The 70,950-nt window shown below is 30.6% G+C and overlaps 7 protein-coding genes across 16 annotated transcripts; 5 read left to right on the top strand and 2 right to left on the bottom strand.

The window, feature by feature from the left end:
- Positions 1–12,516: 12,516 nt before the first annotated feature.
- LOC110623083 (kelch-like protein 8) lies at positions 12,517–20,315 on the top strand. Of its 4 annotated transcripts, none has more exons than XM_021767950.2 (11): positions 12,517–12,733; positions 13,551–13,719; positions 14,549–14,730; positions 14,843–15,427; positions 15,522–15,599; positions 16,244–16,571; positions 16,657–16,856; positions 17,842–17,918; positions 19,167–19,268; positions 19,731–19,917; positions 20,008–20,315. In XM_021767950.2, the coding sequence occupies exons 2-11, from the start codon at positions 13,596–13,598 to the stop codon at positions 20,095–20,097; spliced, it is 1,953 nt and encodes a 650-aa protein (XP_021623642.1). In that variant the 5' UTR covers positions 12,517–12,733; positions 13,551–13,595; the 3' UTR covers positions 20,098–20,315. The 4 variants fall into 4 exon arrangements, with proteins under 4 accessions (XP_021623642.1, XP_043816217.1, XP_021623641.1 ...); XM_043960282.1 differs by having other exon boundaries at positions 12,517–12,901; positions 15,531–15,599; XM_021767949.2 differs by having other exon boundaries at positions 12,517–12,901.
- A 1,096-nt stretch (positions 20,316–21,411) lies between these two features.
- Positions 21,412–28,088, bottom strand: LOC110623093 (protein SIEL). 5 transcript variants are annotated; one of them, XR_002489232.2, is made up of 10 exons: positions 27,160–28,088; positions 26,780–26,857; positions 26,073–26,306; positions 25,507–25,698; positions 24,825–24,965; positions 24,529–24,618; positions 23,181–23,707; positions 21,986–23,089; positions 21,802–21,888; positions 21,412–21,682 (listed from the first exon to the last, which is right to left on the bottom strand). XR_002489232.2 is itself a non-coding variant. In XM_021767966.2 (8 exons), the coding sequence occupies exons 1-8, from the start codon at positions 27,811–27,813 to the stop codon at positions 22,183–22,185; spliced, it is 2,823 nt and encodes a 940-aa protein (XP_021623658.1). In that variant the 5' UTR covers positions 27,814–28,088; the 3' UTR covers positions 21,412–22,182. The 5 variants fall into 5 exon arrangements, 1 of the variants encoding a protein (XP_021623658.1); XR_002489230.2 differs by having other exon boundaries at positions 21,802–23,089; XR_002489231.2 differs by having other exon boundaries at positions 21,412–21,888.
- A 3,179-nt stretch (positions 28,089–31,267) lies between these two features.
- Positions 31,268–32,677, bottom strand: LOC110622402 (zeaxanthin epoxidase, chloroplastic). Its single transcript, XM_021766891.2, has 5 exons — positions 32,219–32,677; positions 32,094–32,158; positions 31,945–32,005; positions 31,719–31,865; positions 31,268–31,544 (listed from the first exon to the last, which is right to left on the bottom strand). The coding sequence occupies exons 1-5, from the start codon at positions 32,478–32,480 to the stop codon at positions 31,420–31,422; spliced, it is 660 nt and encodes a 219-aa protein (XP_021622583.1). The 5' UTR covers positions 32,481–32,677; the 3' UTR covers positions 31,268–31,419.
- Positions 32,678–39,559: 6,882 nt separating this feature from the next.
- On the top strand, positions 39,560–42,067 carry LOC110623511 (macrophage migration inhibitory factor homolog). Its single transcript, XM_021768490.2, has 2 exons — positions 39,560–39,862; positions 41,660–42,067. Exons 1-2 carry the CDS (start codon positions 39,752–39,754, stop codon positions 41,888–41,890), a joined length of 342 nt encoding a protein of 113 aa, XP_021624182.1. The 5' UTR covers positions 39,560–39,751; the 3' UTR covers positions 41,891–42,067.
- An 850-nt stretch (positions 42,068–42,917) lies between these two features.
- On the top strand, positions 42,918–48,602 carry LOC110623510 (macrophage migration inhibitory factor homolog). 2 transcript variants are annotated; one of them, XM_021768487.2, is made up of 4 exons: positions 42,918–43,121; positions 47,764–47,964; positions 48,050–48,108; positions 48,260–48,602. In XM_021768487.2, the coding sequence occupies exons 1-3, from the start codon at positions 43,011–43,013 to the stop codon at positions 48,101–48,103; spliced, it is 366 nt and encodes a 121-aa protein (XP_021624179.1). In that variant the 5' UTR covers positions 42,918–43,010; the 3' UTR covers positions 48,104–48,108; positions 48,260–48,602. The 2 variants fall into 2 exon arrangements, with proteins under 2 accessions (XP_021624179.1, XP_021624181.1); XM_021768489.2 differs by lacking the exon at positions 48,050–48,108 and having other exon boundaries at positions 42,927–43,121.
- A 2,031-nt stretch (positions 48,603–50,633) lies between these two features.
- Positions 50,634–53,814, top strand: LOC110622747 (probably inactive leucine-rich repeat receptor-like protein kinase IMK2). Its single transcript, XM_021767360.2, has 2 exons — positions 50,634–52,853; positions 52,948–53,814. Exons 1-2 carry the CDS (start codon positions 51,002–51,004, stop codon positions 53,562–53,564), a joined length of 2,469 nt encoding a protein of 822 aa, XP_021623052.1. The 5' UTR covers positions 50,634–51,001; the 3' UTR covers positions 53,565–53,814.
- Positions 53,815–54,480: 666 nt separating this feature from the next.
- LOC110622748 lies at positions 54,481–60,725 on the top strand. Of its 2 annotated transcripts, none has more exons than XM_021767362.2 (3): positions 54,481–55,583; positions 56,047–56,137; positions 56,589–60,435. In XM_021767362.2, exons 1-2 carry the CDS (start codon positions 54,693–54,695, stop codon positions 56,098–56,100), a joined length of 945 nt encoding a protein of 314 aa, XP_021623054.1. In that variant the 5' UTR covers positions 54,481–54,692; the 3' UTR covers positions 56,101–56,137; positions 56,589–60,435. The 2 variants fall into 2 exon arrangements, with proteins under 2 accessions (XP_021623054.1, XP_021623053.1); XM_021767361.2 differs by lacking the exon at positions 56,589–60,435 and adding an exon at positions 60,442–60,725 and having other exon boundaries at positions 54,482–55,583.
- Positions 60,726–70,950: the final 10,225 nt, after the last annotated feature.

Here is a 70,950-nt window from a genome sequence, read left to right as displayed (position 1 = left end):
AAATGTTTGACCATCGACTTAATATTTCAAATGAATGGAATGATTATTTTTTAGTGTTTAAAAACACATGTATTTAAGTATTTTATTTTTTAAAATATAATTATTTATCCATTAATTATATTAAATTTTTAATGATTAACATGTAATTTACGCTTAAAATTTTATTATTCAATTACCCTATATCCAAAAATTTTATCAAATTATGTAATTTAGCTTCGGAGAAAATCTATTAAAACTTCAGTGTAGGACCACATCGATGCGTTTGATGATTCTGCTCTCGTCGACCGGTAAATACTGGCCACGCTTTGTCAAGTCTATTCCTGTCGGGGTAAATCAAAGTGCGAGTACTATTTTTGAGATTGTTTGTATTTGTATGTTGTTATTTCTGTTTTCTTCTCTATTGATCGCGTCTGTATAAAATTTTATGAGTTTACTTGTGTAGTTTTTGACTCTATAATGGTTTAAATATGTATTTTATTGATCGCGTCTATGTAAAGTTTTATGGGTTTACTTGTGTAGTTGTTGATTATATAATGAATTAGATGTGCATTTTACTGGTACTGAATGATAATGGTGAATAGGTGGTGTTCAGACAGTTGTTTCGATGGTGATGATTTATTTTTTAATTTTAAATTATTTAATTTAATTTAATTTAATTTAATTTTTTATTTATTTAATTTAAACTGTTTGGTTCTCGAGATAGACTCTATACCACTTAATCTTGTGAAATGCAACCTCTCCTGCATTGCTAAAAAGCCCTCTTGGTGTTATTCTATATTTTTAAAAAAAAATCCTCATTCCGTTGTTTGTTTTTTTTTTTTCTTTTCAAGACAGGCAAATATTCCACAAGCCAAATGTCTCACAATTCACAATCTGGAAGTTTGTAAAATTTAAATATCAACTGATGTGATATTTTGTTTCTTAATAAAAAGTATGAAACATGGACCTATGCATTAGGGACACCTTTCGGCCCCACTATTGAGGGGAAAACCATAATATTTTCAATTTTTCTGCATTGGATACTGAAAATTAAAAATACAATATATAATATATCATATAAATTTATTTTTTATTAAATATTAAAAAATATCTTGAAAATATTTTAAAAATAAAATAAAATTATAATAGTGAATTTATATGTTAGTTAGTCTAAAAAAGAAAAATATATAAAAATTTTAAGATTTGGACAACTAATCATTTAACCCAGTAAAATTCAAAATGTGGGTCTAGCTGATAATCTCATAAGATTAAAAAGGAACATATGAGATTATAAATAAATGCATCTTTTCTTTACCAACAGGCCTCAAAAGAAAAGGGTTTCTTTCAGTCTCATCGACCAACCATTATCCACAAAGCAAAGCAATAATATTTCACAATTGCTTTCCCACATGGTGTTTTCTGCCGTTTGAAGAAGAAGATGATGAACTAAAATCTAGAAAAACCCCATGTTTTTAAAGTACATTCATCAAGTGGGTTACAAAAACATAGGGAGACGAGAAAAGCTTATGTGTTAAATTCTAAATTATGATGCTAATTATTTTTTTTTTGGACTTTTTCTGCTTTGAAATTAAACCAAATTTACCTTTTGACTTATGCACAAACAAGCCGCACTTGATTAAACATCTTTTAATCATCACTCTCCAAAAAGGTCACTAATGTCTAATTATTAAACTAAATTTCACTATTTAATTGACTTTTTTTACCTATAAAAATATATTATAAAACTGCAACAAGTAATAAATTAATTAAATAAAAAATAATTAGATAAAATTAAAAAAAAAAACCGAAAATGCGATAATAAAGCTGATTTTGGACGCCACTCATTTTGACAAATAGCACGGTTTTGGTACCTTCGATGTGTACAGTTTTGATTTTAATTTGCGATCCAGTGGAATTAATTTTCTATACTTATATATAAGAAAACACCAATCTTGTCGCTTTTTAAAAAAGTCTGCACATCCCACATGCTGGACAGCAGAATGTTGCGGGTGCCCCTAAAATATATTACATCCTATATTTCATAAATATATATATATACATATTTTATTTATATGAAATTATAAATTATTATTATTAAAATATTAAAATGAGTATACTATTGATGAAAAATCTTGTCTTTGCGAAAGATATTATTGTGTGGAAATATAAAAAAAGTAACAAATAATTGGCCAAAAGCAAATTTGAAATATGCTTTTAACCAAAAAAAAAAAAAAAAAAAAGAGAGATATCTCACATTCATCACTGATAATTGCAAGAGATTCTTCCTGCTTCAGATTCTTCCAAACTTAATTTATCTTTTTAACCTTTCATGTCCCACCCACCATAACAACCTCCAAATTCCAAAATGGGATATGGATACAGCTCATGTAGGATCACAAAAACTCACATGCTTCAACAATATAAAAAAAAAGATGAAATAATATTTGATAAAGTAGAAACATGCATTAGTTAATCTGTCTTTCTTTTTTCTTTATGTTTTTCTTCTTGTTGATGTTAATGGCCAATTTGGGCAGAGACCATTGGCAGTCAGGAGGCATATAATTAAGCACCTAACAGGATAAGGGTAGAGAGTTGGGAATTGGAGCCAAAGCCTCATAATTCAAAAAGGGTAACCACCAAAAGCAACTCCACCCTGCAGTTAGCATGTCAAATTGAAATTGGCTAGGCAACCTCACTACTAATTAGCATGATATTCAATTAGTATGGTAGTTGAAGTTATCATTGGCCTGAGAAATTTTAGCCATTCAAAGGGTGATAAGGCAGATCTCTTAGCCATTCAAAGATATTGAATGACCGAAAACCCACACTCAGACAACGGCCAACACTACATTATGCCACATTAAAATTTGATATACTCCTTTAATTACGTGATATTTCCACACGGATGAAGTTACTTTTCTTTTAATTTGCCTGAAATTATATGTATTTTTTAATTGGCAATTTATTATTTAATATGTATTAAAAAATATAATTTATTCATTTTAAAAATAATTTATTAGTAAAACAATATAAAAAAGGGTATTTTAAAAAACAAAAAGTTATTATTTTAACTATAATATTTAAAAAAATTATTTTAATTTTTGTAATAATAATTTTGTTATATAAAAAATTAAATAGATAATTTTTATAATATACAAAATTTACTAATTAATTATTTAATTTTATAAATATATTAAAATGTATTAAAATTAAATTAAAAACAATAAAATTTTAAGTTAATTTAATTTAATTGATTTTTTTAATTTGGATTGAATATACGGCTTCTAGTTGAGATCGGAGAAAAGATCCTGTATTCGGTGGTGGGCTGCGGCGCTGGGCCGGCCATCGCAGATGGTCCTTCCAGCGATGGTTTAGCGTCTGAGCGGCACGATGATAGCCCTAATCAGCTTAGGTGAAAAGATGTGGCAGCCTATGAGAGGCCAGATTGTTTGGCAACTTTTTTTTCTCTCACAGATAGTTTGGATTTACGGTGTATTGATTGAATGAAATTGACATGAGGAAAAACCTTATGCAGCCACGTCATTGCACCCACTCGCACATGTCAACTGCATAATCTTCCATCATCACCACCCTAGGTTTAACGGTGGACAAAGCCTGAAGGTGTCCCATCATCAATGGTTAAAATCGAAAAAATTGAATTAATTTAATTTTTTATTTTTTAATTTAATTTAATTTTTATTTTAAAAAATTTAATAATTTTAATTTTATTTTATTTTAATAAGAAATTAATAAAATCAAATTATTTATTAGCTTATCCATTCTCTTTGGGTTATTTCTTTTCCTAATTTTATTTTTATAAATATAGGAAATACAAGATCAGGCTCATGTTCAGCCCATCTAGAGTCCATGTAATAAGGAGAAAAAGGCAGCCCAAGCTCTTAAAAACAAACTCTAGATAGTATGAATCCAACCCGACTTGGTTGACCCGGCAGACCAAATTTCTGTAAGTACTAATATTTCATTATTTTAAAATCCAAAATCAGTAGTTGAGCTATACTAATATAATTTTGGTTTTTTTTTTTGAAATGAGAATTTAGAATTTTATGAGTAGAATTTAAAATCTCTTAAATTTACTCAGATGAACATGAGTAGAATTTAAAATCTCTTAAATTTACTCAAATGAACAAACCATCAGACTAAATCAGTCGTTGAATTATACTAATACAATTTTGATTTATATAGTTAGTTTAATTGCAAATATTATTATGTATAAGCTCATTTTTCAATTATCTTAAAACTAATGTTAAATTCGGCCACCGAACACCAATTTGGATTTTCTTTTCTTGCTTCTTTGCAGTTGCTTCGTATCTGTTGGTTTGGATCCTTGCAGTCATGGGCCGATGGTTTTGAAAGTGACAATAAGGTGGAGAAAAGATCTACATTCCAATGGAAAACTGCCGGTTAATTAAGGGACACTAACGACATTTTCTGTTTTCAGATTGCTCCAGTCAGGCTATCTGAAAAGTTAGAGCTATATATGCCATGCCATTTTAAATTGTCTGGCTCTCCATAGGTTTCTCTTTACTTGCTGTTTTTGGGTCCTCCTTAACTCTTGTGTTCCTGAGTTGCTCATTTGCTTTAATTTGGAGCTTATTATGCTTGATCCTTTGCAGTGTGCCTCGCATGGTCTTCAGCTTCTTGGGATCCAGATAGGTGCTTCTCAAGATCGTTGCAGATGATAATGGCCGCGAGTTTCATTGAGCTTGTTTAATTTTCTTTCGGTTTATGAATCAGTTTAAAATTTAATGTTATATGAAAAATTTATTTTTTAGTCCTTAAATATATCATAATTAACAGATATATTTTTCTATTTTTAATATCAAATGTTTTAATTTCTAAAATTTTGTTACATCCAAATCCAAAATCCATTAAAAATACCGTTAATTAAAAAATAAATTACCAAAATTATCCTCCATTGCTATTTTCCTTTATTGACCTTGAAAAGCAAATTGGTAAAAAATGAAATAAATTTAATGATGAACTTCATTTATACAATCAAGTAAAATTCAAGCTATCAACAATGGAATTTCACAAACAAATTACATGAAAATTTTCAATTTCTCCTAATAACTAGTTAATTAAATCTAAGAATAAAATCTAACATTTATCAAAAACAAACTCAAATACCCCATGACATTCAACCTCAAATAACGTACACATACAAAACCAAAATTAAGATAAAGTTACGGTTTATAATTAGTTATATATTTTTTTAATGTAATTTTATATAAAATTTAAATTATTTAATTTATATTAAACATTTAAATAAATATTAAAATCTAAAAATTCAAAATGATTGTATCAACCGTCCCATAAAAATAGGTCTTATAGTTAATTTCACATAAATTAAAAATGCAGTTCAATATATTTAAAACAATAAATTTTACATATATTGTTAATAGAATTAATAAATTTTACCTTTTTAATACATGATAAATAGGGTATATTAAAAATATAATCAATAAATTATCATTAAAAGACCTACAAACCAGAAAAACAAAATTATTTTTGTACAAAATATATATATATATATATATTAATTCTGTATATTAAATATAAATGGATTATCATAACGACTAGTACATAGGTATGCTAAAATTTCTTCGCTGTGAAGCACTGTTATCACGAGGCCAACAGGGTTTAGGATAAGCTTTTGAGCTTGGCCATCTACAGTGAGACTGGTAGACATGACCTCCAGGCTCCTGCAGGCTTCACAGCTATCACGAGGCCAACAGGGTTTAGGATAAGCTTTTGAGCTTGGCCATCTACAGTGAGACTGGTGGACATGACCTCCTGGCTCCTGCAGGCTCCCCCAAGCGAGATTATTAGCCTGCTAGAATAGAACTTGCATTGTGTTTTTTTGGCCTGGACTGGTCAATTGTAGTCAGTGAGCTCTCCTCTGCTACAAAAGAAGAGTGAATAAATAAATAAATCATTTTTTCTAATTTTTTATAAAAAATATTTTAAAAATAAAAGTTTTATAGACTGGAAATGGGATTTGTATCATGTGAGAGACGAGAGGTTGCTAAAGAAAAGAAAGATGGATAGGTCTTTTCTCAAAAAGCTGCAATTTTGTGGGAGAGAGAGCAGTTGCAGCCCTAGCAGGCTGAGTCTCAGGCTGCCTTCTGAAAACGTGAAACAGACGAAACAAATATCTTATATGAAAGGATTACGTGCTTCCGATAGAAAAAACTTTAAAGCTACTGCTGCCACGTTGCTGATAGACACTCAAACCCCTCCGTCAAAGTTCGGTCAAATGGGCCGGATCCTGGCACATGCACAACAATATTTATGAAGTTAATTTTCTAATTTAAAAAATAAAATTTATTAAAAAATTTATATATAAAATTTTTAATAAATATTTTAGAGTGTGAAAAATATTTTTTTAAAATAAATAACTTTCTTTAAAATATATTAAATATATATAAATATAACAATATTAAATTTTCATGATCATCGTTATTTAATAATATGCACATTCAAGCATTAAATAATTACAAAATATTATTAAAATAACAAATTCATGTTAATAAATTAAGTGAACACCAAAATAATAAGTTTAAATTTGATTAATGGATATTAAAGGATTATTAAAATAAAAAATTTTAAAGTAACACAATTTTTCAGTTAAAGTGAACGTAATTCATTTATATTTGTGGTGCATTTCCAATCTTGAGAAAACGTTAGAGAGGTTAGTCCATTCTTAAAACTGTTATTAGTTTTATGATAATTACGCATAAAATTACCTTACCTTTTTTTTTTTTTTTGAAATGGAAAATTACCTTACCTTTATAGCAAATTTTAAATATTAACTTTTATTTAATATGCCTTTGCACATTTTTTTACTAGTACTAATAGTTGTGATTTATTTATAAATAATAGAATTTTAATTTTTATATAGTTTTATATAAAAATATAATAAAATTAAAATTTATGTATACCAATAATAGTTTTAAATTTTTTTAATTTTAAATAGTAAATTTATATTATTTTTTAATTAAAATTAATTTTATTATAATAATTTTAAATTATCAGGGCAAGATCTCTATGACTGCGTGTCAATTTATTATATTATTATCACGTGACCGTCTCTTATGGTAATAGTTCATGATTTATTTTAGACAATTATTATTTCTCATCATAGATTTCTTTATTTGTTTTTAATTTTTCCAATTGTTTTTACGATTATGGACTCGTGGCATGTCTGGATTGACTCTTCATATTCACGTCGCTTCGTCCGTTTTTAAAAATAAATTATGATTATCTTATTTTTCAAATCGCATTCAAAACTACATTTTTAAACGCAGGAGACCGAAGAAATTCCTCCTCCTTTGTGATTTCCCTTTCATATGAAAAATTTAATTTCTATACTTTTTATGCTCAACACCGGACCAAACCACAAAATAACTAGAATACTTATTTTGACTGTTCTTAAATTAATCATCAATCTAATGTATAGGTTTTAAATGCCTTACAAAAATCATTAATTAGGACTAACGTCTAGTTATCAGTATGGTGATTATTCGCCTTTTGATATTGGCTTAAATAATTTGAAAAAATTATCAACAAGACTTTAACACTCAGCAATCGCCTTGCCAGTTATTCGCTCAGCTGTCTAGGCTTAACATGCCTTAAATGATTTTATTAATGGGGACTACCTTGTCATCTTGGCATAAAAATACATTGAAAATTTTATTAAATGAGACTAACACCCGGTCATGCACCTGACGGATACCTGCCTTATAGTCTCAGTATAAAATACCTTAGAAATTTTATTAAATAGGACTAATACTCGGTTATGGGCTTGGCAGATATCTGCCTTGTGGCATTGATATAAAATGCCTTAAATAATTTTATTAAGTGGGACTAACACTCGATCATGAGCCTAGGAGATACCCACCTTATGGTCTCGGCATAAAAAATGCTTTAAATATTAACAGGACTAACACCCGATCAAGTGTTTGGTGGTTACCCTTCGTGTGGCTTGCCTAGTGGCTACCAACCTTGTGGCGATTTTTCTTGTCCCCGTGCTTTCATCAATTTATTATTTTTGATAATTCTCATTTAAACAATAAAAGACTTGAAAAATACATCATAATTTTATTAATAATATTTCTATGAATTATAAAATACTCCCAAGAGTAAAAAAATGACTCGGCCAATTTATAAGCACCAAGACGAATAATCTCGGGAACCTTAGTGTCCCTTTTAGTTCTCATCCAACTCACTAGTCTCGATATCCCTATTTTTACCATACTCTACGCTTAAAGACTCAAAATTTTACTCATGAGCTGAATATATGTGATATTCTATTTCTGTAGACCCTTGTTGCTACTTGATTCTCCTGCAATTACGTGAATAACCCCCCTACGGGTTCATTTTCATCATGATTAATTAGTGCTCTTACCTCAGGTTCTAAGCTCTTTTTTTTTTTTGTCTTTTATAGTAAACTTTCAGAAAGTGTCGTCCATATCAATCTCCCAATTTCACATTTTAGCTGTCGGCATCCTTCTATAGTGTGTTTGCAATTCTCATGAAATCAGCAGTACTTTGAACTGTCTTGCATATCTATTTTGTCCTGGTTAAGCTTGAAAGGCCATCTACCCTCTTTATTGTTTTTCTTTATCCATGTTAAATGTATGTCTGTGAGTCATTTAATGGAGTATAAATCCTATACTTACCTCGGTTGTCCTGTCCTTAGGACATTGAATAATTTTTGTGGTCTCCTTCATACCCTCGTCTCTCTGCCCTCTTTATTGTTTTTCTTTATCCATATTAAATGTGTGTCCGTGAGTTATTCAATGGAGTATAATTCTTATACTTATCTTGGTTGTCCTTTCCTTAGGACACTGGATAATTCTTGTGGTCTTCTTCATACCTTCATCTCTCTAGTTTCTAGGTTTATTTTTTACTCGTCCTCTTGTCTTCTCTCAACACTTGGACTTCATCATCGAGCTTTATATATTTTTGAGCTTTATCCATCAGCTGCTGATAAGTAGCGGCGAGATTCTCAATCAATGAGACCTCCTCTCGAGCTTTATACTGTTCGATAGTGGCCTGCAACCTTTTAATATACTAGAGCATTTGCTCGTTATTCAACTTGTTTAGATCTGCCTTATTGACCAATGAGGTATATTTTGTCCACCGCCATGAGTGGAGGAAATGATAGCGCTCTTGTTGGCAGCAGTCTTAGCAGCACCACGTGAGTTGTCAGCTATTTAGAGAAATGAAGAATAAAAAGATTTAAATGAATCATAGACTGGTTTTAATCTAAATGAATAGAGAGAATTTAATGGAATACCCTTTCGATGGAACCAAATAATGTAGCTGAAACAAAGCTGTGCGTTGATTGGTCAATTTGCAAGAAAAAAGAGTATGAAGTAGTAAGCACCTATGACAGCCACTCCGATACTCAAGTCATTAAGTTAGAGAAAAGGGTAAGTGTAATTAATTACTTAGAACTCAATAATAGTTGTGTAAGAATGTGTATCTTGATACTTGTGATCATAATCTTTTATCCTGTAAGAAGATAAAGTTAGTTATCATATCTCGTGAAAATTCAATCGGTATCAACTAGTAAACAGGGAATCACGCGATTATAGGCGTAATACATGTTTGTTGAATTGTATCCGCTAACGGAAACTTTCTATGAAAACTTGATATACTCAAGAGAAGGCGAGCCTTGTTGACATAACGAGTGTTACACTATTGCGGTTTTTCTTTATAAAGAATTTAATGGAATACCCCTTCGATGGAACCAAATAATGTAGCTGAAACAAAACTGTGCGGTGATTGGTCAATTTACAAGAAAAAAGAGTATGCAGTAGTAAGCACTTATGACAGCCACTCCGATACTCAAATCAGTAAGTTAGAGAAAATGGCAAGTGTAATTAATTACTTAGAACTCAATAATAGTTGTGTAAGAATGCGTATCTTGATATTTGTGATCATAATCTTTTATATCGTAAGAAGATAAAATTAGTTATCACATCTCATGAAAATTCAATCGATTCCGACTAGTAAATAGGGAATCACGCGATTATAGGCGTAATACGGATCTGTTGGATTGTATCCACTAACCAAAATTTTCTATAAAAACTCGATCTATTCAGGAGAGGACGAGCCTTGTTGACATAACGAGTGTTACACTATTGCGGTTTTTCTTTCTATGGGTGAGATTTATGTGACCGCGTGTCAGCTTATTAAACTCTTACCATGTAATATTTTTTTAAGGGGACAGATCATGACTTACTTTAAACTATTATCATGTCACATAAAAAAATAATTATTAGTAACTTAAAATAATTATCCATGTATACTATATTAAAAAAGACTAATTAATAAAAAAACAATATATATTTATATTATTCTACATTTTAATATAAACATTAAATTTTAGATAAATTGGTCGACATTTATATTTGTTTATAATTTTGATTCATTTTTAAAAATCAAAATATGAGATTTTAAACATTGACACATGTTTTATTTTATTTTTTAGATATAAACTCATTTTACATATAATAATAATAATAATAATTTATATTTAATTATAATTAATTAATATATTTAATTCTAAATATGATAATAATTTAAATGATTAAATATATAGTTAATAGATTCAACACTAGATAAATTATATTTTGCAGCAATAATTATAAATATTTTATAACATATATATTATTTTTATTATTTTATATAAATTAATATTTTAAATTAAATAATATATCCTTTATAAAATATTTATAATTATTACTATAAAATAAAATATACCACTATTAAATAATTTAGTTATTTATATTTAGTTTTAATTTTAAAATTTGAACTAGTTAAGATTATTATACAAACAAGTTTAGCTTGTTAATTCACATTTATTTTTTTTAATTTGTATTAAAATATGATAATTTAATATTTTTATCTTATTTTTCTTATTAAAATTAGAAATATTATGGATAGCTGATAAAAATAATAAGCTATAAATAACAATTTAAAACAATAATTGGAATATGGCTTTCATAGTATATAATGTTAATTACAAATTCATTTTCATAGTAACTTTTAATATTTAGATCTATTTTTTTAATAAAAAATTCTTTTATTAATCAAACTATATCTAAAAAAAGTTTAACTAAATTAGATTCAGTCGAGCCATCGGACTTTTTTAAAATACTAATACTAAGAGCTGAAGTAAAAACTCTGAAAAAATATTAAAATTTAAAATATTATATAAAATATTAGGAGGTGTATGAGAAGCAGTGAGACCAACATATAATTTAACTATCATGATAAAATAACTAAAATAACTTATTTTTAATTTAAAATAAAAATAGAAAATATAATTAAATTAACAAAAATTTACAATTATTTATAATTTATCTAAATTTTAATTAATTTTCATAAATTAAAAGAATTCACAACAATTTTAAATCATTATGTAAAGAAAAAATGACGAGAAGAAAACCTAAGACATTAATTAGCGTGTATATATATATATATACCCATACCAATTAAAAGTCAGATTTTTAATAAATATTAACAAAAATCAATCCAACTCCAACCAAATAAAAAATTTCTTTTTTTTTCAATTTAAATTAAAATTTTGCTCTCTTGTAAATTATTTGAATCTATTTTAAATTCGATTATTATTATCTGAATAAAATTTAAATTCATTTAGTATTATATATTTTAATTAATAATTTATACATAAAATATTTTTTATTTAAAAAATTTAATATTTTTAAAAAATATTTAAATTTTAAATAAAAATAAATAACTTTTTTATAAATATTATTATAAAATATATTTTTATATTAAATTAATTATTTATATAAATAAATTCGAACGATAAATATCTATATAAAATATAAATTTAAGTTGAATTTATTATGAATATTATTTTTTAAATTTAAATTTATTTTAAACTCAATTATAATTGATTAATTCTATCTTATTAAAATTCGATTGAATTGAGTATAAGAATATAAATTTAAATTAAATACGAGTTAAATTATTTATTACTTTTAAATATGGAGGTAATTTAAAATTAAAAAAATAATATATTATTAAAAATATTTTAATTATTTATTAAAAAATTAATAAATTTTTTTTTTAAATTTAAAATTTAAACGGTTGAATTTTAAAAGTTATTTGATTCAAATATAAATTTAAATTAAATATGAGTTAAATTACTTATTATTTTTAATTATCGAGACAATTTAAAATTAAAAAATTGATATATTATTAAAGATATTTTAATTATTTATTAAATAATTAATAAAAAAGTTTTAAATTTTAAAATTTAAACGGTTGAATTTTAAAATTCATTTGACTCAAATTAGAGAGGACAGAGTGATTTATCAATATTAGTAGGAAAGAAGGCAAGTGGGATGAGCTATAATTGCATACGCTTAATCGCTCAGTACTCAAAAGCAAAATAAATGGGTGTGTTTTTTTGTTTTTTTGTTACCGTGCTGCATTTCAGGCGCTTATATATCGAACTTGGCTTTAGCAAAAATAATAATAATAAAAAAAATCAAACTTCGCGCTTTGGCGTGAGTTTATCTCGGTGTCCGTATTTCCGTGTCGCTGTCCGTATTTCCGTCTCCGTAAATTCCCAATCCTCCTTTGTTGCTATCCATCACCACGCTTTTACGTCGACGATTCTCTCTTCTCTAATCTGCATTCCTCGTGCAACTCTATCGACCTCTGGCTCTCACTCCTCTCTTTGTCTGCCGTAAACTCTCTGTTTCTTTTGTTTTTTTGAACTCGGATTAGTCATTTTTCAGTTGCAGAGTTTTTTCGAATTGTAGGGTTTTATTAAATTTGATTTTCGATACACTCTGTAAAATCATGCGACCTGTTGTTTTTTTCTTTGAGTTTCTCGGCCAGATGATTATAGTTGGTAAGTGCGTTTTATGATATACGGTTTTCTTCTGTTTATAATGTAGTTTCTAGTGTGATTCTAGGGTTTATTCATTGTGCATTGAGTGTTTTATTCATTTATATTTAAGTTCGTGAGTGTACCGAACGGTTGAGTATTGCATTTCTTCTCTACTTGTTAGTGTGTGTTAAAGTTGTATGTTCCCTATGTGATCATATGTTTCTGTAGGGTTTTATTTTCCTTGATTCTTCTACAAGAATATTATGTTCCTGGTTTTTGCTTTCTGAAGAAATTCCTCCTGGGAGAAAGCGTCGTTAATGTTTTGGAGGTTAAATATGCGTTACTAACGGATTGTGCATAATGTGTTTGCGGTCGTGCTTCAATCACTGGTGTTAATACTTTTAATCCAGATTTTTGTTGGTCGGGGTTAATTTATCAAATCCTTCTTGTAATTTGCCCCATGTATGTAAATTCTTTTGCGGCATTACAGTAATCTTAAACTTGTGGGGTGCAGAATGCATTTGGTTATGTCAAATTTTATTCCTACTTAACTCTCTTCCATCAGTGTTGGCCTTTACTGACAATTCATTCAAGTTCTGTGCTATATTTAAAGAATAGGACTTCTTTTGCACGCGAACGCGTTTTTACTTTTATCTTCATTTGATTGCAGGATTGGAATTCGGAAGCATACACGTACTCTTGTTATAGTGGAACTATGCCTCCAAATATTGCAAACAGCACAACTCCTGCTAGAAATTTGAAGAAAAGCCAGCTTGGAGGTGTCATATTTGGCTGCAAGAATGATACCATGAAGGAATGCCTATCTGAACAACTCTTTGGTCAGTCATTTACTTTGTCACTTCCATGTTTAGCTTTTTCTCATTAGGCTTTCTCTTTTAGTGTTTTCTGGCATTCTCAAGTAAAATGATTTCAGGTCCTCCTATGACATCATAGTCTTCTGTTTTGGGATATAAACCCTAACAATTCAGTTGTTGTAGAAAAGAAATAGTTACAGAATGGAAGAGAAGAAAGGATTAGGAAACTGGGAGAGAAAGGAGAGAAAATACAGAGAATTTGAGAGAAGAATTTAGCAAGAATTCAATTCAATTTATTTCTTTTTTATCAATTTTCTTATTTGAAATGAATTGAATCATGCATAATTTCTTAAGGATTTATTTGAATTCTTTTCTTATAAAATGAATCCTTTCAAATGAAGGGTGTATGATTGTGGAATACATAAGTTAGAGCTCTTCAGATCTTTTATACACTGATAATTGCCACTTCCTACCAGATCTAATACGCTACTCTACTATAACTGCTCCTAACAGACTTCCTCTAACAGCTTTGACAAACTTCCTAGAATTAACCACTTTTTGTCCCCATCTAACTGTGCTCTCTGTTTATTTTTAATGCCTATTCCTTCTAATATAACACACATTTCCTCCCTTTGTTTCTCTATGTGAGTACATAATGAATTAATGGTAACTGTTTGTACAACTTTGCCTATCTTCTTTTTAGACTCCACATCTGTAAATATGAAAACGTAAGAATGAGCAAGAAAATATGTGAGTTAGGCACAAATATATTTCTTAGATTTGTAAATCTTTAATTCATTGAGCAGAAATTTGTCTTACTCAACTCATGAAATTTTTGTATCAACTTAATCAGGTTTACCAGCTGCACACTTTTCTTATGTAAAAAATATTGATCCTGGCTTGCCACTGTTCCTTTTCAACTACAGCGATAGGAAGCTTCATGGCATCTTTGAGGCTGCTGGCTCTGGACAAATGAATGTTAACCCATATGGGTGGATAGCTGGTGGTTCACGGAAAACACTATTTCCTGCCCAGGTATCACGTTAAGTTTCGCCGAAGTGGTCTAGTTCAGTCTTATTAATTATTATCATTTCTGTGACATGATTTAATGTGGCTTTTCTAATGATGTTCTTCTGCCTTTTATAAGGTTCAAATTTGTGTCAGACTAAAATGCCATCCGGTGTCTGAAGCACAGTTTAAACCAATAATTGCAGACAACTACTACAACCGTAGCCATTTCTGGTTTGAACTAGACCATGCACAAACCAGCAAGCTGATGTCACTATTAGCATCTTTTGCAGTTTCTCCTATTACTTCCATATACGAGAATACAACACAGTTGAGAATTATGTACCAACCTGCTTCTTTGCCTCAAAAAAGAGATGGAGGGTTTGAAACACTTGCTTCAGAGGTTCAAAATCACTCAGGCTGGGAAATTGATTCAGTAGATGTTTCTTCTTGTTTAGATGGCATGAACAGGCCACTAGAAAATCAGTTGGATACAGACATACTGGAACAAGATGAGGAAAACCTTGTACTCAAGCAACTGCAGGAATTGGCTCCTAAGCATGAGCCCAAAGATTCATCTTTCACCGGTTATGTAGAAGATTCTACTGCTAGAGATGACAATTGCTCAGAAGAGAAGTCTGCAGAGGGACAAATGGGCTTAGGGTTTAGGAATGAACTGAGTGCTTCTACCTCGTCTGATGATAGTCAGTGCAGTATAGCTCGGGTAGTAGTAGAGGATTATGTTAATCTTATTTCTTTTGTTTCCGGTCATGGATAATGGTGCTATTTTGTTCTCACTCTCTTCTCTAAATGTGTAGCTGGTTCAGGAGATAGAGGAGCTTAAGGCTTTTAAATTGGAGCAAACTTTCAAGGTGCAATGTTTGGAGCAGAAGCTGGTAATGTTAATCTTGAGCCATTTCTTTAACTATCATGTGCTCTGAAATTGATATTGCTAACCATGTAACCACTACTGATCCATGTTTCTGCTGGAATGATTTATCATTTGAAGGCAACCAAATTGTCATATGTAGGACCATTAAGATAGTGAAGTTTTCAGAGTTGCTGGTATAAGTTTGGCCTGGGGATTTTATGAAATTCCATAGGAATTTCTAGTTTGTCCACAATGTCCCTATTAATGATAATGGATTTCATGAAGAAATACATTAATCTGCCACATGCTTTAATGCTTATGACCATACAAGATAGACAAAAGGGATCATGGTAAATTGAACTGATCAGAGTATAGATGGTAGATAAAACCAGAGATTGAACTCAGAGATGCTTTGGAACATTTGGGAGGAAGGTCACGCTTGGCAGTTAATCAGAATTCTTGTAGCTTAGATTAAGAACATGGTTCAAGTGTATAAAATTAGACATAGTTTCTTTATTTATCTCTGGAAAACTGTACTTCAGTAGGGGACGTAAATCTCTAAACATGTTGGTATAAATATCTTTCTGTTGAAATTTCAATTATCTCATAGTTTCTTTATTCATTTGCTTCAATTTTGTTTTACTTTATTTGATACCTATGACATGTCAGGTTGATGCTGAAGAACAAATTCAAGAGTTGAAGGATCGTTGTATGATATTAGAGTCTATGTCTAATCCCTCCATGACACACACTAATGATACAGCAAGTGATTCCTTTGATGACCTGTACAAAGATCCTAATGTTAGGTCCATTTATCTGGTGGGCGGATATGACGGTGATTCTTGGTTACCTTCTTTGGATTTGTATTTTCCTTCACAAGATGTTTTAAAGTCTTTGAAGCCAATGAGCACTGTTCGTTCATATGCTTCCATTGCACAATTGAATGATGAGATTTACATTTTTGGGGGTGGTAATGGCCAGACATGGTATGACACAGGTATTAGCTCCCAGTAAACGTTTCATTGTTGCTTACTGAAGCTTAAAACCCACACATTTCTAATGTTTCTCATTTTTTGTGGAAGTTGAATCGTACAATCCAGCTAATGATCAGTGGACTTTGCGGCCTTCCTTAACTGAGAAAAGGGGGAGTTTAGGTGGTGCCACTTTAAACAACAAAATATTTGCAGTTGGTGGAGGGAATGGGACAGAATGCTTTTCAAAGGTTGAAATGCTCGATTTATATGTTGGAAGGTGGATTCCAACAAGATCAATGCTACAAAAGGTAAATTTGAGCTTGACTTGTTATGTACATGTTTTTGGTGCATTTACTTGTGAATATTAGTGGCACAAGTATAGATAGGAGAGAACATAAATGTAAATTGTTCGAAGTTAGCTTTAATTTTGCAATTCACAAAGCTTTAATTTTACAATCTTTGTGGACCAATGGAAAGACTTAACATGAAATCTTCTACTTGCTAGGATTTGGGTCCTTAACTGTGAACTTGAACTTGAAAATGCAAGTGATCAAGCAAGCATGTCAAATTTTGTGAGGTCTTGATATTTGGTCAACCTTTCAGTAAATATAAAGAAAAAAGAAAAGGTTTTTCTGACCTTATTGCTTCAAATCTGATTTTACACAATTCATAACCTCAAAGCAGAAGAAATTACTTGTGGTAAGGGATAGATAAAAAAGGGTTTGTATTAGCGGACAAAGGCTGGCATTCCTGTTATTATATGTGATACACAATAATGGTTTATCTTATAAAATTGTGTATAAATATGGTCCTAAAGCAAATTTGGTCCTAAATTAGCTTTTAAGGATGTTCATTTCCTCATTTGAGAGAACAATTTGTTTGTAGTGCAGGCACCTAATCTTTTGCAATTAGGTGGAAAAAATGTATTCTTCATGTGCAATATGTTGATTTGACAAAAAAGGGGAAGTCATCATCATTTGCATCAAGTGGAATATCTAGTGATAAGATAAAAGAAAAGTACTGGTAGGATCCTGAGAATTTGCAAATTATGATATGCCTTTTTCTTTTTGAGGGAAAGATCTCTTCCTAGGAGAACTGTCATTGTGGATTTCATAGCTTCAGCCTGTCCTTTTCTATTGATTTTATGGATGTGTCATGCCCATTTGAATTTCATCTACTTATTTTAGTGTTTTATAGTTTCTGTTTTCATATGATTTTCATGTACTCTAAGAATGTATCAATGTTCTTAAAGCCATCTAATATTGTTATTTATTTATTTATTTTTATCTCCAGCGATTTGCTCTTGCTGCAATGGAACTCAATGGTGCACTTTACGTGACGGGGGGATTTGATGGGAGTGATTATTTGAAGTAAGGTTCTTCACCACTCATTATATTTCCCTTGTTAGATCTAGTATGTATTTATATGCAGGCAAGTACACTCAAAGTATGAAGCAAATGTTAATTGCACGTGCATAACATGTATGCATGCATGAACATAAAAGGTTACATACAGATTAAAGATAAGGTGGTGTTGGTTTCTGATTAGGGTTTTGCATGTTACAATTGCATCAAGATCAAGCTGTGCTTGGAATAATATTATATTTAGTAATTGTTCTTCCTTTCTAACAATCTTGTATAAAAATTCATAAAGCATGCATTTTGATTCTGTGTAAGGAAGAACTTCACCAGTTTGATTATGGATTCTCAGATGTTTCTCCCTATTGAAAACCAGAAAACTTCTCAATGCAACCCATTCATTTGTGTTTCCTGCTTTGGCATTCAGAAGCAATTTGAAAGTTGATTTAGGTAGATATGTGCATTGCTGCAGAAGCACCGCAATAATATTTATAGACATTTTTTCCACATTCCTTGTCTGTATAGATAGCGTTGCTAATGGAATATGTTCCTATTGAAACTTGAAAACATATATTTCCTCGTCCATTGATGCACTTCACAGTGATTACATCAATGGTGACAAAAGCATGAATTTCTAATTTACTGCTGGTCAAGAAGGTTTGGTTTTAATTTAATAAACTGACATATTCAAGGGGAGTCTTTATGAAGAGTTTTACATGCTTCATTGTTATTTAATTGCTCATGCATTTATTTATTTGTTTATTTCTAGGCTATCATTTTGTTTGCAAAAGTTGTCACACTAAAGGCCTTGTTTGCATTCTGATTGCTGGATACAAGCATATGTGAGTAACCATAGAAAGATTATGAAGAGGTCAAGCTTGATAGAGAAGGGTTGAGGTTCATTTCTATTCTAGTTGTACGCATTTAAATATCTGAGTTTTGAACAAGCAATTCGTGGAAAAATTAGTGGTTTCTTTTCCTGGCCTTGAAATAAAATTTGCTGATCAGTTATGTCGTGGAATAGGATATTAATATCTGGTCTATAGGTTTACAACCTACTTATTGGTGAGCTAGTCAGTTTGGGAGGTAATAATGTCTGGACTGGCTTATTGAATTATGCATTTAAATAGAAGTAAACATTGTAAGATTTTTTATGATTTTAACATTCGGGATAATTTTCTATATGGAAAGTCATTTGATGATTTGTTTGGACATAGAAAATCCTTTTTATTATTTGATTGAAATTTTTTGTGCTCCCAGGTCTGCTGAAAGATTTGATCCTAGAGAACATTCTTGGACCAGAATTGCAAGTATGAACACAAGGAGGGGCTGCCATTCATTGGTTGTTTTGAATGAAAAGTTGTAAGTCAGTTCTTAATTATTTTTATTTATTTATTTTTTTCCACTCTGCAGTTTGTCAAAGTCTATATGTATACATGGTTGGGCCAGAGAAGGCAATATTTTTCCTAACTTTATTAAAGGTTATGTGCGTTAATGCATCCAAGGTTAGAATCTACCTTGGAAGTCTGTTTTATAGCACATGTTATCAGGGATAAAGTGTATTTAGCACATATTATCAGGGTTAAAGTCTCCAAGGGATCTACCTTGGAAGTCTTTGTTTATTTGTCTTGTTTCATGAGAGCTCATGCAGTCCCCTGCGGCTGCAGATGAGATCCATTTCCAGTAATTTGACAAAAGAACCTCTGGAAATTGGTCTAAAGAGTATGAAATGGTATTAGTGGCCATAGTTATAGAGTTTTTATAGCTTCCAAGCATCTATCTTTCACTCATTTTACATACTCGTGTTCCCCCATCTTCCTGTAGGTACGTGGTGGGTGGTTTTGATGGAACTAAAATGGTTTCAAGCACTGAGATATTTGACCCACGTCTTTGCTTGTGGGTCGATGGGGTGCCAATGAACCAGGCTAGAGGGTACTCTGCTGCTGCGGTGGTTGATGAATCTATATATGTAATTGGAGGGGTCAGATCAGATGAACACATTGTAGACACGGTATGTATTACCTTCGACTATACATTTTTTGTTTGTCCTGGTGTGGGTGTATCTGTCTCCATATCTGATTTTAATCCTAAATTTTACTAGGTTGAACATTTCAAGGAGGGGGAAGGATGGCAAGAAAGGAATACAAGGGCCATTAGTAAAAGATGCTTCTTGTCAGCGATTGTTCTCTAGTGAAGCATGTAACCTTGATTTTCATGGGGGTAGGGGCGGAGGAGGTTCATCTCACCCCATTTTTTGGGTCTAGTCATGGGGTGGAATGCAAGCAAATGTGCAGTTAAAAGCGCTGCAATTTGAAACTGAATCTTCAATCTAATCATATCATCAATAGTTTGCCTTAAGTTTGTTGCTACTGTTTATAAGGATAAACTTGCCAGTTGCAGCTTAAGCTCTAAAATAACACCGAATATTGGTATTCAGAAGTCATTAAAGCAAAGATGAGAATTGACTACTGAGTTCATGGCCGGAGTTTTGAGCATCCACGCCTTGGACTACCTCTTCCAATCTGCCACCTTGGATTCTGCCACGGTTGTAATCCCCACCATCTTTTTCGCACCAGGTTCTGCCTTGTAACTTCTTCCTAGCATACCAGAGTCTGAAATTACCTGGGGACAGATGGGAATGGTTGCTCATCTGTGTTCTATCTGTTGCTTTACCTAGCACTTGCTATACCACGTCTAGTTCCAAGGAAACTGGGACCAAATCAACGTCGACATTCTCGAGTATCTTGCTCTGCCACGGCAGAGTGTTGGCTGCTGCAAGGCGTAGAGATTGTAATTTCAATCCAAACTCGATAATCTCCATTCTGCCCTGGGTGAGGGTGACCATATCGAGATGGTTATAAGCTCCGTGTGTTCAAGTATTTTTATTATTTTAACACAAAATATATAATTATTGTTAATCAACAATATTTTCTCTTTTTAAAATATGCAAAAATTTAATATATACTAGCGAAGGGAGAGCAAGGAACTCGTCCCTAATTGAATTAAACATCTTATTTGCTTTATTAAAATTTGGAAAGAATTAGTTTTAAATTTGAAAAAAATTCAGTTTAATTGGGTTTGAGTGAATATTTTAGATCGAACTAAATTAAACCAAAATATATAAGGATAAATATATATTTAAATGTATATATTATTTCATATAAATTTATTAAATATCTGAATGTAAACTTATAAAATTATTATAGTTAAATACAAATTAACGTTATCTTTGATTTATAAAAAAAGCCATAAATAATTCAATCTATTGTTAACAATATTTGAAATTTCATTAGTTGGAATTTAAACTTAAAAAAAAAAAAAAATTATATTCACCTTACATTATCAATTGATAAAAATTCATATCTTCAATAAAATTTAAAATTAACATGTGATTAATTTTTTTTAAATATTTTTATAAATTATTAATAATATAAATAATTTATATTTAATTATTATAATTTTATTTAGATGTTGGTTATATTACTATTTTAATTCAAGCATTCTATTGGTCAATCTCAATTAATAAAAAAATGCAAGTATATATTCAGCTAAAATATAATTGCTTCCATCTGGTTCAGTGGTTTAAAGCTTATAAAGCCTCCAATTAGCCTCGTGTTGCAATCCTCTGCCTTGCGATTCTTTTTGTTTCAATCATGATCCCTTTTTTGTGCTCCACAATACCCCTTCCTTTGATCTCCTTCTCCCTCACGCCTTCAACTTCACGCTATTCTCCCCTACTCCCTCAGTCGCAACTAAGCACCAAGTGCTGCTCTTGACTATCCATCGCGTTGTGGCAGTGATGGAAAATGACAGAGCAGTGGATGTAAACATAAACAGGCAGTACGATAAAAGACTGAATGTTACGATAGAGTTGGAAATTTCATCCAAGAAATACCTCAAGATAACAACGGGTAAAGGCATATAATTGAAAAAGCTTCCCACTTCAGTAAATGCCCAGGGACGGTTTTGAAAGGCGAATAAACTGGTTAAATGTTTTCTTTTTCAGAACTGACATCAAAGAGCATCTTATACAAAATCAATCTACTGACTGATGACAAGCATAATCCTGAAAATTTTACCTGGAAAAGCTGCTCACTTTCTGGACCCTTCTGGAATAGAGCCAGTTCCATGACCACCAAATGGTACAAAAGAAAAATTCCATGCATCAGTCGTCTGCTGACGTATCAAATTTTTAGCTAGCAGATGGCTTATATACAGCAACCATTCTCTTCCTGAGCAATTTATTGATGGCAATATTACAAAACACCATGCAGTCCTAAATCATTTTCAGGTAAACTTCTTCTTCCGGGCAAAGATGGACTAATGCATGCTTTGGACCACCAAAGCTTTTTACTGAATGTGCATCCTCAAACAAGAGTTCCATTACTATACAAACACTTAATGCGAATGAACCTGCTTTAGGAGTTCGGTAAAAGGGGATAGAATGCGTAAATTTTCTGACCACATCACACCCTCCGAGAATCTTCAAATCTAAAAAGAAAAACTGAACCAAGTCTTCACTCATTGCCATCCTCACCCACAACCTAGTCTCCCTTGGAACATTGTGTAACGTAATCTCTAAAGGTATAGCTACAGGTAGGCCTGGGATGAAAGGAAGAGGGTTTTCAAAATCATTACCAGGAACACTCAATGCTGCATATAAATGAGTTACTTTGCTGAAACTGAACTGCTTAGCTGAATAATGGTTAATCAACTTCTTAAACATGAAGGAACTGCAGGAGACACCTCCTATTGAAGTGCCTACCTCATGCAAAGTTTTCTTAACTTCCATTACAAAATTGGACAATTCAATAGATCCTTCCTTGTGAAGAAATTCTATACATGAAACTGTTGTAGTCAGCTTCTTCAAAGTGGTAAGGTAGCAGCAGATTTCAACTTTGGACAACCTTAGTACACATGACAAAAGTGTAAGCTCCAAAACATGTGCCTCCTCTTCTTTAGAAAACCCTATAAATCTACACCTCATTTCTCTGAGCCTCCTTTCTAGTTTCCCTAAGAGAATCTCTAGCTCTCCTATTTCACAAGACTGGACCTTCCACACAACGTGCCCCCATATCTTAACAAGCAGTTTAATTACATGGAGGTACTGCGAAGTCAATGCCAATGCACCAACATTTTCAAGTAATGCAGGAGTAAAAATGGCCAACTTTTCCTTGCAAGCCCTATATGAAGTGAACAAACATAATTGGAAAGATATTCATGTAAAGACATAATAGAAGTCAGAAAAAGAAACTAATATTACTAAATAATAACCTCAAAATCTTTAATGCTTCACTGCTGTAACTTGATTGTACCAAGAGCCATGCATCTTTGACCTGGGCAAATACAAGATTCAAAGACTTCCTGATTTGATCATGCTCCTCCAGCTGGCATTCTACAATTGAAGTCCCGACATCCCCTGATTCACAAGATATCATAGAATGAATTTCAGAATTTTCATTGCCCCTTTGCATTGAAGGCATTGCAACAGGATTGCTAGTATTAGTTGCAATATCAACATTAACCACAGGCCGTGACGATTCTTCCCCTTCAACTTCCATGCCAGATGACATATAAGATCTACTGCACTGAGATAAATATGCCAAAAGAGTATTCTGGTCCACAATGTCATTTAAAGCAGAAGATATACGCCCTAGCAATGTAACCGCATAAGAGAATAATGTGGGTGGAAAACTTTGACCGTTCTGATTATGCGAGAGTGGAACTGAGATAGAAAGTACAAGAAGTGCAGCTACTCTTATGCTGTCCAGGCCCAATTCTCCATTAGAAACTGGCTCTATCTGAATGAGATGAACAAGTAAAGGAAAGGAATAATGAATATTGAATAGCTATGTATTAAATATGCTTGTGAGAAAAAATGAAGTATATAATACTGGATTTGTGTGCGTGTGTTGTGGGTGGGAGATTATAACCTGTAGTAAAGTGCACAACTGAGAATTTTTAGATTTTTATGTGGCGAAAAGATATAAAATTTGCCAGAGTGCTCTGGAGAAATACAAGGGGAGAAGAATGAAGTAATGGAGAAGAAAAGAAAAATCTGTTCTTTTCATTACAAAAAGTAAAAGAAATGAGGACAAAAGTAACTCTGTTCTTATTTTTCAAAAAGAAAGAATAGAGATGAGAAAAAGATTCTTGCTGGTTAAGTGAGTGTAATGCAGTTACATATTTTATGGTATACACTTGTGCCATTAATGACTAACACATCAAAGAAAGATATCAAGGGAGGAAGACTGAAGGAAAAGGAAGGGGAAAATAAAAGAAGAAAGAAGACCAAGCATTTAAATAAAGGATTTTATAGTTTTGATGCATGGATTATATCAGTTGTCAAACTTGTTATTTCTCAGAACATAATTACCAAGTATCTGGCCAATGAAGCATTCAATGATTGTTCCCTGCCCCATGCCAATCCACACATCTTTTCTCAATTGAAAGAAAATTTGGACTACCATCAATTTTTTTTCTAGAAACAATCCAAAGACTATCTCAAAAGCTGTTCTAAGTGAAAATTCTTTTGGAAAATGCTATGAATGCCAGAAATTTACTAGAGAGCTAGTTAGTAAAATTGGTCAAGATCGGATAGCACACATATAACCATGCTAACCTCTTGGGAAACCTCTTTGATAATGCAGGCTGTAAAATTCCCATGGTTTTGACCTATATGAAACAAAACAGAGAAGACACCTGCTTCATCCTGGAAACACAATAAAATTTAAAAATGTTAAAGCAGACAAGGAAAATTAAAATCACATCTTAAGACATGCATCAGATGATTTCTTCCAGGGATATGTCACAAGATCCTTCCATTCTTTACTTTTGAAGTTTCCAGTGTGCTGAGGGGGAGGATTAGAGAGCACGTGATATGTTACATGGAAAAACTACTGTGGAGAAGCTTGAGACCTGAGGATATATCTCCAAGCTTTCAAGAAGGCCATTGGTAGAGAGTCTAAATAACTCCAGACTAGGCAGCTTCACTAATTTAAATATTTTTCTTGCTGCAGATCTTATTAGATCATTATTGTCAATGAGAGTGCCAAGAAACTGCAAAATAAAACAATGCTTGCATTAATATGTTATTGAGCTTGTGATAATGAAGAAAAATAAATCTAAGCATGACATCATCTCAAGTGACATAATGACGCAGATTCATTACAAAATCTTAAAATTTAAACTTTACATAATCAATCACATGTTAATCATAAATTCAACCACAGAACAGCTTCATAATGTAAACTCAAAAAAACCTAAATTCTAAACTAGCAGGTTTTGGAAACAAAATTCCATCACCAACATCCAGCTCCCTCTGGAGCCAAACTTTCTATTTACATGATACCAGAAAATAATATCACCAAATACTCGCACAGAATGCACTTATCCATTTTGATTAGTAAGCTCAGGGAAAAGAGTGATATATGCAACCTTACCTCTGCTCTGCAGAGAGGTTTTTCTGTATGAAAGAAACACTATACCCTCATCAAAATGTATTAATGTACTGAATGATTAAATTAAAGGAATCAAGGATCTATATTCTCTCTGACATTCAAAATTTATTTTGGATTAAAGCAAACAGAGAAACCCTCACCATATGCATGTGTATCTCTTGCACATTTAGACACTCATAGGTTGCCATATGATGAAGTGTTTCCAGAGCTTCTAACCTGACAACCATTGAATTGGCATTCAGCATGTCCATCAACAGGTTTAAGGCCTGACCAGCAAACTCAGAAGAAAGGACAATGAGCTTCCGCAGTGAGCACAAGGCAGACTTTTGCACCTGCAGGCAACCATATCAGTGTTGCGATCAGAATGAACAACTATTGGAAAATGCATTTGGCACTGATAAGAATAAATATGATAAAAACACAAGATTCTTTCGACGATGATAATAATCAATAAGACTTGTACCTTCATCACTTATTTTCAACAATTTTGTATACAAGTACATGTAGATAGAGAGTGATGAAAAGGCACGGCCATTGACCTACATCACTAATCAACACAAAACATGACCACCGTAGGAAAGGTAACTATAATTTGTGGTCAATGTTGTCTGTTTAGTAAAGTGAGCCAAAAAAGGAAAGGCACTGTTATCACTAAGATATATTTAATGCACAGAGATGCAATATCACCATTTTCAAGCTGAGTTACCTCATCAAATTCATCTTCAAGCCCATGAATGAAAGCTCCAGCAGCACTTGATGCCAAAATTTCAAAACTTTCTGTAGTGTGTAGACTCTGAGATTTCTTCCCTTTAATGATTGATAGAACCTTCTTAGATAAGGTTTGTAACAAAATATCCTCAGATACCATTTGTATGTTCCCGAGGGCACTAAAACTTTCTATCCTGACTCCCACACACATATCCCTCACCATAGAACAGAGCTGCAGATACAAACAAAAAGATAATGAAGGGCAGAAATCTATTAAATTCTGAGTAACAGCAGAGAATGGTTTATGGATCTCTCAAATGAAACAGATCTTGACAATAAAAATAGCTTGGAAGTGCAAAACATTTGGAAGTTCAATGCTAGCATGATTAAAAAAAGCCACACTAGATTAAAAAAAATGATCTACAGGCATTACCAGATAGTACAAGTTTATACTACTTACTGTCTCCATATAAAAGAGCAAGCAGTTTTATGATAGTATTGAAGGTAAATGATGAGAGCAAAAGATGAAATGAATTAGCAATAGATGCCAACTCAGCATCATTGATCCTATGTTCAGAGGAACAAATAAACCCACTTAAAGCACTTTTGCACTTCACGAGTTAACATAAAAGAACATAATGAAAACCATCAAAATCACAGGTATAAGAGATAAAATGGTTAGCACAGACAATATTACAAACCTACCTGCATGAATACTGTATTTGACCAATCTCTTTTATCTTCTTGATTGGCTGCTATAAGCATTTGACCCCATTTATTGACCTGGATTCACGATGAGAAGAACAAAATCAATAAGCAGAAGTTAACTCTAACATGCTTACATTGAGTCCAAGTAACCTTTTTTTTTCTTTGGGTGCCAAAACAGGGGTAAACCCAGTATACATAGAAAACTAATTTACAGGAAAATTAATTATTTTGATATACAAGCATGAACTACAATCTCATGAAACATCCAAAGCTCCCTAAATTCGCATTTTAATAAATTACCAGAGTAAGTCAAACAACAATTAGAAAAACTGGTAAAAAACAAATAAATGATGGATAGTTCAGCATCATATTCTTACCACGCCAACTGCAGCACACCGTACACAATCTTCTGGATCTTTTAGAAGTTCAACACCACGGTAATAGCATCCTTCTATCACACTACAGTCTTCAAAAACTCCGAATTTACACAAGCCAACTAATCCATCTAAGGCCTCTTTCCTCACATAGGGATAAGGATCCTTCGTAAACCCCAAAAACACAGTGAACAACACGTTTGTACTTATACCAAACCTCTCGGCATTTCTTAGAAGCCACAATCGTGCAGACACCGAGGGACCAAAACACAGCGACACAAAGAGCCGATCATCCAGCTCGATCGGTAAAGTTGGATCGCCCTCTGCGATGGAAGAGAGTGCGGCGAGTGACTCAGCAGCTAGGAGAGTGGAGTCAGTGGAGAGGAGCGAGCTAGAATTGAGGGAGCGGAATATAATAGGGGAGAGATGAGTGCGGTACGAGGCGAGCTCAGTGAGTAGCTTGAGAGTGTGATGGTGAGTAAGCGAGTCAGCGGACAGCTGGAGAGAGCGAGTTAGGGTTTCCAGAATTGAAGAGATAACAGAATTGGAAGTGTGAGGATTAATGATAAGGGACCTCATGGAAACTAGGGCTTGCGGAGATAGAGGCTTATCGGTGTCGAGAGACTGTTCGCACGAGTTCCACACATGCTGCTCCATTGACGATTTCTGTGCTTCCTCTTTGTTACGCGACGTACCACGAGCAGACGTTTTGAAAAGGGATCGCCGAGAGCGGGAACTGAAGAAGACATAGACCAAAGCGCGCCGTTTTATGTTGTAGTAATTGCAACGGTTTTTTATTTTTTAAATCATAAATTATTTACATCTGAAACTTTAAATCTTGTAACAAAATTAAATCTTTCAGTTTATTATAATTATAATCAAAATTCTAAATTAAATTTTAAAAAACTTAACCTTAACAAAATTAGCTTATCTCTTTATCCAAAATCTATCTTTGAAAAAAATGTCTATAGCCCTTTTCAAATTTTGATCTGATAAGGATACGTGTCAAAGAGATTGAGTTTGTTTACAATATTATCTCTACAGCTGTATTTCGTGAGCTACAAGTGTCCTACTATGTATACATCACTTACCATTGTAAACACTATAAATATGTAAACAATACAGAGCAATAAACAAGTTAAAAATTCACACAATTATTTTAGCCTTCATATGGTATCAGAGCCTTTCGGCTCCAAAGCTAAATCTGATTTCTCTTCCTTTTTTCTTTAATTAAACATGTCGACTGAAGGTTCTCTTGTTTCTAGTTCTAGCAGCTCTGACACTGCTGGAGATCTTTCTTCTCAATCTGCTGGTGCGATTATTTCCTCATCTTCTTCTACTATGCAAACACCCAATGTTACTCAATTTCTGTCCATCAAATTAACCTCAAATAACTATCTTTTGTGGCATGCTCAGATTATGCCATTACTGCATGGGTATCGATTGGCTTCATATGTTGATGGTACTGGTGCTGCGCCACCAGAATTGCTTCAAAATGGATCTCCTAATCCGGCGTTTACAGATTGGTTTTGCCAGGATACTCCTTTCTTGATCAAAATGCTGCTGTAAAGTGGAATAATTCAGATTAGGACAAAAAACAGTCCCGTCTATTGGAGATTTTCCAAGAATTCCAGCTTGGGAGTGTAACATATTCGGTACTGGAGGCAGAGGAATAGAGGTTGGACTGTCTGCTGCTTTTGTGAGAGACAAATTATCATTTAACGTCTTGAACGGAAACACCTGCTCGAAAAATAAAACATGTCGTGAGATGAATATACGACCAGAAGAAACCTCAAGACAAGTATATCCTTTGTGAAGTTTGCTATACCCCAGGAAAACACAAGAAGATGATTTTGGTGCTAATTTATGAGGAGAGTAAGGTTTTAACCAGGGATAACACAATGACCCAAAAACCCGTAATTCATCATAGTTTGGAGATTCATGAAACGCAGATCAGACCGAAGTTGGCTCCACTCCAATTGCCTCAAGCCCAGTTGTTCCTCTAAACACAAATCAAGCTGAGTTGATTAGTTTTCGCCGAACCGACTCGCTTCCATCTCCCACAACAACACGCACCGTTTCATTAAATCCTTCTCCCAATCCTTTATCACAGCCAGCTTCTGTTCTTGAATTACAGTCTCATGAACCAGCTCCATTACCAATCAAGACACATACCATGGTCACTCGGAAGCAAACAGGAAACCTTAAACCGCAGCAACCATGGTCTCCACAATCTCATCACGCTTGTGTCCCTGATTTTGTTCCTACATCTTACACTCAAGCTATTAAACAATCAAAGTGGAGAGAAGCTATGATTCAAGAACTTAATGCTCTTATTCAAACGGGTACTTGGGAATTGGTGCCGCGGCAGCAAGCTCAAAACGTTGTAGGATGCAAGTGGGTTTTCAGAATAAAGCAGAGATCAGATGGAAGCATTGAACGCTACAAAGCACGGCTTGTAGCCAAGGGATATCATCAACGGCCCGGAATCGATTATTTTGAAACTTTCTCTCCTGTGGTGAAACCTACTACAATTCGGATTGTTTTATCTCTAGCTGTTTCTAATGATTGGTTGATAAAACAGTTGGATGTATCGAATGCATTTCTTCATGGCGATTTGGATAGTGAAGTCTACATGGAACAGCCTCCAGGATTTTGTGATCAAAATAAACCAGATTATGTTTGTCGTCTTAGACGTTCACTTTATGGGCTTCGCCAAGCTCCTCGGCAATGGTACAAACGGCTGAATCAAGCTTTAATCAATCATGGGTTTCGGGTTTCCCCTGCCGATTCTTCGCTGTTTCATTATGTCAAAAATAATGTTACTCTTTTTGCATTAGTTTACGTTGATGATATCATTTTGACAGGCACATGTTCTCACACTTTGAATAACATCATTTTGTCTCTCCAATCTGAGTTTATGTTACAGGATTTGGGGTCATTAGAGTATTTTCTGGGAATGGAGGCTACCAAGACCACAGATGGGTTGTTGTTAACACAACAAAAATACATTACAGATTTGCTTCAAAAAGCTAACATGTCTGAGTGTCGGGGAATTTCTACACCTGCTGCAACAAAAGGAACTGTCACTTCTTTAGCTAATCAATCATTTTCTGATCCTACCTTATATCGGAGCATAGTTGGGGGACTCCAATATTTGAGCCTAACAAGACCAGAAGTTTGTTACTCAGTTCATAAGGTTTCACAATTTTTACATTCCCCAACCGAAGATAATTGGAGTTCTGTGAAACGTATTTTGCGGTATCTCAAAGAAACGTCTACTCATGGTTTATTGATCACAAAATCCAAATCCACAAATCTAAATATTTATTCTGATGCTGATTGGGCTACTGACACTACAGATAGGAAATCCATCACTGGATATGCTATTTTCATGGGCAACAATCTTGTTTCTTGGAATTCAAAGAAACAACAGACAGTTGCGCGATCCTCCACTGAAGCGGAATATAGAGCTGTTGGTCTTGCAATAACTGAAATGGTTTGGATTCAAGCACTATTACGAGACATCAATTATCACTCACCAACCATTCCAAACTTATGGTGTGATAATATAGGTGCGACTTATCTTTCGGTCAATCCGATGTTTCATGCAAGAACGAAACACTTGGAAGTGGATTTCCATTTTGTTCGTGATAAAGTTCATAACAAAGAAGTTAAAGTCCAGTTCATATGTTCAAAGGATCAATTAGCGGATATTTTAACTAAACCACTTCCCAGAATTCGTCATCAAATGCTCATGCATTCTTTAACAATTCGATCACTCCCACGACTGCTCGAATTGAGGGGGCCTGATAAGGATACGTGTCAAAGAGATTGAGTTTGTTTACAATATTATCTCTACAGCTGTATTTCGTGAGCTACAAGTGTCCTACTATGTATACATCACTTACCATTGTAAACACTATAAATATGTAAACAATACAGAGCAATAAACAAGTTAAAAATTCACACAATTATTTTAGCCTTCATATGATCAATCATCATTCATGAAATTTATTACATCCACAATTGTTTTAGTGTCTATTTTAAAATCCACATTAGTTTGCATTTCGTTTATTATAGTTAAAATTAAGCTTTTAGGTTGAAGGAATTAGAGAATTCAAGATTTCATTGCCAAAAAAAAAAAGAAGAGGGCACATTTTATTTCTCACAGAATTTAATTGGAGAAAAAGGAAAATAATTAAGCTCCCTATTTTATACTGATTTCAACTCCTTCCAGAAATGTAGTAAAGATGGCAACTTTCAACTCGTTCCACCGCTGTCAATTGGGCTACTTGTCTCTGCCTTCTCTTCGGATTCTTCTGGTTTACTTGCACTTTCCACATTCTCAAGCTTTGAGACCCGAAACATTGCAAGGTGAATATCACCTGCAACAAAATGGATGCAATCAATAACTCTGTTTTTTTTTTTTTTTTACCTCTCAGCCTTGGAGACGATTACACGATTATAGTAATAATGAGTTAAAGCCGATTAAAAAAAGACAAAAACTCTGTTTCTTGATGTGGGAATTGGATGCACATGGGAAAGAAAAATAAGTATACCAAATGTGAGAAGACTTCCAGATGGTACATTGGCTGCAACTCCAGGTTTCAGCCTCTTGTCATCAATGTATGTCCCATTAGTACTATCCAAATCTGTAACCAAGAGATTTCCTTCCTTCTTCTGAATCCGTGCATGGATTCCAGACACTGTCAGAATTGGAAAAGCTTTATTAAAATCTATTGAGACATTTCATATTTTAGCTTTTGACAGGAGATATTGAATTACCTGTTGCAACTGGAATCACCACGTCTGCCTTTTCAGGAAGACGGCCAACGGTCACCTCACTCTAGAAGATTAACGTTCAAGAAACTAATAATTAAGGTCTGATTAACACAAAAAATTTAGTATAATTAACAGATAAAAGAGATACTCACAGAAGCAATTTCAAAAGCATCTGGCATTTTCATCTTATATCCTATGTGTCTTGTGTCTCCATCACCTATAACTTGCTGCTGTCAGAAAAAAGAAGGAATGCAAAAATAAGAAAGAGTTCACTGACCAACAGGTTGGAGAAGCCATCTGTCCTGAACATCAGTGGAAGAAATCTCAGACTCAGAAGCATGTACAGGTTCAAGAATCCTCTGCTTCCTGGCTTTGATTCTGAAAACTTGTAGCTGTGAGAAAGGGATCTTTGGAGACTGCAAAGCGATTGAATTTTGAGCAAGAATAGAGGGTTTTGAATGGAAGATAGTTGGTGATACGGAGGTGGAGCAGCCTGCAGGCAGCTTAGCTTGGGAAAGAGACCGTGCAGTTACATCCATTTTTGCAAGAATTTTCTTCTAATCTGAGAACTGTGACCCTAAACAGACTATGAAAGTATGAATGAAGTGGTGCAGATAAAGAACCTTTTTGGCCATTGTTGTAAGAAGTATGAAGTATGTGGCAATAAATTAATGAGCTGAAAAGGATTGGATAGGATAACCAAATCTTGAGTTCTTATTTTTATTTTCTATTTGTTATTTTTCCTCTTCCTTCGACCATGTCTATATATCATCCACAGCCATTAATGCTAAGCCCAGCACTGGGATTTCGTCAGTCCGCTCTTAAGTATAAAGCCCGTAAGCCCAAACCAAAGGGAACTCTAGGCTAAGCAGATGACGAAGAAAACGCAGATCTTGCGGTCACCGCCGCCTCAATTATTTATGGCCAATGAATGCCAGGAAGAACAGAAAGGAAGATTCCTGTAGGTGAAGCTAAATAATTGATCAACTGTAATCCGATCTAAAGGTTTTCTTGTGAAATTTTTGAAAAATATATTAGAATTATTTCATTTTTAATTACTTGAATATATAGAACATATGAAAGAGCAAGATGGACATGTAATAAGTTTTATCAAACTCATTTTAAAACACAGCCGTTTTTGTGTTTTATTTTTTTATTATACTGTAAAATTAAAGAGTCACTTTAATTTTTTTTTATAATGATTTTAATTGACTATATATATTGATTTTATATAATTTTTCATATTTTAAAAAAATACATACCATTAGTTAATTAGATAATATTAATTATAATTTCAAAAAATTATCAAATCAATAAACAAAGTAAAAAAATTTTATATGATATTTTATTATTATTTTTTGAAATGAATATGATATTTTATTATGTAATTATTCTTAAAAATATATATATATATAAATTGGGTGAAAATTATTTTTTTTATTGTCTAAATATTCTTTTATGTGGTGTTTACTATTTTTTAATAAATAAATTTTTAGCAATCAATTTATTATTAAAATAAAAAAATATAATAAAATTTTTTTAGTAAATTTTTTTTTAAATATTAGAGATATTTTAATATATTTTAATATATTTTTCAAAATAGTAAGATTTTCCAAAAATTAAATAGTTATTTTTTTCTTGATTTAATTACCTCTTATTTGACAACCAAATTAGTTGAATTAAATAATTTTTATTAATTAGTATAATTTTTTTATAGATAAAAAATTTTATTTTCTGTTTTATTAATATTTGACTTGTAATTATTATTTTATTAAAAATTTTACATTATAATTACTTTAAAAAATATAAATATATTCTATTAATATTTTATTGATTAATAATATAAATTAAAATATATCATAAATTTTCTATTAATTCTGTTAAAAACTAATAATTGTTTAAGTATTTTTGTTTTTGATTATATATTTTTTTAATTTGATTATTATTTTAAAAATTTCAATAAATTTTAGTTTAATTCACACTCTAAAAAAAAAGTAACGAAAAATTAGGAAAGATATATGACAATTCTATCGCTCAAGGTCTAATTTTTTGCTATCCCTAGACTGTTAATAACAGCGTTAATGAATCGAAGCGTTATATCTTTTTAGGCTCAATTTATTTATTTATTTTTTAAATACTAAAATTCAACTCATTTAAAATATGTCATTAATTAAAAAATATTCAATATTTGTATTATTTTATATTAGTTTACACCTTTATATTTTGAATAAATTTTTAAAATTAAAATGTGAGAATTTAGGTAGTATAGTATTTATAAAATTTTATTAGTTTTAAATACAGATTAGTTTCATTTAAAAATATTATTATCATTAAATTCCAGTTAATTAATATATTTTAGTTAAAAATAAATAATAAAATTGTTAAATATACTGTTCAGATATTTAATAATAATAATAAAAGTTTTAAAGTAATAATATAATATAAATATAATAAAATATTATATGTATTATACCACTTAAATTTTTATATTTTAATTTTAAAAAAAAAATTAAAATTATAACTAAATACATTACATTAAATCATTTTATTTAATATTTAAATATTTATATTAAAATACAAAATAAAGTGAAACTTTTCCATCAAATAGTCTTTAAAATAAAATCTTGAACTTGAGTTTATCTCCTACAGTGTATAGTTTTCATAGCCAAACTATTTTTTGGAAAAAAAATATTTTATTTTGAATGTTGTTTTATTATTTAATATTTTTATAAATAAAACTTATCAAATTTAATTTTAAATTTTTTTTTACCTTTTTAACTAATATATTTATAAATTAACTCTCATGTATAGTTGATATTCTCTATTTTAAATAGAGAGAAAATCTTTTTTTTCTTTTTTAAAATTTTTTCACTCAGTAAATTAGGATTTCTTGTTCTATTTGCATTTTGTTTTAAATTAGAGTTTAAAACTTTTCTTTTGAACTATATGAGTTGAGTATTTAATTAAGCCTTGCAATAAAATCATTCTATATTTAGTAACAAAAAATAATTAACGTATTTAGAAAAAGAATTTTTCTAAAAATTGTTTTAAATATTAATATTAAATAGACCTGCACTCCGAGACTTAGCCTGGTGAAAAGTGCATTCTTGTAGTCTTATGAGGTCAAAGGTTCGACTTTTCACCCCTATTTTAAAAAAAAAAATATTAAATAGACCTAAATTAAATTAAGTAGAGTAATTTTAAATAATAATTAATTTTAAATTTAAATAGCAAATAAATATATAAATATAAATAAATGATAATTAATTTTCATTAGAATAACTTTTGTATTCACCATCAAATCTAAAAGGGACTCGATAATTATATATTAACTATGATATTTTAGAATTCACGTGTACCCACTATACATATCTTTACTCTTCTTGAAGGAATATTACTAATCATAAACTTTAATTTCTTTGCTAAATTAAAGTCAAAACAACATCTCTACTTCAACCTTTCAAGTTGTTGAAAGGTCAAGAATATATAATAATAGATAAATTGCTTGGCATTGAGCATATCTACGTGCTACTTATCATTATTCAGTGTATTCGAATTTACGGCAGCCCATAGATAGGCAACAAAGCATTGCGATGGGTTAAGTACATGACAGGTTTAAGATTATAAAATAATATTTGTTAGAAAAACATTTTTTTTTATTTAAAAAAATAAATTATTTTATAAAATTAAACTCTTTATTTTTCATGTTAAATAAACAGGTAGATATTTTGAATATTTATATTATTTATTTTTTTATAATTTTAACTATATATATTATTAAATTTCTGTAATTCTAAATTTATATACTATTTAATTATTATAATAAAAATATAATAATTTAATTAATATTTTTTTATAAAATAATTAAATAATTTAATTTTATATTGAGTGATGTTAAACAAACTCATTGGTAATTCTAGAAGGCAATTATCTTATGCACAACTCTTATAATTATAAAAATAAAATTGTTATCATACTTATAAAAAACAAAATGCCAATACAAGCTGTCTCACTTTTCTTTTCTCATTTTTTAAATGTGAAAAAATCCTATATATATTTTATGCAGTGCATTGAAATTTTCAGTTAAATCCACAAAATGAAAGCCAGGAGTGAAATCTAAATATTCTCAGGGAAGTAAAAGAAGTAATTTCCCCAAGAATATTATTTACCTAATTATCTCTTTGTCTGCAGAAATTCGATCTCCACTCTCCAGCTTGAAGATAGAAAAAAAATGAAAATAAATATACAGAAGAATATGTTCCACTATCACCATCCCATTTACTGGATCCAAACCTGTAAATGATCTTTATTCTTTGGGAGGCTATAAATACAAGGAATTCAAGACATGGTAATGGCATGAAATGATAAGAGAGAAAGAAGAGAGGCATAGCATGAGAATATATCATAGACTCGTGTGGGCACCAAGGATGAATTGCCCGCAAATCCCAAAATGTTAAGTTGTTTTTGGGTGCAGTTCGTCCTTGGTTCTGACAGTCTCTTGTTTCTCATGCTAGGCCTTTCTCTTCTGCCCAAACAAAACATATCTGTGAGCTTGGATTTCAAGAAGACAGCACTTCAACGAAGTAGAGATACCAGCTCCTTCAAAAGAGGTTAATTTCAAGTTGATGATGTTGTATATATAGAAACATACTATTCTGCAGTCTTGTTTAGTTCAGATGAATTATTTTTTAAAAAAATTTAATTTTTAAATATAAATATAAATTATCATTTAAATATTTAATATATTATAATTTAATTTAAATATTTAATAAATTAAACACAAATAATACATTTAATCTAAAAATAATAATGATTGGACGGCCTATCTAATGGAGATGGTCCTTTCTCGGTAAATTTATCAAGCTACAAGGCTAGAGCCATTTTATCGATTTGTGGTCCAACCATCCAAGGCATTCCTTTTGCAGTTGTTGCCAACCCCCAAGTGCCAATCCAGCCTCGAGAGTAGGTCCCAGTTCGCGAAAGTGTACTAAACTAGGTCCGATTCTGGCTAAAAATGGGATTCGGATCAAGTGAGTTTTTAACTCAAAATGGTATAGAATCGAATGGAAAATTGGTGGTAGATCCAATTGTTTCACCTCACTATGATTAAATTATTATCTATTGTAAGGTCTCATCAATCTAATTGGATTTTAGATACAGATGTACAGTTTTCTCTCTAACTCTTTTTTCTCTTTTTTCATATGAGGTTTCTTTTACTGCTATTTTAATAAGATTATTTTATGTTTTTATTAAAGGAAAATAATTTTTTTTATTATTTGGAGTCGTAAATTCTCCTTTTCTTTTTGGTGGATGCATATAATTATTTTTAAATTTTTTATTACAGATATAAATTTTATTAATAGAATTTTATTAGAGATTCATTCTGTGTTTTATATTCTTCTTCTCTAAACCTTTACATGTAAGTAACTTGGATGCATACATCTTGCTTTTTATGTAAGGAAACAAATTTGTAGTTTTCATAGAGAATGGATATTATGAATAATCACCTATCTTTATTCGCCTTTATTATTATTTTAATCTAAATTTTTTTCTGTATGATCGATATTATTTATTGATCTGTCATTTTAAAATTTATATATTTTCATTGATATACTATACTGTAATTATAGTTTTTTAATTACTTTCACCATTATATTAGTAAGTTATCTATTTATATGGATAACTAACTTTTTTTAGTCTAGGCTCTAGTTAAATCCCCATTCAAAGTCACAACAATAGTCTTTGGCTTGATTTAGTTTTTGTGGTTCTGATGATAGGTTGAATGTTTTTAATGAAAGGTCTTCTATTTTTGGTGATTTTCAGCGATGGATCAATTCCAAAACGGAAATTGCGCTGCTCTTGGTCTTCTCTGTCTACTTGCACATTAAATTTCAATAAATTATTTCTATACAAATATACTAAAAGAGAATGGAGAAAAACCCATTTACTCCTTATCTTTCTTAATTAATTAGATTAGATTTCTAATTTTTTACATCTATCAACTAATTTACATCATTCTTCATTGCCATTTACTATCTTTTTCTTTTGAAATATTTTATTATCTGACTTATATAATTACATAATTTACATTAAATATGTCTTTATAATTGAATTCTTGGTCTTCAATTCAATATCTTTGAAATTTTAATATGAATGAAATTGGGATATATATAATATTGAATTGAAATTCAAGTCATTAGTTAAAAAAAAAAAGTAGAAAAGAAAAACATAATAGAGTATTCATCAATGAAAAAAATCAAATTATTTAAAATTGACTTATTATAAGGAGTCTTTAATATAAAATTAAGTATAAATTTGTTTATGCAATTTTAATAAAATTATCAAATAAAATATAAAATATCTATATTATCTATCATTGAAAAATATTATGAAAATTCTTGTTTAGACATAAATAAAAGTTTGAGTTATTTAGGTGAAAAAAAAAATAGGGATCACTACGAGAATTCTTCTTAAAACTTAATTTATTTTTTAAAACTTCATTTCTTTAAGGGTGATTATTATGAGAATTCTTCTTAATTTTTTTAATATTTGAGATATTTAAAAAATTAATTAATGAAAAATATTATTTTAATAAAAATAAAAATAAAATAACTTACTCTTTTCAAAAAAATAAAATTATTTTTGTATTTTAAAGATTTTATTATGAATTTAGTAATATATTTTATTTTTAAATTAAAATTAAACAATATAACATATTTAAAATTTTTATTTTTTAATTTAGTAAAATTTTAATTATCGGTTAATAAACTATCATTTTAACATGATCAGTTGATAATTTTTTTGGGAGAAAAACTATTATTAAATTAAAAATTATTTATTAAATTGTTTATAATTTGGAAATCACTTGAAAATGTAAAGAATATATCTGTAAATTCATAAAATAGTTTATTTCGTTTATCTCTTAATATTTTGTTTTCCAATTAAGGATTTATTTATTTGTGAAAAATAATTTATATTTAAAAAATATTTTATATAAAAAATATTTAAAATAAAATAAATTATTTTTTATTATTTAATTTTAACTAAAAATAAAATATATTAATAAATTTATATATAAAAATCTTAATAAAATTTTAAAATGGGTAAAATTATTTATTTTTTTGAAAATAAAAAAATTATTATTTTAAAATGGTTAAAAAAAATTTTCATCGAAAAATAATTTTCGTAAATAAAAAATGTATTTTATATTAACTAATTTTTTGATTAAAAAATTTTAAATATTAAAAAATATAAAAAATATTTTACTAAGAAATATTTTTTATGAATCAGATAAAAATTAATTCTTTAAAAAATAATTTATATTTAAAAAATATTTTTTATAAAAAATATTTTAACAGAGAATTTATTTTTTATTATTTAATTTTAATATAAAAAATAAAATATATTATAGATTTATATATAAAAATTTTAATTAATGAAAAATAATTTATTTTTTTAAATAAAAAATATTTTTATTAATTAAAAATTTTAAATATTTTTTATTAATTAATTTTTTAAAATATTAATAAAAAATTAAAAAAAAAATTTCATAAAATAAATGGAGCTAAGAGAAAATATATATTTACTTTGCTCTATTTATTTTTCTTCAATCAAGGAAAGAGGAAAAAAAAAATCTTCTCTTCTTCGTCCCTCCCACGTACACCCAAACAGAGTATAAATACAAGAACCATATTTTCCCCTCAACTATATAAATCAAACCCACCGCCCACTCAACCACAGCACTTTTCTATTATTTCGGTCTAAAACCTAGGGAAGAAGAAGACACACAGGAGCAGATTAATAAGCTAAGATGCCTTGCCTTTACATCTCTACAAACGTTAACCTCGCCGGCGTTGATACCGATCCCATATTTTCCGAGGCTACTAAAGCTGTAGCTACCATCATCGGAAAACCTGAACATGTAAATCCTCTACTCTCTTTCTTTGTTTGTTTTATTGACTCTTAAAGAACTACAAAGATCTTGGTCTAATTTTATCTCGAGTAGAACTGACTGTATTTGGATTCTTCTTGTTTTTTTCATCGAAGTGCATGAGGAATTGATAACGTTTACTTGAACTATTGATGATTTTTTTTTTTTTTAAATGTAAGTGTAGGGTTTTCTAATTTTGTAATTAAGCATAGAATTCTGGAATTAGGTAATAAATAATAAATGAATAAACAAGTTTCAGCACTAGAAGGAAGTGAATACACGGTAGCGACAAAAAGTTCTGTTTCTTGACGATAAGGATTGACAGTGGCAAAGGCCTTTTAATTGATATAAATGACTTCATCTTAAATCACATCTAGCTAATGCTATAGACACCTGTTATCCAGTTAAGCAATTTGATTAGGTGGTCTGGTCTCTAAAGAGGTCCCACAACCCTAATTTCATAAATCACTTACATGGAATTGAAGAAACCCTAAGCCATTGTTTAGTACCCTATTCTTTAGAATAACGACAATATGTTTTTAAAACCAAGAGATTCGAGATGTCTTCTTTCACACTTAAAGAATAGAGTGCATAGAGTATGCTAATTATTAGACTAAACTAGCAACTAAATAGTAGGATATTTACAAAAATTACTCTGAACTATTAAAGATATTAATACCATCAATTAATTTTATTAATAACATTAATTTTATTTGTTGGGTATATAAATTTTAATCATAGATATTATAAGACGTAATAGTAATATACTTTGAGTAAAAATTCATAGTAGACTTAAGATATAAATAAAAAAATCTTATTTTTTTTAAAATTAATGTCATTAATTAATTTTATTTGTTGGGGCATATAAATTTTAATCATAAATATTATATGACGGGATAGTAATATACTTTGGTTTAAAAATTCATAAAAATTCATAGTAGGCTTAAGATATAAATAAAAGAAATTTATTCATAAAAATTCATAGTAGGCTTAAGATATAAATAAAAGAAATTTATTCGATTACATAGTCTCGTTTCGTGTTTTAAAGAGATTTTTTTTATTATTTTATTATGGAAAAATTACTTTTTAATCTCTGAGATTTAACGTAATTAATATTTCTGTCCCTCTATTTTGGCGACCCAACACTTAAGTCCCTCACTTTCTTTTCTGTCCAAATTCGTAGTCCTTCCGTCCAAAATAGCCGTTTGGGACAGGTGAATTGACAAAATTAATCCTCTTTCTTCTTCTTCCTACCCTTTCTGCAATTTCTTCTTCTTTTTCTGAAATTTTAAGAGAATGGTATTTTTGAAAAAAATTATCATATCTTACCTTTAAGGTGATTCTTTGACTAAACGGTTTAAATGGACAGAAAAACTATAAATTTGGACGGAAGAGAAAGTGAGGGACTTAAGTGTTGGGCCGCTAAAATAGAGGGATAGAAGTGTTAATTACGTTAAATTTTAGAGACTAAAAAGTAATTTTTCCTTTTATTATTTTAATTATTGATTTTTCTTTTCCTGTTTTGTTATGAGCTTACCAAACTTTATATTAAAAAGTACATGTGTTGCTTTTTTAGCTGGATACATAAAAGCATTGTATAAGCAGCTAAACGCGGCAAAAAGCTAGATTTGATGGCTCAACAATGTTTTCCATTTATGAAGGTCACATTAGTAGTAGGAAGGTGGCCATCGCGGTTGGTCCCAGGTCCAGACACATTGGAAAACTGAAACGCAATTAATCTGCTTGTTTAATACCCTAAATTAACTTGTTAATAATGTGATTGTGCAGTTTGTGATGGTGATACTGAAGGGATCGCTGGCCATATCTTTTAATGGGAACAAAGAACCAGCTGCATATGCTGAGATAGTGTCGATGGGTGGGATTACCAAAGAGGTGAAGAGAAATCTGATTGCTACTTTAGGCACTATTCTCGATAACAAGTTAGCTATCCCAAGGACCCGTTTCTTCCTTAAAGTTTTTGACACCACTGCTGCGTCTCACTCCTCATCCAAATTATAATCGTGGATTCTGTATCGTTTTAAATTACTTTAGCACTCATGACACAGGAAAAAGAAAAAGAGACTACTTTAGCACGGTTAATGCTTTTTTTTTTTGTCTGCATTTTGTAAATGATATGTATGTTTGATGAGATTTGGATTTATATACTAAGCTAATAACTCCATGTGGATTTTGTTATTTAGTTTTCAAATGACAGCGCGCTAAATATATTTTGCGTGCTTTATACTTAAGTGATGAGAAATTTACGTAGAAAATATGTTAAATATATCTCATGTATTTGATATTTAAGAAATGTGAAATTTACGTAGAAAACATGCATGAAAATCATTATAAAGTTAACGTACTTATAAGAGCTACACCTTTTTGAAAATTCATAACTTGAAAATAAAAACAATTAAACTCACATTACTTGAATTTTGTTATATCTTAAAGACTTAAATAGACTTTATTATAATTTACACTATGAGAAGTTATTACTCATTTGCAGTCGTAATAAACATTAATTTTTATATTTTTAACATGATTTTTCCCCTATAAACTATATGGTTACAACAGTTAAAAGAATTTTAAGGTCCATTTCAGTGAATTAATCTTATAGCTTTCCATTCACATAAGTGGGAATTCTTTTTGTGAAATATTCTGAAAACTTCAAGCTTTATTTATTAGCGTATTTAGAATTAAAAATTTTCCATTTTTCTACTTCATTTAATTTTTGATGAAAATACTTTAAAAAACTTATAATTAAGATTGTTCATTTATAATTAAATCCATAAAATTAAAAATTTTTCAAAAAATCCATAAAGTTGAAACAAATATCATAATAGATTATCAATAAAGATTTCTAATTTCTTATGATATTTCAGTAAAGAAACAACTTTTCATGTAATCCAATTGAAATTGATCTAGACCAAATTACCGAATTTTAATTTCAAGAAAAACAAAATCTCTCATTTCTTGAAACCCTACTTTTTCAATTGTAAAATGGGCTATGGCCTGCAAAGAAGTCATTTTCCACCATCAGCGTGTGTATATAAACAAGGGGATTTTTTGATGCTTTGAATGGTAATTTGGTACTAATCTACTATCGCTGAGTGTGTGAAATTCAAGCGAAAACAAGAAGATGCCTTGCCTGAACCTTTCGACCAACGTTAGCCTGGACGGCGTTGACACCTCCGCTATCCTCTCTGAAGCCACCTCCACCGTCGCCAAGCTTATCGGCAAGCCCGAGGCCGTAAGATCCCCTTGTGCTCTCTATGCGTCTTGTACTTTTCGTTTTTAACTCGAGGGAAATTTTCTCAGTTTTTAAAGCATTTTATTAGTCTTAATTTTAAACCCCTAATGCGAAAAGGCTTCCGAGATTTTTCCCCTCTCCGTGAGCTGTGACTTCTGGTTGGTATGATTGCTGATAGATTATTTATCGTTTATCAAAATGTATAATTTCAACTTTTGATCATATTGTCTGGCCTTTTTTGTATAAGTATAGGTATGATGATTGATTAGGAATGCCGATGCTACTTTGTTACTGTGAAGTTTTTGCTGATTTTCATTCTCTTCCCTGGTAGAACATATTTACTTATTTATTTTGTAAAAGATGCTGTTTGAACTTGGAAACAGTTAACTTTAAATTTAAAATATTCTCGTCTATTTACTTAGTTTTGTAGATATCTCATAGAGTTAGGAACAAAGTTAACTTGAAAATGAAAAGAACAATGGAGTGAATCTGAAATAGTATTGAAAACTTGTATTGATTGGCATAAAAATAAAATTCAAATCTAGCAATGTAGCACTCTCACAGAGTTGCACAACACTCCCACAACCAGAAATAAGAACAATAAAAGGAATCAACAAGGAAATTAAAATGACTCCTAAGAGCCCCCAGAATATCCCATGCAGAAAGTCTGCCCCTCTATAAAAGAAAATTCTTCACTGAAACAAGACATACCCTGCTCCCTCATTTCGTCCCTTATTTATACTCTTTTTCAGCTGGCCTCCTTCCATTGTGTCTTCCTCCAGAACCCTCTCTAACAATAATATTATTCCAGCTTACTCAATTCTAGAAGTCTCTCCACAGTTTGATGCTTATCCATCCTTATCCCTATCAAATCTGAGCAAATGAAAGGTTTCTGCATCATGCTCATTTTTTATTTGATAGATGTTTTAGGTCATGTTTTTTGTTTGATTGGACTATAAAAATGTTATCAAGGTGAGAGGTAATACTAAGGTGATAGGGTCGAGAGGCAAGAGGCTAGGCAACACCTTTTTTAAATTGAGGCGCTATATTTATATTATATTATATATATGTGTGTGGGTGTGTATATGTATATATATGTAGATATATACGTATACATATATTTATAAATTGTATTAATTCCTTCTTAATTAGTTAATATAATTATAAAGATATATGTTCCTAATTAGTTAGTTGAATTATAGATATACTTATATATAAATATGTAATCTTTTTCAGTATTGTAATATATTTGAATATTGAAAGTCAACTATGTAGATATTATATTATTCTTTCCTAGTTAGTTAAGATATATACTATCCCTATAATTATGCTAATCAATTAGGAATATATCCCTAATTAGTTAGAATGATTATAGGGATATAAATTTCTAATTAATTAGCCTAATTGTATAATATAAACCCCTAATTAATTAGCATGATTATGGGATATATCCTTTAATTAGTACCTAAAATTTATTTCTCTAATCAGCTGCCTCAACAGGAAATATGGATTAGGGTTTGGTCTTCAAAAAGAATAAAAAAAGGAATGCATGTTATTTTCAAGAGGTGGCGCCTTGCCTCGCCTCGTGCCTCGAGCCAAGCGAGGAAAGGCGCTCGTCTGGAGTCTTTAATAACACCGGATTGTACGAGTGTTGTAGCGGTTATCCATATAGCTTTATTGTAGCAAATTAGTGCTCCAGACGCTGGAAGCTAGTAATTCTCTCATGGCAGCTATTCCAGCAGTATACTTTATGCTTTCGTGTCTAAAGAAGCCTTTTCTTTCCACCAAATTTCATTAGAGTAATTATCACACTTTACTTGAAAACCTTTTTTATGATAATATATGGATTCTTGGTGTTATGATAATGGATAAATTAGGACACATTTGCTAGAAAGTGCAAGTAGCAGACATTGAAGATGAAACAAGAGATGTTGGTCATGTACAACATAATGCTTCAATAAAAAAATGTGATAAATTGATGGGTGTTGGATCCACCAAAATTAAATTCTACTCTTTAAAAAAATATGAATTGTAAATATAGTGAGCTGGATCGAGTCCACCGAGAACTATTTAATCTATTTCTTGGGAAAGCAGATCAATGAGAAAGAAATAAAATTTTTGGATTCATAAAAGTTAATTAAAACCAAAGCTAACCAATTGTGAGGCAAATAATTGAATTATTAATCAAATAAAGAAAACATTTAGTTTTAGGGATATCTCAGTATTAATTTACAGAATTGATGACAGACGCAAAAAGGACATAGTCTAACAACCTAATCTTCCTTTGGTTATTAGACTAATTATGATCAACTTATTAACTAGTTGCTAATTGACAAATAACCCTATGATAAGCTCTTTAAGATTCAATCTAACCAAGAAGCTCTCCTCAGCGTAGCTATTGCAATTAGAATATGTAATTCCACAATAACAAATATAGCTTGTCAAAGTATCAAATTCACTAAGCGATTACAAGCTTAATAAATTTGAATGACGATACATTACTCACTCAATTGAATAAATGGCTGCATAGAATCAACCAAAGGAATAATAATTTCAAGCATACAGGAATAACATAGAAATCAAAAATAGAAATAGAGCATTAAGTTTAGTTTGATATCACAATCCTTGTGAATTAAACTTCGAAAATCACTTAGTTAGATAAAGGAAATTAATTGTTTGAGTATATGATCAATGATCACAACAATGGTGGCAAAGAAAGAGAGGCAAAAACGTAGCAGAAAAATGTAGAAAAAGATCAATGCCCCTCTCTAAATGTTTTCCCTTTTCTAAAGGAGTCTTTCCAAAAACCTAGTTGTCTTCAAAAAGGAATAAAAGACAATTCCTACTAAATAAGTGGAGGGACAATCACAAAATACTCCTAAAATTGTATCTAAAAGAATCCTGTATGGAGCCATTTGATAAATATGGCAGTTGGCATAAATCTCTGATTTGAAACTCTGATTCTCGATCCTAATATAAGCCTTGCTCGAGGTTTATCCGATTGCTTTGTCCTTCCTTACAGCTTAAGTGTGCCCACAGGTTCTTGCTCGAAACTTCCATATTTGAGTTTTTCTTTCCAAAATGAACCAAATCTCCCAAAACATCTGTAATGGGCTAAATATCCACAAATTTGCATAATCTAATTCAATTAAACATGTAAGAATATATGCTAATAAGTAAAATTTACACCCTAACATAATCTAATTCAATTAAGCATGTAAGAATATATGCTAATAAGTAAAATTTACACCCTAACATAATCTAATTTAATGAAACATGTAAAAATTAGGTCAGAGGAGTGAGAGAGGACAAAGAGAACTAAAATGACATGGAAAAAAAGTAATTTCAAAAAATTTATAATTTTTGAATATTAAACGAAATAGTTTTCAAGTAGCAATGATTGGTGAAAAATGATCCATATAGCTAACCCTAGCTAGTTTAGGACTATAGCGTGGGTTTTATTGTCGTATTGTGTCTCAAAATTTAGGTTAGGTCAATCTTGATTTCTCGGTATGGCCTAAGAATTTTGAGGTTATGTTCTGATGTTAGATCAATTGGTAGAGTGCTTACTTGAAGTAATTTACGTTCTTATTAACTTGTAAAACTTGTAGCTTGGATGATTTGTTTCTTCTTTCATGCCCTTTGGCTTGTCCAATGTGTATTCTTCAAACTTCTAGTGGGATAAAGTGCAAAGAAGTCATCAAAGTTTACTCACCTTTATGTATAGGTGGGATGTTCTCGATACTGTTCAATTTTTTTAATCAGGTCCTTAACCTCAAATACCTTTTTTGATTTTGGTGGTAGATTTGCTGTTACTAAAATATCCCACATTAATCATTTTTAGTTAACATTTTACCACTGGCGAAGGGAAAATTAGGCGATAAGAAATGCTAATCAATTGCGTATAACGTGTTTTTAGCAAGTGTAATGTGCTGAATGTGCCAAAGAAATCTAATCCATTGCTTTATTTAATTTGGACCACAAAGTTGTCTCATTGGACTTCATCTGATTTCCATGTATCTTCTAATGAAGGACTGGCCAGATATGTTTTAGGAAGTATGAGGACTGACCTTTTTTTATTTTTTTTCAAAATAAAATTTTGAGGACTTGGTTAGATCAGTAAGTAAAGTTTGCAGATTTCGTCTGTAGCATTTCCAACCTGCTAGAGGTTTTCTTTTGAGTGTTTATTTAAGAGACTCTAGTGGTCGAAGCTGTAAGTTGCACGAAGTATTTCAATAAGTGAATTTATTAAATTCAATTATTGCATAGCAGTGTGGAGTTGTCATTATTTTTGGGCTTGTTTTGCATGAAAATTCATGGTTAAGCTGAAGTTCTTCAGTTGCATATCTTCAGAAGAAGTTATCCTTTAGATGGTAGATTCCACTCAACAGGTGTCTCTACTTCACTTTGTAGCATTAAAACTTACAATTGCTACATAATATGAAAGAATGGTGAGCTTGTTTATAATTGCAACTCTCCCCATCTCTCTTTTAGTTTCACTCTCGTGTTATTTCATGTATTTATTTTTTTATTTTTGTCTACAAGTCAAAAGGAGGTTGTATTTGCTTGATATTGTATTTCAGTGCTAAATTGTCATATAGGCATTGAAACATATATTGATTACATGTTTGTTTTTATGCAGTATGTGATGATTGTGTTGAAGGGATCAGTGCCCATAGCATTTGGTGGAACTGAGCAGCCAGCAGCTTATGGTGAGTTGGTGTCCATCGGTGGCCTTAACCCTGATGTGAACAAGAAACTGAGTGCTGCAATTGCGGCAATCCTTGAAACAAAGTTGTCAGTGCCCAAGTCTCGATTCTTCCTCAAATTTTATGACACCAAGGCAAGCTATCTCATCCTGTAATTATCAAGAAGATGGGTTGTTGCCACACACATTTCATCTCATTGCACTTTTCCTCTTTGTTTAGGCCCATCAAAGTCAAGAATATGCACAGTGTTTACATGCTTTACACCAGCATTAGATCATGTAAATAAATCTTTTACCGTTTTGAAACGTTAGCTATTTTCTTTAGGATCCAAATTTGGTTTACTGTCCAATAATGTTCACATCAGCAGCCATTTATGTTGCTTTCTCTTATTACACAATAATGCTGTTGTTTAAATAATTTTATTGACAGGGTTCCAACTTTGGATGGAATGGTTCCACCTTCTAAGACCAGCATCTTTCCTCGGATGGCTGCAAGCTCAGTTTCATGCATTGAGACAGCAATATCTACATGGTGATTTGGTATCATAAAACTTGGCTATGGCAGTATGTTACATTGTCTCTATACTTTCTCCTTAGACATCTGTTACTTATGTTGAATACCATATGTTTCAACTCTATGCTTCTTTTGGAGAAAAGGGAAAAACTTTATTTTCCCCTGGGATTTAGCCAATGTTGTTATGGTATGATTTATATTTACATGTAAACTCATTCTGTTCTGAAGCTATGCATTTTGAGCAACTGTTGTGCTGTTATGTGAGAACTAGCATGCATCAGATGTGAACTGGCTAGGGTTCTTGGGGAATTCCTTGACATTTTCCAGAGCCATGGCAGTTTGTCTAAAAGAACTGAGTTCAAAGCCAGATAATTTTGCTCACCGGTTTATCTTTTTGTGTGCCTTCACTATGGACTCGTTGAAGCCTTAGCATTGCTAAAATCTGGCACGCGATTACTTCATCGTCATGTTTTTATTTGCTTTTGATGTATGTTTTTTATGGGAGTTTAGACATAAGGTTTCAGTTTTCAGTAGAAGTTCAACAACTCTATTCTTCCCCAAGTTGGGAAAAAAAAAGAAAAAAGAAAAAAGAAAAGAAGAAATCCATTCTTTTTCATATTTTTCGAGGAAAATAAATTAGAGAATTTGATTTTTTCATACTACTTCTAAAAAAGAAAAAATAAGGCATTTTATTTTAATACTTAACTTCAACTAATTCTCGAGTCAAATGCTACATTAGCAATCTCAAGTTCATAATAAAGATTTGTATCATTGGACACAACCATTAGATTTCTAATGCATTAACTATTACTTTTTTATGTATAAGATCTAACAATGAGTTTAGGTTCGGGTGAATTTTTGGAAACTCAATTTTTATTTCCCTTTTCTTTTTTTTATTCTTTTTATTTTTAAATTTTTTTCAGACCTATAACTACCATCCTAATAGTTTGGATTTTTCTATTACATTCACGTTTCACGTAGGCAGCCTGTAGAAATGTACTACGTCGTTACTTTTGTCAAGCCTCACTTGGACACGGTCATTCAATTTCTTCCGATATCACTTAAATACAATTTCGACAGTTATACTTTTAAAAGAATAGAAAATAAAATTAAATGCAAATTCATTAATTTCCTAAATTTTTTTTTGCAAACCACTAAAATTGAAATTTACTTTTTAAAAGTTATCCTTAAATATTGATGCTAATTAAGTAGTTTTTTATTAGCTTATGTTTATTTTAAAATTAAATTGATATGTTTATTTATAATATTTCATAAATTATACTCTAAGCTTATTAGATAAAAAAAATTTTGAAAAATAATTTTTCAGTTTGATGCTTATAAATCACTATATTATTTTTACTTAATTTGAAAATTATAACACATATTTCATTTTTAGTAATTTTAACACCAAACATACTCCTAAATTACTCCTTTTAATTAAATGTATAAATCGCTACTGTAGCATACTTGATATTATTTATTTTGTACAATAATTTTTTTTATCGTCCTAAAATTATTGTTTATTTTTTTTAGACTATTATAATTTTATTTTATTTTATTTTATTTTCAATAAATTTTTCAAAATATTTTTTAGTATTTAATAAAATTTAATATATTTAAGATGAATATAATTTATATTTCTTAATATATATAAAAAAAATAAAAAACGATAAGATGAGAGTAATATTTGAATTAAATATGTAATTAATTAAAATTTTGAATACTTAATTTAAATATTTGAATTAGCTAGTACTATTACTCATGAAAATTAATTATAAATTAATTTCCTAAGATAAGTCAAATACTCACTAATTTTTTTAATAAATAAATGATAATTAATTTGAAATTTTCTGTTTATTTTCTTTAGCGATTAGTAGAAATTTATTTAGGTGACTTCACCATGGCGAAAGAAATATTTTCTTAGAAAAAATATGAAAGAAATAAGGGCAAAATTAAAGAGAGCCCAAGCATTTATAAAAATAAGTTTAACAATCATTAAATTATATATATATTATATACATTTTATTTATTAAGATGACTGTTTTAATATGTCAATAATTAGTTAAGATAATTTATTAATACACTGAGTTGTTCTTTTTTCAGCAGATCAAAATGTACCCTTTTATGATTTGCAGAAATATAACAGTAATTTATTTTTTTAAAAATAGAATGATTCATTTAATTAAGTAGAAATTTCTATATAAATATTTAATTTTTTTATTATTATTATAAGATTGAGCATTTATTATTGTCACTTAAGAAATAAATAACTAATTAAGAGAGCATGGGGCATGGCCACGAGGCATGGGGACAAGATTGTAATTACGGTACAGACCAAAGCATACCTATCAGTATCACCTGCAGTTGGACCACCGAACAAATATGGCCGTTGGAGAAGGTAAGACTTGGTTCAGGCAGATAACCGTTCAGAAAAATATTGTACGCAAGTTAAAACTAGCCGTTACCCTCCAACTTAAACCACAACTCTCCCCTTCAACCCTCCAAATCCATTTCTCTTCTCTAACCTCTTCGCATGCTCTCTGAATTCTATCTCTCACACTTCCCCATTTGTTTCCTCCTTTAGCTCTTCAAGACAAGGGGGGAAAAAACCCATTTCTTCTCTTTCTCTTCACCATTTCTTCTTCTTTTTTCTTGTTAATGGAAGATATCTTTCAGCACAAGTACTTGCTTTATACCCATTTGTTTTTGTTTCTGCTAGCTTTTGCCTTTCAGTTTGCTTCATGCCAGAGATGGGATGGAGTAAATGTGACCCAAGGTGATTATCAAGCTCTTCGAGCTATAAAGAATGAGTTAATTGACTTCAGAGGTTTTTTACGCAGCTGGAATGATAGTGGATATGGAGTTTGTTCTGGTGGATGGGCAGGAATCAAATGTGTTAATGGTCAAGTTATTGCTATCCAGCTTCCATGGAGGGGACTTGGTGGGAAAATCTCTGAGAAGATTGGCCAGCTTCATGCTCTTCGAAAGATTAGCATGCACGACAATGTTCTTGCTGGTTCTGTCCCTTTGTCTCTTGGATTCCTTCCAAATCTTAGAGGTGTTTATCTCTTCAACAACCGGCTTTCAGGTTCCATTCCTCCTTCACTTGGTCGCTCTCCTATGCTTCAGACTCTTGATGTGAGCAACAATTCACTTACTGGTTCGATTCCTTCTAGTCTTGCTAATTCTACAAGGTTATATAGGCTTAATCTGAGCTTTAATTCCTTAACGGGTTCGATTCCATTCAGTCTCACTCGTTCTACTTCTCTCACTATTCTTGCTCTGCAACACAACAATCTCTCTGGTTCCATCCCAGATTCTTGGGAGGAAACAGGGAACAAATCTCACCACCTTCAGTTCTTGACTCTTGATCATAACCTCATATCTGGAAACATTCCAGTGACTCTTAGCAATTTGGCTTTTCTTCAAGAGGTTTCTCTGAGTCATAATCAGATTTCTGGGAACATACCTGATGAACTAGGGAGGCTTTCAGGATTACAAAAGCTTGATTTTTCAAATAATGCTATCAATGGAAGCATTCCACCTAGCTTTTCCAAACTCTCCTCGCTAGTCTCATTGAATCTAGAGAACAATCGCCTTGACAACCAGATCCCAGAATTTATAGACAGATTGAGGAACCTCTCAGTGCTTAACCTGAAAAATAATCAATTCACTGGCCATATTCCACCAAGTATTGGGAATCTCTCTAGTATCAATCAACTAGATTTATCACAAAATAATTTTACTGGAGACATCCCTGCTTCACTTGCTGGCCTAGCCAACCTCACTTCTTTCAATGTTTCTTACAACAATCTCTCTGGTGCGGTCCCCTCCCTGCTTTTAAAAACTTTCAATTCAAGCTCTTTTGTGGGAAATATTCAGCTTTGCGGCTACAGCACTACAACTCCATGTCCTTCACCACCACCCGTAATCCTTCCATCTCCGACAACAGGGAAGCCAGAACATCATCACCACCGAAAACTGAGCACCAGGGACATTATCCTCATAGTAGTTGGTAGCCTCTTAGCAGTTTTACTTCTACTTTGCTGCATTCTGATGTGTTGTTTGATGAAGAAAAGGGCTAACATGAAACAAAAGAATGGTACATCTGCTACACGGGCAGTTGTGGGGAAAACTGAGAAGACAGGAGCAGCAGTCGGCGCAGAAGTTGAATCAAGCAGCGAAAAGGGCGGAAAATTAGTCCACTTTGATGGGCCATTTGTGTTTACTGCTGATGATTTATTGTGTGCAACTGCGGAGATAATGGGAAAAAGCACTTATGGAACAGCATACAAAGCAACACTAGAGGATGGCAATCAAGTTGCTGTGAAGAGGCTGAGAGAGAAGACTACAAAGGGGCAGCGAGAATTTGAATCTGAGGCTGCTGAACTTGGAAAGATTCGTCATGCAAATCTCTTAGCACTAAGGGCCTATTACTTGGGACCCAAAGGAGAGAAGCTTCTAGTTTTTGACTACATGCCGAAAGGGAGTCTTGCTTCTTTCCTCCATGGTAAGCACATTCAATCAATTCTTAAAATTATCTGCAATCTATATATTCTTCATGGTCTTGAAAATGATTTGTTAAAATATGTCTTGTAATGCAGCTCGTGGGCCAGAGACCACCATCAGTTGGCCAACCAGGATGACCATAGCCATTGGCGTTACTCGTGGACTGAACCATCTCCACACCCAGGAGAATATAATCCATGGGAATCTTACATCAAGCAACATCCTTCTTGATGAGCAAACCAACGCTCATATTGCAGACTTTGGCCTCTCCAGGCTCATGACTACTGCTGCCAACACCAATGTGATTGCTACTGCTGGATCACTTGGCTATCGTGCACCAGAACTCTCGAAGCTCAAGAATGCCAATACAAAGACTGATGTGTATAGCCTTGGGGTGATCATTCTGGAGCTTTTGACAGGAAAATCACCTGGTGAGCCGACAAATGGTATGGATTTGCCGCAATGGGTGGCATCCATAGTGAAGGAGGAGTGGACTAATGAAGTCTTTGATTTGGAGCTTATGAGGGATGCACCCGCCATAGGTGATGAGTTGCTTAACACATTGAAATTAGCTCTGCATTGCGTCGATCCCTCGCCAGCAGCTCGTCCTGAAGTTCAACAAGTTCTTCAGCAACTAGAGGAAATCAAGCCAGATCCGGCAGACAGTTCTGTTGATGATGGAGCCAAAGTCCCACCACCAGCAACAGAATAAAAGATTTATTATATTAGTATCATGATTTTGGAGTGCAGGAATAAAGGGTTGATTACAGTGAAATTTACTAGTTTACAGATATACAGGGGAGATCACATTCTTTAATTCATATTATTTGTTAGTGAATGTAAATACAAGTTATTGTTTGATCGTTTATTCTTTTTGTCTAGAACTATAATGTATTCTTTCAATTCATTCATGTTCTGTAAAAGAGTTGAAGATATTATAAAATTGCAAGAGATTTAATATACTTTCGATCTTGCTCTGTTAAAGAGAATAAACTTGCATTTCTATATTTACACTCGCTTTTCCTGCTGATCTCCCCTGAATAATCTTTTACTCTTTGACCACGAGTAATCTGCCAAAAAAAACAAACAAGTGAGATGGTTGGTTGGTGCTTTATTTCACACTTTTCAACAAGGAACCACTTGAAGCATATGGACACTAGATGATAAATGGCTAATACTTGTACAGAACCTTAGGCTCAAAGAAGCCATTCTCATAAAATCAACTTTCACTTAGAGCAGATATTCAATTACTCTCATGTTCAGATCAAATTGATATGATGTGAAAGAAACATATAAAAAGAATGAGATATGCAGATTGTGCCATCCTGGCTTAGGCTTATGCAATTGCCTATTGAACTAAGAATTTGTTTATTTGTTATTTCGGGCATGACATCAAGTTGGTGAGATTAAAATGCCTCACCTTTCACTGGTAAACTTTCTAGGAATTTGTTTTGTTCTTTCAACTATAACACAACAGCTCTAATAATGGATCATAAAAAAATTTAATTTAATTGAAATTGCAAAAGAAAAAAAAAAAAAGGGGAACTGGGTAAATTACTTAACTACCCCTCGTCTTCAACAGCTTGTTCGGCAGATTAATTGCAGCTTTTATGCAGCTCTCGCATTCTCATTCTTCTTTGTGAACCAGGCCGTTCAGGCTCTTCTACTGAAAAAATAGATAAACAGAGCCAAAACGCTGCCGTTTCTAGGACCAGCAAAATCAAACAGAAGTACAGACCAATACTTCCACCTTCTTATCATACTCCCTTCCCCCATCTCTCTCTCTCTCTCTCTCTCTCTCTCTCTCTCTCTCTCTCTGCGTGGGAGTTTTGGTGGTGCCATGGAGGATCTTCCTTTACAGAAGGTGGCAATATCGGGTCCCACGTTAACCTACATGATACAGCGCTTCTCCTCTTCTCTCGGTGACGTGGATGGCTTCCTATTTGGCCACGTCACTCACATCGCTCCCTCCACTCTCTCCGACGACTCTCCCCAAACTTCCTCCGATTCCGATTCCCCTCAACTCGTGGCTACCGTCACTTCCTTCCTTTGCCCCAGCTCTCCTCTCTCCTTCTATGATGCCCTCGGCCGAGTCGACTCTTCTTCCCTCCACCGATTCCTCTCCCCGCAAACTCATCACCAGTTCATTGGCTGGTTCTCCGCCCGCCGCAAAACCCCTATTCGCCCTTCAATGCGCGAATTTTCCGTCTCGCGTTCTCTCTCCACCAACTCTCAGCTCTCTTTCCCCATCAAAAACTCCGAAAATCCAATAAAGCTTTCTCCTTGCATTTTTCTCTTATTCGCTACTCCTTTACAAGACCAATTAATTCATACGCACGAGTACCGTGCTTACCAGTTCCGTGTATCCACACAGTCGTTTGAGCCCAAATCGATTGATATTGTGAATATAGGACCGGCATTCCGGGGGCATTATGGATCGTTTAGCCCTAATTCGCCCTTTCCGATGTTGAATTGTGAGTTAAGTTCCTTATCGGCTATGAATGAGGACAGACGTGATGAGGCTTTGAGTGAAATTAAGCAGGTTTCCAAGGACCAGAGGGAGCTGGATATGTGTGCAGAGGATTTTCCAGTTTCGAATTTGAGCCGGTTGATAGGATCAGAGGCTTCGAATCATACTGCAGGTTTGGAGAATTTGTATGAAAAGATGTTGGCCAAAATTGACAGCTTGGCCAGGCAAGTGGAGAAGAGCAATGCTAAGGTGTTCGAGCAGGTGAGCGTATAACATGCTTGCATTCTGGTCATATTCAGATTCTGCATTATTTCTTGTATGTTGGGGGGGGGGGGGGGGGGAGAGGAAGAACAGAAGACGAAGAAGCAAAGGTCAAGAACATTAGAAAGGGTGTTTGTGTATTAGACAGGTTTCACTTGGGGGCATATTCAGCTGCTAATTTGAACTACCTTAAGTTGATATTTGGCATAATCTATTCCATTGATTATTTTAACTGATAATCATATTCTCAAATATGTTCTTGTAGTTGTTATTTCCAATGGGTATTTATAAATAATGGCATGGGATTTGAAGTAGCACAAGTTGCTCTCTCCCCATTCTCTAGTGATTTTTTCCCAGATCCTAGAAAGTTGCAAATTTTAGTAACTAATGCTGCTTCATCTATATTCTGGGGTGAACAAGGGGATATACTTATGAATTAATGCTGCTTTTGAACTTTTGGCAGGAAGCTCATAATAGGAAGTTAAGGTACAAAGTTGCCCGGACTGGACCAGAGTAACAGTGTCATTCCTGCTTGTATTTTCAGTTATCGTCAGGTAAATGTTTCCCTTAGAGGGATAATTCTCATGTCATTATCTCTTTTATCAGAAATTTAAGTAATAAGAAAAAAGTATAAGATTTACTCATCAAGTTGATAACTTTGAGTTGAAGTTTGAAAGCGAATTAAGAAAGAGCATAAACTCTTCATTTTGCAAAATGTTGTTTTGCTTTGTGTAATAATATTGGTGCTGTCACTTTATGACAGTTAACCAAGTTTGTTAGTTAGATGCCCAGTTAGTATATGAACTTCTAGTAATCAAGCTTCCCAAATTTTGCAAGCTAGGACTCTTAATACACCAAACGTCAAACTCAATGGTTATGCAGTCTTATAATTTTTATGCTGTGAAAAGAAAGTGGCTGTCTAGGGGTTTAGACAATGACTTCTAGTTCCCACCCGCAAACCCCCCACCCCAATTTTAATGAACATAAAGGGATTTGATTTTTCAGGCATATGCATGCTCCAAGATATGGTTCAGCTAATTTGTTAGGACTTCTATCCATTTGATTTTACTCAACCAGAGACTGGAGTTTTGAGCTGGGCATTGAGGAAAATTTTGTTAGTTTTTAGTTTTGAGACATCGTCTCTCGTTCCAAATGTTTTTAAGTTGTCAATTTTTATCAGTTGTTTTAATGTATTATGTATGACAATATATCCTTGACCTTACAATCTTGAATTCCAAAGCTTATTTCCTTGATTATTATCTGGAGAAATTGCTGTGTACACCCATTCCATTTTTCAGTTATTATCCTCTCAGTGATATGTGTTGAAGGTTGTGCAGTAATTTATTTATTGGTTTGTTCTTTGAAATGGTTATTAAATATCATTATTTTTCATATGTATAATTGCTTTTTGACTTTAGACCTAAAATAGGGTAATTTACATTGAATAGTCTGTGAAATCTCCAAATCAGACAATCTGCCTCTTTGGCTTGGATGATTATAAAAATAACTGCCTAAAATGAATATTGTCCTTCAATAGGAAGGCATTGGAAATTTGAAATGCTAAGATAATACAGATGCTGCTAATACTAACACAAAAAACAAACAGTACACTAATGAGCAAACGAACTAATTGCATGCCAGAACATCTATTTAAGGAGTGTTTGTGTTATTATTCAAACTAGAGGAGTGGCATATATAATGTCAAGGATGCCATAAGGTTAAACAGTGTACTACCTATAAATATTATGTTACATATTAGATCTGTAATTCTCAAAGAAATAATCTTTGATTGCTGAGATCTTGGATAGATAATTCCTCTTTATAAGTTTCTTTATGTGCTACTTTGAGTCCCATAACTGCTTTCTACAGTTACAACTCACTGAAGAGAATAATATCCTATTTATGGATTACTCCTCACTCTCCACTACTACTTTCTTCCTTAGTCTTAACATTCCCCACTCCTTGAAATCATTCTTGTCATGAAGAAAATGCTGGAATTGGAATGAATTTCAAGTGATTCTTTCCCCACATAGTTGGTTGGAAAAACGTGAGAATTCCATGTAGCACCTTCTGCTGGCCAGTTAATTCCCTGATTTTGGAATACCAAATGTCAACTTCCATCATGTGCTTTAGCTGAAATTCCCAACAATTGGGCTAAAGTTGCAGGTGATAGTATGGACTCTTTATTGACATAGAATCAAAATTTCTTTTCCTTTTTCTTCTCCAAATTTCCCATGCTTGTTCCTTCAAAATCACAATCATTTGATGGCTGAACTTTCTTCCTTCCCCTTCTCAATATTACCATTCATCTTCCATGAGACTTATAGGATTACAATAGCTGAAGTCACCAGCTTGTCTCCTAAACTTCTGCCAATTGCTTCCAATGTTCACACTTTTTGCAGCTCCTTTATCTTTCTTGTTTTCAAGAACTTTCCCTTAGCTTTTTCTTTCCCCATTACAGATTCTAGTTTCCGTCGTCATCATCATCATTCTCCTCCTTCTAGGCCTCACTTACAATAGACATAACAGCAATAAAATCCTCCTCCACTCTATTAAGAAATTTGTACCAAAGATAGTATTTCCATGATTCAAGAATCTCAAGAATAGGGTTTCAGTAGAAGAGAAGAAGAAAATAATTTTTGATCAAGCCTGAAACAAAGAAAAGAAGTCAAAGACCTAGAAATAGACATGGAATAGAGGCAGAAAACAGAGAAAAGAAACTAGAAAAGAGACAGGATTGGGAAGGAAATAGAAAAAATCAGAAAGAGTAATCCGAAACAAGAAACATAGAATAACCCTAGATTGAAATATCAAGAAATTCAAGAAACAGATTTCTTGAAGTGCAGGAAATGACAACTTTTAAGAAGGAAAATGAAAGATAAAACCGGAAATCAACAAAAGAAGAAGGAAGTTTGATGCAAGAATTTAAGAAAGAAAGAAATTCTAGGGAAGGAAAGGAAAAGAAATAGAGGAAAGGAAAGAAGGAATCTTAGAGAAGAAGAAAAGAAGGGGAAGAGGAGAGAAAGAGAAAGAAGAACAGAGAGAAACCTAGAATGCTGGAATTTTGGAACCCCCATAAATCTGCTCAGGATTGCAACTCCAGCAGAAAGGATTGGAAGCAAACTAAGTTAGAACAGACCTTTGATATCACTTGTTACATATCATACCAGTAATTTCCTTTGAAACAGAGAAATGGGGAGAAAGAGAGAGAGAAGTGGATTCGGTTGAGAAAAGAAATTGAAAAGGGAGAAACAATGGAGATAATTGGAGAAGAGGAGAGAGGAGAAAGAGAGAGAAAGAGAAAATATTTGATTGCCACTGATTTTGGTTAGATTCCTCTTTACATTTTACAAATAAGTTCCTATTTATACTACTTCGAGTCCTATAATTGTTTTCTACAGTTACAACTTACAACTGGTTGAAGAGAATACTATTCTATTGATGGGCTAATCCACTACTATTGTATTCCTTACTCATAACACATTACTCTTGCAAGTGACATAAAAAGGCCTTAGCAGAAGATATTCATGATATAGAGGTAAACACATTGATATTATGGAGGCACATAGTCCTAGCATATGTAGAACAACCTTTGACAAAAAGAACAAGCTTGATGCTTATCACCATGAATCGGTTGAAAGGCTTAAGCTATGCATTTTACTGCTAAGCTGAATACGAATTTTGCTTCTACTCAAGAGAAATGTGATTACAGTAAAAAAAAAAAAATTATGAGTGCCAATTAGTTGATTGGATAGGCGTTTCAGGTTGTTAAGGTGGATGAATTTGTATGATCTTCAAATGGTTTTACATGTTTGAATAAGGAACTAGTTACTGTTAGATGCATGGCATGCGGGGTTGATGACAGTGCAAAGTTGCAAAATATTAAATACCTGTCCTTAGCGGTTTATGGGTCATAGGAATGGCAATGTGAAGGCTGGGCCGGTATTGTGGCCGGTTTTGCATTTCCCTTTCCCATCCTAGGAATTGGGGCAAGTGCAAGTATCCTTTTTAATGATTCTATAAATTATTAAAAATTGTATGTATTTGTTCTTTGTATCAAATATTAGATATTATTTACTGATATTTTAACAAGATATTAACGTTTTGTAGTAGATAGTATATCTTACTAGGTAAACAAGTCTTTCATATCTATAAATAAAAATTACAATATAAAAATATATTTATAAAGTTGGGGCATAGTAGCAAGTACCTTAAGCCTTTTCCTGCCAAGTTTAGGATGAGACCCTTCTTTGTCAGGATAGGGTAAAACTGCGGTATCTACTTGGTCTAATTGGAAACTGAACTGTGAAAAGTGAGAACTGCTAGTTAGATAAAGATAGTGAGAATAAGGATAAACTATTTGTGAATTGTGAAAGAAAGTCAAAGGATATGTAATATTATTTATTTAGGAACGTTAAGAAGAAAAATAGGGTGAGAGAGAAACCATCCTCATCATTAAGTACTATTGAGGAGAGATTTAATGTTAAAAAGCATTAACTGCATTGTACAAGCAAAGAACATTACTTGAAAAAGTGCAAATTGGAAGCATGTAATCACTTTGTATTATAAGAGTTTATAGCTTTTCACAGCCAAGATGAAAGCGCTATGAAGACGGTCATTCATGATGTGGAATGTTGGTGTTTCTCATTCTGTAGTATATTTGAACAAATTGTTTAACTTTACAAAGTAGTCACTTATATGCATGTTGCTAGCAGTTGTTTAAGTATTTATATACCTTATTCTTATTGGGAAAACCTGACACTGCATTACAATATAAGTGGGATTTTGATCCATTTTATTATAGCAGTCTCACTTCTCTCTTGTTGGTTTTGATTTGTGTGGAAATATTGGAGAACAGGGATGTGCCTCATCTTGTGGTTGCTGTATGGAAGATGCAGTAATCAATGGAACTTTTATTGATGATTCTTGTAGTTGGATATTCATGAGTATTTTGGAGATGAAATAGGTTGATGAAGTGGGAAGTTGAGGCTTGTAGCTGTAGGTGGGTTATAAGGGGGGACCCTGTACACCCCCTATGTATTAATTCATTTGCTCCTTTTGCCCTTGAAAATATTTCATCTATCTAAATTGATACAATATTTCTAAGTTTTTATTAATTTAAGAGAAAAATCCATTCTCTAAGCGTCAACTTAAGCTCTTTTAATTTACTAGCAAATTTTATAAGCAGCCTCGTTAACTAAGTTTACAAATGAGCTTGTGGATTCATTTATATTAACCAACTAGCCTTTAAAGCATTATAGTTATTTTAATGTTATTTAATTTAATTAAGTTAACTAAAAATATATATTTGGAAATTATTATATCTTGATTAAATTATAATTTTTATTTGTATTACTAAATAATAATTAAATTCATATTTATTAAAAAATGCTAATAAGTTTTTTGAATTGGTAAATTTTATAATTTAATATGTTTGTGTTATTTTTACCTTTATATTTGGAAAATATTACATTTGATTAAATTATAATTTTATAAAAACGTTACATCTATGTGTAATGAATTATTAATATGTATTATTAATTTAATACTAAATTCAATGCAATGAAATTAAAATATGATATAATTTTCTAGAATTATGAATGGGCAAAAAAATAATTTAAAATATAAACTAATGAACTAATATTGCACATAAGTGGCCAAGTCCATTCAAATTTCATTATTTTACTTTTAAAGAAAAAAAGAGTTTGCCTATATTGTTATTGTTGAAGTAAATTGAAAAAAAAAATATTATTTAGTTGATATAATTTAAAAAATTAATTAATTTTTTATTTTAAACACGATTTTGTTAATTAAATTGAATTGAGAATAATTTTTAATTAGTATTTAATATTTAAATCATTTCACTTAATTAAATTTTTTTATTAAAAAAATTGTTCCATTCAATCTGAAACTTTTTAAAATTCTAGAGCAATTAATTTTGTTGATATTATTTTGCCCTTATTAATATCAGACGTCATAAAAAATTTATACTATATGCTTATTAATTAATGTTAAGGGTATTGAGATAAATTTAAATTAAATATTTATAAAAATAAAATAAAATAATATAATTATATTAAAAAGTTTTAAATTGAGTGGACTGAAGCGAGTAGAAAATTTTTTTTTTTTAACATTCACCTAATACTCACTGATTATAACAGAATCCAAGTTTTAAATGAAAATTTTATGCTATTGCCTCTGCATACTTCCATATGTGGTATGGGCTATATGGTGGAAACTCAAAATATACCTTCTTTTCTTTAAGAAATAGAAAATTGATGAAAAAAAATTGAATTTTTATATATCTTTTAAAATTTCTTTATTGGACGGTATAAAACCGCTGCTTCTATAAACGAATGGAGCTAAGTCGAGTTAAATTTTAAAGAATTTTAGTTTAATTTATTAAGATTTTTTCGAACTCGAGCCGAGTATTAATAAATTCAAATTTAGCTCATATGAATTAATTTTTATTGAGTTCTTAAATTTCAATCATATAAATATTTATAAACTTTAAGATAATTAAACTATATAAACCTGAATTTTAATATTTGAGTTTAGTTCTCTTATGATATTAATCTTTTTATAAGTATGTTTGCGAATCTGCTCATGAACTCATAAATAAGTTTTCTACCAAACGAGTATAAAAATTAAAATCGAATTTGACTTGCTTAAAAATTGAATCGAGTTAAATCAAGTTTTTATCAAAACAAACTTCAAATAATTCACAGATAATTTTACTCATTTACGCCTTTAAGGAGAGTGTTTCTTTTTCTTGAGTTTCTACCTCACATTTTTCAGAATTGGGGTCCCTCTCTCTTCTCATTTGCTTTCTTCAGAAGACAAAGCACATTCAAGTCCCCATTAAATGTACAAAGCCCAAATCTCTATAGAAGGAAGCAAAAGATTTAAGCAAATTAAAGCCCAACTTTAAATGTAACAACCACCCAAAATACAACTCAAATAGGTTGTTTTTCCTCAATCTCTTTTAGCTTTGAGGGTAGGCGACATCATCGATCTCGGAGTCGGAATGCCCCATCGTCGATACCAGAAGCTAAAGATGTTATTCTTTGATGCTTTTGGCTTCAAAAGTTCATTTCAAAACGCTAACGCCCTCGCTATCAATACAGACCTGCAAAACCAAGGAATTAACACAGCCAAAAGCTTTTTGCATCCCTCTCATAGCTCTCTTGCGCGGAAGGGTATGAGAGACCTACGGAAGGCAGTTAGAGAGAGGACTTTATTCTATTAATTTTAATTATTAAATATTATAAAAAAAATAAAAATTAAATTTAAAACTCTCACTAATTAATAAACTTTTAAAAAATATAAGAAACTAATTAATTAATTTTTTAATAAAATATTTAATAGAAACTTAATGGAAAGATTATATAATAAACTTTTTAAAACCTCCCATTCTAATGTATTTTTTAAAATTAATAAATTTTTAAAAATTAAATAGTAATTTTTTATATTTAATTATAATTTTAATATTAAAATATTATTTATAATTATTATTTACTAATTTTATAATCATTATTTATATTATATTTATTATTTTTAAGTATAAAAAATTATTGTTATTATATTATATAATTAATTAATTAATAATATTTTATTTCGATGAGTTTAACTAAATTTATTTTTTAAATTTCGAGTCTGTTGATTAAGATGTTAAAATAAATAAAAATTTAATTAATTAAAAATTCAGTTATTAGATTGAAATTATATATTTGGCTGAAGATTATTTCTGTTTTTTAAATTGAATAAATATTTAAAATTGAATCGAATAAATTAAAAATTAAAATTTTAGTATTTATAAAATCTAAATCAAATTAATTTTCAATAAAAATCAAATCAAATCAAACTAATATAATTTAATTTGATTCATAGTCTTTATAATATATTTTTTATTTTTTATATTTTATTTTTAATATTTTAAAATTTAATTTAAATATTTTAATATTAATTATAATTTTAATAAAAAATAATATACAGTTAACATTAATCAATTCCATTTAATTTTTTTAATTTTATTAATTAAATCTAAATTAAATAAAAAAATATAAAATTTTTAAAATTAAAATAAAAAAAGATTCAATTTAAATCAAATACTGCATTCTATAAATTGGACATCTCATAATCTCATATAGATCGAAAACTTGCTGCTGTTCTCTAAAATTCCTGACAGGAAAGGGAGATAACAGAAAAATAATTTCTATAAAATTTTCTTTTTATAGAGGAAAAAAATACATTTATTTACTACTTGCATTTAAGAAATATTTATTATTTATATTAAAAATATTTAAATACTTTTCTAAAAGCATATATTTCTTGATTTAAAAGAGCATAATAATTTTTTTAAAATTCTTTAAATGAAATTATACTTTTTCTTCTATTTTAATAATATATTAAAATAATAAAATAATTAAATTGTTTGTCTTTTAATTCCTCTTTATTTTTCCAACAATGTCTCTATCTGTAATTATAGACATTAATATATATGTTCATGATTATATATCCTCATGAATGACAAGGACATAATTGTCCATGCAGGACAGCTGTTATTTGCCTAGAAAGATGCAAAATAATGTTTCTGTGTTAGGTTTCCATGGCAGACCCCCCATTTAATATCACCTTTTGCATGAATCAGGTACTTCACATCTTTTCGCCGGCCACCACTGGCACCTAGAGCCACCGCCAGATATTGGCTTTGACTCCCCTACCTCCTCTCTTGAAATGTGCAACTAGTTGCTGGACGAGAGATAATAGTTTTGACTCTTCTGTCCATTCCCTTGAAAGACCGTAACTGGTTTCTCGTGATGCCCTTTTTCTCTGTTTTTTTATTTATTTTATTTTACTATTCTAAAATTATTAATTATTTTTTATTATAGTAATATATAAATTAATTATTATAATTTTAGTATTATATATTATTAAAAATCTTAATATAAAACAGCAGAGTAAGCGTAGAAATAGCGTCACCCGAAAAGGGGGCAAAATATCAGATCAATGAAGATTCTGCAGATCCATTTACCCGTAAATTTTAGGGGATCGAGAGGAGAGTACTCAAAAGCCTAGGACACTCACCTATTCACTATGCCAAGTGGGCTGCTGGGAGTCATCAAGTCAACATATCTCATAGCAGTTAATATTATATTCTTAATTTTATTCGGGAGAAATTGAAAAAATATATATATGTATTTAATGAAAATAAATAAAATTATTTTTTTATTAAATACATTCATCACAATACATAATTAATTATAAAAATTTAATACTATGAATATGTATTTTCTTTTTCTTTTATATTATAATCACATCACCGTTTCTGATTTCTTGGACAACGGGGCAAATGTGAAACTCCGTTTCCATGCATATATAATTAGAGGGTGTTTGGCATTTAATTTTAGAGTTTAAAACGTATTTTTTTAAAAAAAATATATATACTATTTCGTATGTTTTTGAAAAAAATAGTTTAGAAAAAACTATTTTCTAATTTTAGTATTCTTATAATTAAATTATATTTAAAAAAATTTAAACTATTTTTTAATACTTTCTAGATAGTGTTTGTAAGGAATTGTTTTTTTCAAACGCTGCTATAAGAGTAATACCAAACAAACCCTTAATCTACTCCCACCCATGACCAATACAGAGAAAAAAAATAAATAAAAACCAGTGAAAGGAGATTGGAAGGTTGAATGAAAAGAGAATGTTTATATATTTTAAAGAAAAAAGCTAATAATTTTTGTTCATAACTCATTACGCTCCACTGAAAATTAAGAAACCATTATCTAAAGATTTTTTTTTTCTCTCAAGAAGAAGACGAAGAAGAAGTAGAAGAAAAGAGGTTGAGAAGGATCAGCTGGCACCACCCCCATAAACCCATATGCAAACTACAAACACAGAAGAAGCAACACGAAACGCGAGATAAAATGAACACAGCGTAGCAGCTGATAAAAGAAAATGAAAAAGATCACCTTCTGAAAGAACCTGGAAATGGCAGCAGCCACAGAGCAAGAAGAACCGATGAAACTCAGGATGGATAGCGCTATAGAGAGATCATAGAAGAAAACCCATGAAGAAAAAGAGGGCTTATATTAAATCATCCATGGCGCTATCCCTCCTGAGCTTAACAGATTCTTCCATACTTTTTTCCATGAAACGACGAGCTTCAAAGTTTGTGGAAAGATGGTGGGGAAAAGTAGAGCAGAAAGCAGCTGTATTTATAGAAACTGAAATGGGGAACGTGGAATATGCAGACAAATGTCACCTCCTCCTGGAGCCTTGAGAAACTTGGACCAGACCAGACTCTCTTTCCTTTTTTTTTATTATTTATTATTATTAAAATTGATAAGTGTTCTAATAATCATTTTTCCGAATTATATTAAAGTCTAAATTATTATTTTATATTATATAAAAATTTATTAATTAATTTTTCAATATTAAAAATGTATTAAAATAGTCTAAATACTTTAAAAATTATACTAATTAATTTTTATTCAATTTTAATTATTAAATAATTTATTATTTAATATTTATTTAAAAAATTCATTAATTTATCACTCTTTTTTATAAAAAAAATTTATTGATTGATTTCACTATATTAATAATATTTTATATTTTTTAATAATTAATTTTTAAATTTTTAAAATATGTATGATGTTTTAATTTATACCTTAAAATCAATAAATTGATTAATAAATTTTTTTAAAATATAAAAATTAAATAATAAATTTCCATTACATTATTTAGTTATAAGAGCAGCATCTCAAACTGTTGAGTTTTAATTAATTTAAAATTTTAATTTTGGCTCAATTTAATTAAAATTAAAAATTTTTTGAATAAAATTTTTAGACTTTTTTATTTAGATTAAAAATAGAAACTTTAATTTCACGTTTTTTAGTTAAAATTTCTTTATTAGTATACGAATCAAAAAAATAATTCTTCATTTTCTTATTTTGAGTTAATTAAGTTTAAAATGCAATTGATAAATTAACTTTAATAAAATTTTAAAATAAATTAAATTAAATACTTTTAAAAATATAAAAATTAATAATTTTAATATTAATAAATTAAAATCTATTAATAAAAATGATACCGCCGAAAATAAATTTAATGTCATCGATCAATATGTAAAGATTAATATTTAGTTACAGTAATTCTAATATTAAGTTTATAAACTTTTCAAAAGAATAACATGAATAAAAAAATTTTAATATTAAAATATTAAAATGTGTATAAATTTTATTTTTTTACTGTAATAAAAGTAAAAAAGCTGTCAGTTCTTTTCTTCCTTCATGATTACTTCTCCTTTATAGTTAATCTTCTGCATAATCATTACGATTCTACATAAATATAACCTCAAATTTCAACAGCATAGACTAAGAAAATTAAACTTATATATGTTAATATCAATTATAATTATTTGTATATTTCAACATAATATAAAAATTAAATATTATTTATTAATTGTATGAATACATTTTATATTTACAAAAATAAAATGTTTCTATAATATTTATCTAAATTTATTCTATTATAAATTATTTATTTATATATTTTAAAATTTATTCGATTCATAATAAATCAGATTCATTTAAAATTTATTATATTTAAAAGTACATCAATATTAAAAAAATTAAGTCTATGAATTTGAATTAAAAAAAATTTTCCTTATAAAGATTATTAGTTATTGTTAACTATTTATTATATTTTTAAATGGAAAAAAAAGGTAGAAATTTGATGTTTTTACTCCAAAATTTAATCACACATTAGTCAATGGATTGCATCTCAATTTTTGTAGAGAATAGGCCAAGGTAATTTTCTCAGTTTGAATTTTTCATTCAGAGATATTCTTCTTCTTCATCGATCAACACAAAAAAGTTGAAAACGTGTGGTTGATTTGATCGTAAAATGAATCTTTTTCAAATGTGTAGTTGATTCTCAATTTTTGTGATGAAAACTGATAAGTTTATTTTAAATTAATATTGTATCATATCGATTACATTGATTAAAATTCTATTATAACCGCTCTACTCCATAAATAAATTGACTAAAATAAGAAATTTTTGCTTCCTTATAAAAAATTATTGTTGTAAAGATGTAAAATTATTTATTTATAAATAATTACAAGAGTAAAATTATGAAATATCAATTGGTTATAGCCACGTAACTCTGCATATGCATTTCTCTATTTAGTTTTTAGTTCAAGAGAAAATCTCTCTCTTTTTCTCTTTCTATTGCCATTGAGCTTTCTCTCTTTGCCATTTAGCCGTTGTCATTTGCCTCATTCGGATAGAAGGAGCCTCCCTTTTTTGTTGCTTAAAAGATGGATTTTTCTTCACCCTTTTTAATGACAAACCTAAAAGGAGTAGTTTGGGGCTATCCCCCACTTAAAATTTTATTTTTTAAATATGAATAAATTAAATGTGAATTTATTTTTAATATATTCTTACATTTAGTTTCCTTATTTTTAAAAAAATTTAAGAAGTTGATTTTTTATTAATTTAATTAAATAAAAATAGAGAAAATTACTTTTTAGTCCCTGAAGTATAACGTAATTAACACTTTTGTCTCTCTATTTTGGCGATCCAACACTTAAGTCCCTCACTTTATTTTCTGTCCAAATTCGTAGTCATTCCGTCCAAAATAGCCGTTTAAGACACGTGAATTGACAAAATTAACCCTCACTAAACCCAAACCCAAATGCCTCTTCTTTTCCTTCTCCTTCTTCTTCCTACCCTTTTCTGCAACTTCTTATTCTTCTTTCTTCTTCTTTTTCTTCTTCCTACCCTCCTTTCTGCAACTTCCCTTTTTTGCAACTTCTTCTTCTTCTTTATTCTTCTTTTTCTTCTTCCTACCCTCCTTTCTGCAACTTCTTCTTCTTCTTCTTTCTTCTTCTTCTTCTTCCTACCCTCCTTTCTGCAACTTCTTCTTCTTCTTCTTTCTTCTTCTTCTTCTTCTTCTTCTTCTTCTTCTTCTTTCTACCCTTACTGCAACTTCTTATTCTTTTCCTTCTTCTCCAACTGGAGAAAACATGAAAGAGAAAAAAAAAAAAAGGAATTTCATATTAAGAGAAGGGTATTTCTGGAAAAAATTATCACCTCTCACTTTTAACTCTTTGACCAAACGGTTTAAATGGACGGAAGGACTACGAATTTGGACGGAAAAGAAAGCGAGGGACTTAAGTGTTGGGTCGCCAAAAAATAGAGGGACATAAGTGTTAATTACGTTAAACCTCAGGGACTAAGAAGTAATTTTTCCATAAAAATATAATAAATTAAAATTATATTTTATTAAATTTAATTTTAATTAAATTATAATTAATTTATCATAATTATATTGAATTTAAACTTATTAAATATATATTTTTTATTATATAAAATATAAATATTTTAATCTTTAAAATGTAAATATTGTGTTCATTTCAATTTTTAGATATAAATTTTATATCCGTACCTGACAGACTATTATAATGCTAAAAAATCCACGTCACATTTGCAAATAGTTCTCCCCAGTGGACTGCCTCCGAGTAATTTCAACAGGAGATTTTGAAGTAAATGAAAGAAAAAAATGTGAGTGAGATAAACATTTGCCGATTATTCAACTTTGCAGGTAACAGGTAACTGTCATAGTTAATTTATTTTTCTATGGTACGTGGGTACCTGTAATTCATTTAAATGCTAATACGGTTAGATTTTCGTAAAAAAAAATATATAATTCCTCAAAAAATAGTATAATAACTTTTGAAGTCCTTTAAATAAATAAATTTAGTTTTAGTTTTAAAGTTTATAAATAAATAAATAAATTTTATAAATTAATTAAAATTTATAAGTGTTTAAATTTGATATTTAAAAATTCATTTACTTAAACATTAAATTTTAATCTCAAATTTATTTTGACAAATTTTAAAGTATCACTCAGATTGTATAATATTATTAAAATTATAGATAATACTCTACTAATAAAATAAATAATAAAAGCCACAAAAATATAATGAACATTTAAATTATAAAAAATGGTTTTATATTTTCTTGATATAACTAATAAAAACTATAAAAATATAAGAATTATAAGATATTTTCTTTATTTTTCATTTATAGCAGAGTTGAAAGGTCATATTTATATAATAAAATAAAAATTAATTTAAATTTATTTTTTACTCTTATTATTTGTTTTACGTCTCTTTTTCAAGAAAATGCTCCAACACACGCTTACCCATTTACACTGGAAGAGAATATCCTACCTATAAATTAATTATACTTCCTAGAAAATATACTTTTAAGAAAATTAATTCTCCTGAAACTATACCGTTTTGAATCAAATGAAACCTTAATAAATATTATTACTAAACATATTTTTCATAGTCAAATAAGTTTTTTATCTCTAAATTTTATCAAAAAGTTTCATAATACCCTAAATTTGATTAATATGGCCTTAAAATTTTTACAAAATGTAATATTAAGCATCAACTTGTTGATATGTAATTAAAAAATATATTATTAATAATTATAACATATTTTTAAAATTTAGAATATCACAGTGTTGATACCTATTATCAATTATTTGTAAAATTAAATTAGAAATTAAAGACTTGCGATTGTAGCAACCCTAGTAAATTGTGGCATAGGAAATGAATAAGTGAAGATGGGAGCAATAAAGAAGCAGTAGCAGTAGACATGATTGCAAGATTTTAAAGAATTGAAGAAGGGAAGTTACAAATTAAAGTCTGGGTAAATGGATGATCCGAATCCAAATTGCCAGAATCATTTGTTTTTTCCAAAAAAAATATATTAGCTTTTTAAAATTTAACTAAAGTCTTATTTGATTGGTACCTCTAATAATAATTTAAAAAAAAAAAGTATTTTATTTAATTCAATAACATTATTTTCTGAAAAGTTTATTTTAGGAACCATATAAATCTAAAGGACAAAAGCCATTGAATTCACCTGGCATCGTCATTATGGCTATTGCCGAATAACACCAAAGCCACCATCTTTTACTCACATTCCTTTTATGTTCCTTGAGATGACAATACACTCCACACACATCTCTCTTTACCCTCTTTTTTACTTTAGTTTTTGTTTTTTGTATCCGATTTTGCAAACATTCAATCTGACATTTCTCCATTACACTTTCTCCCTCTTCCCTATCATCAGATCTCCGAGCAAAATCCCTTCACTATATAATTAAATCTTGAAGCTAAGTCGCTTAAATCTCAGCACAGCTTTTCCCGATAACAATTGCAGATTTAAAATAAATTTATTTTGAATTTCAAAAAATATGTTAAATAATTGAATTTTTAAAGCAATAAATTAAAGGAAGGGAGAAAAAGGAAATGGTTGGCAAAGAAAGTTAGGGTACCGAA

This window comes from Manihot esculenta, chromosome 9 (genome assembly GCF_001659605.2).
Source record: "Manihot esculenta cultivar AM560-2 chromosome 9, M.esculenta_v8, whole genome shotgun sequence".
NCBI classification, from domain to species: Eukaryota; Viridiplantae; Streptophyta; class Magnoliopsida; order Malpighiales; family Euphorbiaceae; genus Manihot; species Manihot esculenta.
This window is presented reverse-complemented; position numbering and strand designations above follow the sequence as displayed.

Bases quoted from the DNA above. Each gene is read 5' to 3' on its own strand.
- LOC110623083 (XM_021767950.2), top strand. From the start codon at position 13,596: ATGCCTCCAAATATTGCAAACAGCACAACTCCTGCTAGAAATTTGAAG. The intron at 16,572-16,656 runs GTATTAGCTCCC...TTTTTGTGGAAG, and splicing joins CCAGACATGGTATGACACAG to TTGAATCGTACAATCCAGCT. The intron at 17,919-19,166 runs GTAAGGTTCTTC...TTGTGCTCCCAG, and splicing joins GATGGGAGTGATTATTTGAA to GTCTGCTGAAAGATTTGATC.
- LOC110623093 (XM_021767966.2), bottom strand. From the start codon at position 27,813: ATGGAGCAGCATGTGTGGAACTCGTGCGAACAGTCTCTCGACACCGAT. The intron at 23,708-24,528 runs GTTAGCATGGTT...CATCTCATTCAG, and splicing joins TCAAAGAGGTTTCCCAAGAG to ATAGAGCCAGTTTCTAATGG. The intron at 23,090-23,180 runs GTTATTATTTAG...CACTTCATATAG, and splicing joins GAAGCATTAAAGATTTTGAG to GGCTTGCAAGGAAAAGTTGG.
- LOC110622402 (XM_021766891.2), bottom strand. From the start codon at position 32,480: ATGGATGTAACTGCACGGTCTCTTTCCCAAGCTAAGCTGCCTGCAGGC. The intron at 32,159-32,218 runs GTCAGTGAACTC...AGCAAGTTATAG, and splicing joins ATGGCTTCTCCAACCTGTTG to GTGATGGAGACACAAGACAC. The intron at 32,006-32,093 runs GTGAGTATCTCT...TTAATCTTCTAG, and splicing joins ATGCTTTTGAAATTGCTTCT to AGTGAGGTGACCGTTGGCCG.
- LOC110623511 (XM_021768490.2), top strand. From the start codon at position 39,752: ATGCCTTGCCTTTACATCTCTACAAACGTTAACCTCGCCGGCGTTGAT. The intron at 39,863-41,659 runs GTAAATCCTCTA...GTGATTGTGCAG, and splicing joins TCATCGGAAAACCTGAACAT to TTTGTGATGGTGATACTGAA.
- LOC110623510 (XM_021768487.2), top strand. From the start codon at position 43,011: ATGCCTTGCCTGAACCTTTCGACCAACGTTAGCCTGGACGGCGTTGAC. The intron at 43,122-47,763 runs GTAAGATCCCCT...GTTTTTATGCAG, and splicing joins TTATCGGCAAGCCCGAGGCC to TATGTGATGATTGTGTTGAA. The intron at 47,965-48,049 runs GCAAGCTATCTC...CTCTTTGTTTAG, and splicing joins TCAAATTTTATGACACCAAG to GCCCATCAAAGTCAAGAATA.
- LOC110622747 (XM_021767360.2), top strand. From the start codon at position 51,002: ATGGAAGATATCTTTCAGCACAAGTACTTGCTTTATACCCATTTGTTT. The intron at 52,854-52,947 runs GTAAGCACATTC...CTTGTAATGCAG, and splicing joins TCTTGCTTCTTTCCTCCATG to CTCGTGGGCCAGAGACCACC.
- LOC110622748 (XM_021767361.2), top strand. From the start codon at position 54,693: ATGGAGGATCTTCCTTTACAGAAGGTGGCAATATCGGGTCCCACGTTA. The intron at 55,584-56,046 runs GTGAGCGTATAA...AACTTTTGGCAG, and splicing joins ATGCTAAGGTGTTCGAGCAG to GAAGCTCATAATAGGAAGTT.